Source organism: Amblyomma mixtum, chromosome 10, assembly GCF_055824585.1.
Source record: "Amblyomma mixtum isolate Tamu chromosome 10, ASM5582458v1, whole genome shotgun sequence".
In the NCBI taxonomy this organism is placed as follows: Eukaryota; Metazoa; Arthropoda; class Arachnida; order Ixodida; family Ixodidae; genus Amblyomma; species Amblyomma mixtum.
In genome coordinates this window covers 164,329,905-164,401,627 of record NC_143021.1, presented here as the reverse complement: position 1 = coordinate 164,401,627, position 71,723 = coordinate 164,329,905, and the positions used below count along the sequence as shown (strand labels likewise).

Here is a 71,723-nt window from a genome sequence, read left to right as displayed (position 1 = left end):
ACGTTGGCATTAGGGATAATGAGAGAGCCGACACGTGTGCTGCACAAGGCAGAGCCATGGAGGTGAAACATGTGGGCTTGCCTCCGAGGGATTACATGAAGTTAGTGCATAGGAAACTAAGAGCCAAATGGCAAGCTTCTTGGGAAAATGAAAGAAACAACAAGCTGCATACTGTAAAGCCTATTTTGAAAGAATGGAAATCACGCCGTCATAAAGAACGTTTTATCGAAGTAATTTTATGTCGTTTACGCATAGGCCACACACACATCACACATAACTTCTTATTAACAAAAAAAGACAAACCTGTGTGTGAAATGTGTGGTGAGGAGCTCACAGTGAATCACATTTTAATCTCTTGTTCGCATCTCGAAGAACTTCGAAAAATGTTTTTACGGTATTTTACAATGAACACATTCCCTTTCATCCCGCATTGCTTTTAAGCGAGCAAACACTCGTCGAGTTTTCACTTGTTTGTAAGTTTCTAAAGAAAGCCAATGTTTTAAATTTAATATAATGTAACTTCTATACACTTAAATATAACATCATCTAACCTTGTGTTTGGCGCATGCTAGCCATAGTTGCTTATGCGCCATAAAACCCCATATAACTAACTAACTAACTGACTTCAATTCTCTGCTACTCTCCTTTCTCTTTCTTTTTTTATCTCTCACTCCTTTCTCCCCTAGTAGGGTAGCATACCGATTATTCTTCCAGGTAGCCCCCTGCCTTTCCTCTTCTACCTCCTCCTCCTGCTTCAGGATTGGAACTACTGCTTACCATCTCGTCGCCAACGGCAAGATCGAGCGTTTCCAACGTTCTCTAAAAACATTCCTCAAAGCCCAATTCGACACTGCCCACTACACTGCCTCCCTTCAAATGGTTCTGCTCAACCTCCTTGCACACTGAAACAAGATCTTCGTTGCACTTCGCAAGAACTTGTCTGCGGCTCGCCCCTGCGTCTTCCTGGTGAATTTTTTGAATCCACCGATTCGTCCACAAGTCCCGACCATGCCGATTAGGTTTCGCAGCTCCACCACTTTTGCCGTCGTCTCCGAGCTGCGCGTGTGCATGTGAGAACGAAGCTGCGCGTGCGCATGTCAGAACGTGGCTGCGCGTGCGCATGTCAAAACAGAGCTTCGCGTGCGCAGATCAGAACGGGGCTGCGCGTGCGCATCTTAAAACGGAGCTGCACGTGCGCATGTAAGAACAATCTGCCTTGAGACATAGCTACCATGAGCAACTTATAGCGGAGATACGATACCTGCACCACCAGGCAATCGAACATGATCATGAAATCATCTTCCAATGGGTACCAGGTCATAGCGGCATTGTTGGTAACGCCTTAGCTAACGATGCTGCTCGATCGGCTCACGATACAATAAACACTGCCCGCATAACATTGACAAGAGCTGACGAAGCAAGGCACCTTCAACTGCTGGCCCGAAATCTGACTGTAACGTCGTGGTCTGCCCCTGGAGGTTGGACTCCCCGCTCGCACCACTTCAACCTATTGCTTCAACATCATATACCATTCGGCCTCCCCCGCGGTGATACTACGCTGTTGTGCCGCCTGTGGCTGGGAGTGGCGTTCACAAACGCCTATTCCCATCTCATCTCAATGGCAGACTCTCCAGCGTGTGCCCAGTGCGGCTGTGATCAAAAGCTCGGACACCTCCTCTGTGACTGCCCTCGTTTTGAGCGAGAGCGCGCTTTCCTAATTGCTACTCTGTACCATTCCTCTAGTATTCATTTGAACTGATTAAACTGAGTAACTGAGGAAACTGATTAAAAATGAATACTACTCTACTCTCTAGTATTCATTTTGAATCAGTTTACGCAGAAACATATTCGGTGACCGTTCGCGTTCATTGAATCGGCCTTACTTGTCAACCAGAATCGACTGCAGCGACTGTTTCTGGCTGCCCAAAACATTAAGCGGCAGTCTGAGTCCCACCGGCGCTTCCTGTTCAGTGCATGCGCGTCCTGTAAAGTAAGCGACAGTCGATTTCAGATCACCTTTGGCAAAACTATTCGCTGTCCATTTGGGTTCGCTGAAACTTCAGAATTCGCTCTCCACAATCGCCGAAATAAGATACACACACCCTGTGGACTCATTAGACCTACCGCGGAAGGAGGTCGTCGTCATCTGCAAAGAGGGAATAGCTGTTCAAATTTGCGCATTATCTTTATTTGCATATGAATTAATACGTGCTTCAATCAAACGGCGCAATCAAAGAAATAAGATCGAGGTTTCTAATTCTCAAACAAAATTTTTGAATGCCGGAGAACTGCTGTTGAGGCTGCACACTCACCATGCCGGACCATGTGGAGTTAGCCAAACAAATTCACTACGAGGAAAGTGCGCTCTGCAGCGAGTGTCACTAAAGCTCATCGTGTGACAGTGTGGAAATGGCTTTCCATGCGAATACCATCTGTTTGAAAATGGCCTTAAATGCGCTGTTGTGGCAGTAGTATAATGCTCTCGCATTAAAAACGGTTCCAATCCGTGCTAAATCTGGAATCCATCTTTGCAGTTATGCATGCGTTGCGTGCCGTGCTTTGTAGGAGAGAGAGAAAAGGACGGAAAGGCAGGGAGGTTAACCAGGCGATGCCCAGTTGGCTACCCTACACTTGGGGAGGGGAACAAAGGGGAAAAAAGGAAAAAGAGCGTCAAGGAAATGAGTCCTCTAAGTGACCAGCGACCACTATGTCACAGGGACAGAGGGCGCGCACTGAAAACTTAAAGATTATGGGCGGGAATGCAACCCCGAGTCCCTTAGGAAATTCAGGAGCGCTTTCACCGCTTTCCGTTGTCTGGAAGGTTGTGTCCAAGGCCCCAGAACGTTAGACTCTGTTAAAGGACGCGAGTCCAAGCGAAGCAGAGAAGCAACTAAGCGACCGCGCTCTCGCTCAAAACGAGGGCAGTCACAAAGGAGGTGGCTGATCGTCTCGTCACAACCACACTGGCCACACGCAGGAGAGTCAGCCATTGAGATGAGATAGGAATAAGCGTTTGTGGACGCCACTCCCAGCCACAGGCGGCACAACAGCGTAGTATCACTGCGGGGGAGGCCGAATAGTATATGATGTTGGAGCAAGAGGTTGAAGTGATGCGAGCGGGGTGTCCAACCTCCAGGGGCAGACCACGATGTTACAGTCAGGTTTCGGGCGAGCAGTTGAAGGTGCCTTGCTGCGTCAGCTCTTGTCAGTGGTATGCGGACAATGTTGGATGTCTCGTGAGCCGATCGAGCAGCATCGTCAGGTAAGGCGTTACCAACAATGCCGCTATGGCCTGGTACCCACTGGAAGATGATTTCATGGTCTTGTTCCATTGCCTGGTGATGCAGATATCGTATCTCCGCTATAAGTTGCTCATGGTCGCTATGTCTCAAGGCAGATTGAAGACATTGTAGAGGAGCTTTTGAATCACAGAAAACAGCCCATTTTTGAGGTGATTGTTGTGAGATATACTGTACCGCCGCAAGAAGTGCGGCCAACTCTGCTCCAGTAGAGGTAGCCCGATGCAGAATTTGTTGGTGAATTTGAGTTTGTCGCGCAGGAACGACCACAGCGCAAGCAGAACTAGTAGAGGTTACTGATCTATCCGTATAGACGTGAGTACGGTCCCAATATTCGAGGTGGAGCATGGACAGTGTCAGTTGCTTAATGGCTTTCGTCGATAAATTTGACTTCTTTGCTATCCCCGGAATAGCAAGGCGCACACATGGGAGCCGCGTACAGCACAGAGGAGAGGGAGGTAGTGCTGCGGGGGTGAACTGTTGTGGGATCGACGACTGTTGCGTCGTTATCACCTTCGCAAATGCAGAATGTGGTCTCTGCAGTGGCAAAGGCGCAAGGTGATGCTCTGGAATCCTTGACATATGACGTATGTGCATTCGCAAGCAGTCTAGGACAATATAAGTAGAGATCGGGTGGTCTTTGGCGAGTGCAATGCTACCCAGTGTTGATGCGCTCCGAGGGAGACCTAGGCACGTGCGAAGGGCCTGACCCTGCACTGAGTGGAGGGCACGCATGTTAGTTTTGCACGTGTTTGAGAGTACAGGTGTACTGTACCGCAAGCATCCCACAAATAGAGCTTTGTACAACTCCTGCATTGACTGGACCGACGAGCCCCATGATTTTCCTCCCAAAAATCGAAGTAAATGAGCAATAGATGTTAGCTTTTTTTTCAGTATAGTGCAATGCGGGCTCCATGATAAATTGCGGTCGATCAGGATCCCTAGGAAACGATGAGATTTGCTGTAAGAAATGACTTGATCGTCGATGCGTACCGGATATGGAGTCATACATTTACGTGTAAATGCCACTAGCGCGCACTTTTCCGGTGAAACGCTGAGACCTTTCTTCTGGAGATAGGAAGAAGTGATCGATGCTGCCCGCTGAAGTCTTGCCCGCACCTGGGGACGCGTCACAGAGGAGGCCCAAATGCAGATATCATCGGCGTACATACACACCTGGACGGTGTTGGGGAGGTTCTCAGGGAGGGCGATGAGAGTCAGATTAAACAATGTAGGGCTAAGGACACCGCCCTGGGGCACGCCACGGTAGGTGTAATGCGCAGGCGTCGGGCCATCATCACATTGGATAAAAAATGATCTTTTGGACAGATAGCTCTCTATCCACGCAAACATCCGACCACCGATGCCCACAGTTTCCAGCGCATCAAGGATGGCCTCATGGGTCACGTTGTCGTAGGGACCTTTTACATCCAGAAAGAGTGCCGCTGACAAACGTTTCAAGTGCTTCTATTGTTGAACCGTGGATATGAGGTCAACGACGTTCTCAATAGAAGAGCGACCCCGCCTGAAGCCGACCATAGCGTCGGGGTATATTTTGTAGCGTTCGAGGTACCACTCAAGGCGCGACAAAATCATTTTCTCCATGACCTTTCCTACACAACTGGCCAGAGCTATTGGCCTATACGATGAGAGCTCGAGTGGAGATTCCCCTGGTTTTAGTATGGGTATCAATCGATTCGATTTCCATTCTTGAGGAACAGCACCGTCGAGCCAAGAGTCGTTGTAACGTTTGAGGAGCTCTTCTCGCGTGTCGTGCCAAGGTGGGGCAGCGCAGCATATGTGATTCCATCTGGCCCTGGTGAAGACGAACGCCGACATCCTGCAAGAGCAGCGTCGAGTTCCTCGCGAGAAAAAAGGACATCCATGGCTGAGACCCGTGAGGCAGGAGGAACACGCCGGGAACTCGAAGCAGTTGGTACACCAGCAATTTTCCTGCAGTTGTCCGTTGCTACCTCAGACTGCTGTCGATCTTGATAGACAGCCAACGCATAGAATGGTTGTCTTTGTTGCGGAAGCGTACGGAGGCCCCGCACAGTACGCCATATGAGGGACATGGGCTTGCGGGGATCGAAGTGCTGACAAAAGGACCTCCAGCGCTGGTTCGCCAGCTGATCCAATCTTCGTTTGATTTTTTTCTGCGTACGTCTCGCCTCCCGTAGATCATTTAAGCACTTGGTTCGTCTGTATCGCTTTTCTGCTCGCCGCCGAAGAGCACGCAGACGTTCTAGTTCAATATCGAAATCACTGCGTATTCTTGAGGACGTGATGTGACTTCTCGCAGCGTTCATAGCATTAGCTATAGTGTGCTCCAGCCTGCCAGTGAGGGCTTCTTTGCTCGTCTCCTCCATATGTTTTCGAAATACTGACCAGTCGATTCGCGCGATTTGGGCTGGGGTGGACGCACCAAGGCCGTTTATTTTGAGGTAGGTAGGAATGTGGTCACTTCCATGGGTCTCCACATCACAAAACCAGCGAACACTCCGGTGCAACGACCTTGAAACTAATGTCAAGTCCAGGCAGCTGCTGTAGTGACAGCCGCGCAGGTATGTAGGACTGCCGTCATTCATAACATACAGATCATTGTCGGAAGCAAATAACGCCAGATGCCTTCCTTTGGCGTTAATCCTGGTGCTTCCCCATAGCAAATGGTGGGCGTTAAAATCGCCAGTAATGATCCAAGGAGCACGGGTTTCTTCCATGATCGCCTTTAGCCTTTCGCAGTCTAATTGAGAGGAGGGTGACACATATGCTGCAATCAGTGTGAATTCTAGCATTTTTGTCTTGATTAAGAAACACGCGTATTGATTGTCATTGTGAGGTGGAACTGGGCAGCAAACATACGTCATGTCAGTGCGGAGGTATACCAAGACTTGGCTGCGCTCCCCGCATGTAGGGGCAAAAAAAGATTCTTACCCGGAGAGCCTGATTGCTTCTGATAATTTGGGCTCGCAGATTACCAATATCGGGAAGTAGTTAGTGAATACGTAAGGACGAAGACTTGGCATTCGCGACCTCAGACCTCTTGCGTTCCATTGGAAGATCGTGGCGCCTCTGACTTCCTCACGAAAGGTGGGAAGGTGGCCAGCCATTATGGATTAAAGTCCTTGAAGTACTGAACCCAGGGAGTCCAGCACTAGTAAAACGCTTCTAGCAGTTGGGGATTGCAGAGTCTGTAGGAGAGGTCGAATTGCGTTGACCACGGTCTTTAAAATCACAAGGGTTTGGCGGTCTTGCTCCGGGAGCCCGTCTGCAGCGGCCGACGTGCTCAGCGATGGGAGCTTACGTGGAGGGGCCTCAGGAGGACATAATGGCGGAAGCGCTGGCCAAGGATCGGAACCTGATGACATCTGGCCACCCTTGTCCACAGAGGGCGGACGGAGCACACTGGGGCGAGGAGGAACAGGAGGTGGAGGAGGGTGAGCAGGAGGCGCCAACAGCGCGTCGTTGCGGCTGTCATTGGCAGTAGCCTGTCTGGATTTCCTCTTGCGTCGGGCACGTCTCTTGCGAACGATCGCGGCGGCTTCGCGGTGCGTCGAGTTGTCTCGGACCATTTGTCTTAGGACAGCACGCTCTTCTAGCCCAACTGTCTTCCATGAAGAACTGGTCGCAGAAATTCGACAACTACATCACTCTGCCATCAAGAAAGGACGACATTATCTACCAACTGCTACCAGGGCACAGCGGCATAGCAGGCAATCACCGTGCGATGAGGTCGCGCGAACTGCTCACGTCGACCGCGATTTTGTGTCGATCCTCATTTCGAGATCAGACTCAGCGGGCAGGCTTCGCGCACTTACGCTGGACATCACGCTTGCGGCGTGGAATTCCGGCCAATCTTTCAAATCACGGTTAAAATCCTTGGACCCAGATCAGAAGCTCCGGCTTCTATCACGCCTATCACGACGAGAGGAAACTGCTGTGTCGCCTCTGGCTTGGTGTATAGCTTTCACCAACCATTACTCATTCTTAATCGGTATGGCTGATAGCCTGCATGTGCCATCTGCGGGCATGACGAGACTACAACCCACATTCTTTGTGCCTGCCCTGCCTACACCGCCGTAGGGTAGTCTCTCAGCCGTGCGCGGGAGCACCAAGATCCACGCCCACTGACGGAAATGAAGATTCTCGGCCACTGGCTGCGGCGGTCATCGCCGGTACAGGTCTCCTAAGCACCTCTCGACTTCTTGAGAACATCTGGCCTCGACAATAGGCTGTGACATCAACGAACACTGACTTTTAGAGTGACTTCAATTCTCTGCTACTCTCCTTTGACTATCGGACTTATTTTCTAGTTCTGGCGTTTTCGGCGTTGAGGCTCGTATTTAAAATTGCAAACCCTATGATGACGACATTTTCCGATGCTGAAGATATCAATCGGTGCTCGCTGGGCGTTCGGTTGAACTTCTTGCAGGTCAACTATAATTTCGGTCAGGGCTTGCTGGTACATTTCCATAGAGATGGGAGGCTGAGCAAAAAGACGAGGACAAGCCGGAAAAGCATATAGTACTGGCGAAGGAACTGTATGTCGTTTACTAAGAGAAGAGGAGCGGTATACGCCAGCCGTGACTCTGGAAATAAAAAGGACCGAAGAGCAAATAGGAAAGAGCAATCTAGGGCCAAAACACCGATCGAGTGAGTGAGTGAAAACTTTATTGTATCTTTCAAGGGATTCGCGGTTGTGAAGTCTCCGTCGTCTTCTCTGGCGCTGGCGGCTTGAGGCTTCATGTCAGCAAGGCTCCACTGAGTCGTGCTGCATCACTCGCGTGCTGCACTAAGGCCCTTTGGGTCGCGAGCTCGCCGCTGGTTAGCCGACTCTCCCATTGCTCCGCACTCGTGTGTTCGTGTTGGTGGAATGCTTTGTTGCGTTCGCATTCCCACGTGATATGATAAAGTGTAGGTGTGGCATCGCACCAAGGGCAGGTGGCTCTGTATTGTGTCGGGAACATCTTATTAAGTATGTGTAGGTTAGGAAAGGAGTTGGTCTGTAATCTGCGCCAGCCGGTCGCTTCCTCTTTTGTTAGAGCTTTGTGTGGTGGTGGATATCTAATTCTAGCTCCCCTATGCAAGTGCAAGGTCTCTGCGTATCCCCCCTCGCATGACTGTAGGCGGAGCTCCGGAGCATTTGACTGCCCTGCTCGGAATGCGTTACCTCGAGCTAGGCTGTCTGCCCTTTTGTTCCCCACTATGCCCGCGTGGCCCGGGATCCAGATTAGGTTATGCCTGGGTTTCTCCTCGGCGGAGGTTACCCCGCTGAGTATTTTAAAGGATGTTCTGCTGATCCTGCCCCTCGTGTATTTCCTACACGTCTCCTTCGAGTCCGTCAGTATGTTGAGAGATCGGCCCGTTCTGTAGCCTTCTGCTGCCGCCAGCGCAACGGCTATCTCTTCGGCCTCCACTGTGCCGGCGACCTTTGCCGTGGCACACGTGATCATGAAAAAATTCTTAAGACGGCTCAAGACAGGCAAGGACAAAGAAGGGTTCAAACGCGGGCCAGTTCGTACATTGTAAAAGGAGAAAAACCGGTCACACAAGACGAGGGACAAGAGGAGTGTAGGCGTCGTTGTGACGTCTACACTCCTCTTTTCCCTCGTCTTGTGTGACTGGTTTTTAAGCATGAAATGCTTTTAGCTCCCGTTGTCGGCAGTGTGGTGACGTCACGCCGAGACCGAGAGCCAACATCCGGGCACTGAATTCTACTCATCCGGGCACTGAAACGAGAACATCCGGGCACCGTACGAGATTTAACGAGACTCTCTAAGCCCTCCTACAGGACCGGCATACAAGCGCCGGTAGCTTCGCGCAGAACGGGTGGTGGCGTTCCTCCCTTCCTGTACGGTGCGGTTCGGGTGTCCGCCGAGATGAGAGGGAATTACTGCGTAATTTACTTTCCTCAAAGAGCGTCGCGTTCGCAGTGCAAGGCATCGCGCCGAATGGGTGGTGGCGTTTCGTGGACTGCCTGGCAGCGCTACAACACGCTGTCGCGTTCCACTCCTAAAGGCGAAGATTAATCATCATTAATTAGCAGTTAATTAGTGTTTAAGCATTAATCATTAATTAGTCACTAATTAGTAATTTGTCATTACTTCATCATCACTTATTGGTGACGTAATCCAGTGGTGACGTCACCAGTGTCACATAGGTAAAGTGGTGCGGAAAACGCTTTCGTCTCTACGCACTTTAGGTACCCTCGGAACAGCGGCCACCATACTAGGGATAGAAACTGAGATAGCGGAGGAAGCCGAGACAGCGATCGCTTGCGCTGGCCCCAAATCTATATACATTATTAGCGACAGTAAAACTGCAAACCAAAATTTCAGTAGAGGAAGGGTAAACCCCCTCACCACCAAAATTTTAAAACAAGGAGCGATTGATAGGACGATCAACATATCTGGACCCCGGCGCACGAATCTGTCAGCGGTAACGAGGCGGCCCACAGTGTAGCTCGAGATCTCTACCTCCGAGCTGTACAGGATGGGTCGGCTCAGGCCGAACATGATAGAGAAGGGCGATTAATCTCATGTCAAGAGAGTACAGAACACTACAGGCAATGCCGCAAGTGTTTTCCCCCACCAAACACGGTGTTAAATAGGAGTCATGCGACGGCTGGAGACGCCTGCAGACTGGAGTATACCGAAACCCAGTACTAAATAAACATATGCTATATGACTGCGAGGACGATAAATGTAAAATGTGTGGGGCGAGAGGAACCCTCGACCATATAATTTGGGAGTGGCCTTACTCCCCAGGCAGGGCGCAAAACATTACCAGTAGGGAAGCCTGGGAAACTGTTGCTGAGCTCAGACACTGAGCTCCAACTCACCGCCGTCTAACTGGCAGAAGAGGCCGCCGGCGAAACCAACCCGGCCAGCATCGAATGCGACCATCCCGTGCGTCTGGGCCGCTCCTAAGTCCTCTCCCCCGTAAAGGGGGGTGAGACAGAGCCGCCCATGCGGTGTGGTACTTACCTGTTGGACAATAAAAGTTTTCAACAACAACCACATAGAGAGTTTCGCACGCGCTGCATATAGATTCTTGACAGGCCTGCGTCTCGTCGTGTCCGCGTACGCTTCTGCATCGTCCTGCATTTCATGCTTACTCTACTCTCGGTTACGGGGGAGGCAGAGATTTTTTTTTTCTTTCACAAAGAAGGCATAAAAATAACGAGCAGGTTTACCTTTCTTTGTCTACTTTGCGCCTTCTTCAGAATCAATCTTAGTTATGAACCAACAAGCCCAAACGAAAGTAGTTCTTGAGGGAAAAAACGCTTAAAACGCTTAGAACGCTTAAAAGATAACAGTGCCACCGGTCCGGACGGCTTACCCACGATCCTGCTCTCTTCTTGTGCTTTTGCGTTGTCAAGGTACCTTCAAATTCTTTTCACAAAGTCATTACAGGAAGGCTCCTTGCCTGATGAATGGAAGCTTGCTAATGTTGTACCTATACATAAATCGGGACCTAGGAATGTTGTTTCAAATTATCGACCAGTGTCCTTGACCAGTGTATTATGCAAAGTTTTAGAGCATGTGTTTTATACTAGTATTATGAATCATCTTAGTATACATTCATTATTAAATACTAATCAACATGGCTTTCGCAGTGGTTACTCGTGTGTCACCCAGCTTACCGAATTTGTACATGACCTGTCAAGTGCTTTAGATAAGGGATATTCTGTTGACTGTATTTTTCTAGATTTTAGGAAGGCCTTTGACGTTGTATCACATGCCTTATTAATACAAAAATTATACTGGTACAACATAAATGAGAACGTTATTAGGTGGATAAAGGAATATTTGAGCGTTAGGCGTCAATGTGTTGTTGTCAACGGGAAACAATCGCATGAGGTGGCTGTAACATCAGGGGTGCCTCAGGGATCCGTCTTGGGCCCATTACTGTTCATAATTTACATGAATGACATCTTTTCAGGTATTTCTTCGTACATGCGTCTTTTTGCGGACGATTGTGTATTGTATAGAATTATTAACAATCAAAGTGACTGCGATGCATTACAACAGGATTTGTGTAAAGTGGCCCAGTGGTGTGAGAACTGGGGAATGCATATTAACTTACAAAAATCTGTACATATGTGTTTCACTAAAAAGAAGGTTCCCCATATTTTCACTTATAACATAAATAATAGCAGACTGCTTTCAGTGTTGGAATTTAAATATCTTGGTGTATATTTAACAAGTTCAATGTCTTGGCATCGTCACGTGCATTTCGTTACTGCCAAAGCCTGTCGTGTTTTAGGTTTCCTGCGACGTAACGCTAAACTTTTCCCTTTAAAGACTAAAGAACTGCTGTATAATACAAACGTTAGAAGCATACTTGAGTATGCTTGCACAGTCTGGGATCCGAAAACCTTGCTTGACGTTCAAAAGCTAGAAAGAGTTCAGAATTTGGCTGTTCGTTTTGTTTTCAATAACTATGGGCGATATTTTAGTGTAACGAGCGCGAAAAAATCTTTGGGTTGGGACTCACTTCAGAAACGTAGGAAAGTACTGCGTTTAAAATTATTTCATAATATATTTCATTCTAGAACTGGAATAGACAGAACCAAATATATAGCCAACCCTGATTACGTGTCTTTACGTAGAGATCATTCACTTAAAGTTAAAGAATACAGGTGCCGGACTGACCTTTTTAAAATGTCTTTTTTCCCCAAAACGGTTTCGGAATGGAACAAGCTGCCTGAGGAAGTAGTGTCCATATTATCAAATGATTCATTTTCTTCCATGCTGTGACATTTTTTTGTGTATAATTCCGTGTTCTTTCTATCTCATTGTTATCTTTTTTTTTGTAACCACCTGCACGCGGTGGCATTTGTGTACTTTTTCTTCTACCCCCCCACTGTAATGCCAGCCAATGGCGCTGTGGGTATGATGATAAATAAATAAATAAATAAAATAAATCCTTTCATCAAAGTCGTCCTTCAAATCATAAAAACCTTTTATTACACGAGTACATCAAAACTGCAACACTGAGCGTGCGCAAGACAAACCGGAGCCGGTGACCAAGGTTGCAATGCACGGTCGGTTCGCTTCTTCTCGTTCCGCCACCGGCGATTGACCGCTTCGCCACGTGGCGCCAGGCATCGTGACGATACGCGGTGACAATCACTAGCAGCGACCTGTGCAGAGGCGAGCTGGTTCCAAAGCCAACAGTCTCTTGGATTCGACCTCAGATGACGAGAATGGTACAGTAAAGAATGAGCACGCTACAAGCAAGAGCGAGATCAATGTCGGTGAAATCAGAACAGAAGAAGAATCAAAAGTAAAAGTTACAAGCGTTAAAAAAAAGACTAAATAATTTCAACAAGTAAAACTCATCAGGTGAAAGCTGAGACAAACTGCATTTGCCCGAACACAAATACGCCGATGTTACAAAAAAAACAACTGAAAAACGAGACATTACTGAAAATCAGTATCACTACTTCGATGCAACTGTAGATTAAGAACATAAAACACTTCAAAAATACCTAATTCCTAAGACCTAATGAGCGGGCCAGCAAGCAAACAAGGTGTGACTGTTTGTTTATTCTTGCCAACGCTTTATTCTAAGTTGTGTAAGTGCGCATATGATTGAGAACAAACCAAGATCTTACAATTTAATGCGTACGCAAACAGAATCTCAGAGAATAGTTCGGGAAGCCTGCTGGGCGGCAGCTCTCAGCTGAGATGGAGCTTGTAGCTCATGCCCAACCGTCTTCGGAATTCAATAACTCGTGCACGGAAACCTTGGCCTTGAGCAGGAAGGCTGACAAGGAAGCCTTGCAGGCAGCAAGGTGGGGCACCTACATAAAAAGTTATTGCCGTCGACGCGTTCAACTTCCTCTACTCTAAGGACTGCTCCTTTCTACAGCTGTGCCGCCGCTTGGAAAAGGCCAGCAACGGAGAATTGGAAACCGTTGTCACCGTCCATCGTACACATCTGCCATCTCATCGTGCGAGAATTTGCCCACCTTGCTGCAGCCTTCGAACCCTGAAAAAATTACTCATTTGGTGCGCCGTGAACTAGAGGCACTGAATCTCATTGCATACACACCGCCATTGCCGGACAATACGATGACCGCATTCTCACGCAAGCAGTTGTTCGCAAAGAGCTCGTGAACATGGGCATGGGCTCTAGCCGCACACTAGAAAACCTGTGTTCGGGACCTGTCCTTCCTTTAGTGTACTATTTTGCCCACCGACACGTTCACGCCCCGTAACCAATGCCAACATCCTGAGGAGTGGCGTATCCGTAACGATCGGCCCATTTGTTTCACGCGCCTGCGCATCGGTCACATCTCCCGCCACCGCCGCAACCGTTTGTCCCGAGATCCGCAGACCAACGGCCCCATCAAAAGATTTAACCACACCCTCGGCGACATGCTCTCCATCGAACCACTTTAATATTGAGACCTCGTCCTTCCTTAGGTGACTTATACATACAATACCGCTCGGCAGTCCACCGCTGGCTTTTCTTTTTTCTTTCTGGTTTGGTTTATTGGGGTTTAACGTCCCAAAGCGACCCAGGCTATGAGAGACGCCGCAGTGAAGGGCTCCGCAAATTTCTACCACCTGGGGTTCTTTATCGTGCATTGGCATAGCACAGTACACGAGCCTCTAGAATTTAGCCTTCATCAAAATTCGACCACTGCGGCCGGGATCGAACCCGCGTCTGTCTGGCCAGCAGCCGAGCACCGTAACCACTGCACCACCGCGGCGGGCCTTTTTTCTTCTTTCGAATTTACGGCCGTCATACGTCTATTACAAACGATACCAATCTGCCTTACCAACCTGACGTCTCCCAATATAATCCTGTTTCCGAAGCCGCAAAACACGCACAAGTCTATTGCCAACTCCCGCTGAATGAACACTGCGAGCGAGTATCACCAGATATCCAGCTATCCAGGCAAGGTTGTTCCAGTACCAAAATCAGGTAACACTCATTCTCCCGATAACTATCGTCCTATATCACTCACAAGTATAGACCAGATTTTTTTACCCTCGCACGCAGGCTGCGGGCGCGCTCCTACTCTCGACACCAGTCGCCATCTGTCGGCGCGCGCGGCCCGAGGGACTGCGGGTCGCGCCGGCGCCGCGCGCAGAACGCATGTTTACGTGTTCGCTTCTGCCGTTGCTGTGCTCCATCAGCTAACCTATGAGGGTGTGTGCTGTGCGTCACTACTCACATTTTCCCTCTTCCAGACAGTACTGCGGTTATCTTGTGCGCAGTTACTCGTTAACGTTGCATCCGAGGGTAGTCGACCAGGTAGTGTACGGACTGGAAACCGGCACTTCTAAGCAGATTTCTGCGCTGTCGTGTCGTTTGTTGGCGCCTTTTACGTGCGATATCATCTATGATAATTGTATGCATCAGAATGTAGATCTATTGATTTGACTCAGTGGAGTAGTAACTGGATAGGCGAGCTGCAGACTGAAGGTTGTCCCGACGGAGCGCGTGTTTTCGGTCACCAGTACGTGTTCGGCATCCTTGCGCTGAGCTTGCTCTTGTTCCCATTAAACACATTTCATGAACAGGATTGTAAGCACGACCGCTACCGATTTCAGCTGCTTTTTCCGCACGCATGTCAGAGGTATCTGGGGGGGTAAATGCTTATCTATAGTATCTTTCTGCTGTTGGTATCTACCTAAGTTTGGTTTGGTTTATTAAATTTTCACGTCCCAAAGCGACTCAGGCTATGAGGGACGCCGTAGTGAAGGACTCCGGAAATTTCGACCACCTGGGGTTCTTTAACGTGCACTGACATCGCACAGTACACGGGCCTCTAGAATTTCGCCTCCATCGAAATTCGGCCGCCGCGGCCGGGATCGAACCCGCGTCTTTTGGGCCGGAGCCCAGAGCCGTAACCACTGAGCCACCGCAGCGGTGCGGTATCTACATTATTCATAGAAAAATATGCGCGATTTCATTACATTTCCACACTTAGCCAAACGGCTACGCAACGCTCTCACACGCGGCGAGAGCTCCTGAATAAAATAACGCGACTTCGGACCTCAAAATTAGTGAAAGCTGGATTAGCAGCTCATATCTATTCAAGCTTCGATAAATTAAGCAAAAGTACGTTTTTATGCACCAGGTTGCATAAACCATGACAAAATTTGTTTTCTGTTGACGCTGCGACTCAGTTGAGCCCACAGCGGTAATTTGTTGATAAACTGGCGCGGCGACAAGAAAGCCCTGTTTGTGGATGGGGGAGGGGGGGGGGCTTTATGGCCGGCCGGCAGGAAGGAATAAGAGTGCTTGGGAATTGGAACTGCGTGCTAGCCGCACACCTAGTGCTTGATATTGAACAAAAAGTTTCTTTGCGGTGGAGCACCGAGACGGAATTCGATATAAGCACAAGCGCGTTCTAAGCGCCGGCACAATTAGCCTGAATGTCAAACTAAATGTCATTAAAACGCGTCAATGTTATCGCTGTGATAACGTAAATACTTCCTGCAACACAGCCACGCAGCGGAAGTATGCTCGACAATGTTTTTTTAGCGCCCGAAGCTCGGCTATATGCAGGCGCGGCCGCGGAACTGCCGCAGCCCCGCAGTCCCCAAAGAAACGCTCGCACCGCGGCGCGCCAGTCGGTGCAAAATGGCCGCGCCCGGGAAAGGCTCAAAATTCTGGTCTATACCATGTAAAATTTTGGAGCATATCATATACTCTCATCTGATTGATTTCCTTGAGTCTAATTCCTTCTTTTCAGCAGAACAACACGGTTTCAGGAAGACATTTTCATGTGAAACACAGCTTGTATGTTTTACTAATGACCTTTTTGCTTACACTGACTTGAACATTGATGTAGACTGTGTGTTTTTGGACTTCACGAAAGCTTTTGATACTGTTTCCCACGATCTCCTAATTCTTAAGCTTAGCATGCTTAACAATGACCCTAACGTACTGAACTGGATTAAAAGCTTCTTATCGAATCGAACTCAATATGTCTCTGCTAACGGCTGTTGCTCCTCTCACACCTCTGTGACATCCGGTGTACCACAAGGGTCGGTACTGGGACCTCTTCTCTTCCTAATTTACATTAACGATATTCCTGAATGCATTTCTCATTCTTCTATCAGGCTTTTCGCAGACGACTGCGTCATCTATCACAAAATATCTAACCAAACTAATTCTATTTATTTTCAGGATGATCTCACAAGCGTATCTAACTGGTGTGATAAGTGGTGCATGCGACTAAACGTTAATAAATGTAAAACGATGCATGTGTCACGTCGCACTAACATCACTGATAACAAGCGTACTTATGTTCTTCACGACATTCCACTTGAATCAGTTAACTCCTACAAATACCTAGGTGTTCATATCTCACGTAACTTATCATGGCATAGACACGTCGAACATGTCGCAAATAACGCCAACAGGACTCTTGGATACTTGCGCCGAAATTTCTCTACCGCGCCTCTGCCGATAAAGCTAACCCTTTATAAAACATTAGTACGACCAAAGCTAGAATATGCATCTGCAGTTTGGGATCCTAATATAATCACACTGATAAACACATTAGAATCCATTCAAAATCGTGCAGCACGTTTCATCTTAACTAACTATTCCCGTTACGCCAGCATTACTTCTATGAAAAGCACACTTGCCTTACCAGACCTTTCTTCGCGCCGGAAGTGTTTTCGACTATGTCTTTTCCACAGACTGTATCACCATAACCCCCTGTTAAAGGATCATCTTTTTTCGAGCCCTTCATACATTTCATCCCGTTCCGATCATATATTTAAAGTCGGTGTTCCATTTTCGAGAACCAAATTGTGTCATGATTCTTTTATTCCTAAAACCAGCGTTGACTGGAACGACCTTCCGCCCTCCATCGCTGCCATTACCGATGTTGAGAACTTCAAGAAAACTGTGTTTTCTGCCATCATATAACTTGTTTTGTATAACTATGCACTGTATTTTTTTTGTTGTTGTACCACTCCTTTCTGTAATGCCTTCGGGCCCTGAAAGTATGTGAAATAAATAAATAAAAAAATAAATAAATGAGAACGCTACCCTTCACACTTCTGTCCTGGCGCCATTGTGTGGCTCTCGATACCGTCAAATAGTCCTGGGCTGGCTTTGAAATTTCTCGCCAAGCATTACGGCCCGTTGTGCGTCCTGGCGCGCATATCTCCTTTGAATTAAATCGTCGAATCCCTCACGCCGTCTCCCAATCTACGCCGCCGCAGCCGCGAAACAGTGCATGCCCACAGCGTCCAGCCATAGAACCCCAGTCTTTCAAAAGATTCATGACGACGTTGAGGTGATGGAAGAATTTTTTGTAAATATTTCTCTTATGCTTGCACAAAGAAAAATATCTTCGTACAGGTGCAGTTCTTCAGTTATCATACACTTGCGCTTCCCGAAAAAGGAAATTAGGAACGGTTGCTTCATGTTGCACATGAAAGCACACACCTCATTGGTCTTACCATCAATTCCATGTTTTTGTTGCTTACCGCGGATAGTTGGGTGCCATTCTTGTCTTTGTCTCGCTTGAACGCGGCGAATGCCACTTCCATTGCGGGCACATCGGGGAACAGGTTGGTGTCGCCAGTACGCAAACAGCCAAGTACGCGCTTCTCGAATACAGGCTTGACCACGTCACTCAGCCACGAGGACACGATGTTTCCGCGATGGTCCACCTGGGAAAAGGAGAAAAATGCGTTGTAGCAGATATGTACAAAGATAAGTGCCTCCAAACGGTGAGACATGATCCGCTGAAACAAGATGAGGTTCCCATATGAGGACCACATAGAAATTCTCGTTTACAGGAGTGGAAAAAATAAAAAAAAAGTAAAATGGCAGTCCGAAGGCCGATAGAGAAACACACACACACACAGGCCAGACGAATACACAGGATACAGTCAAAAATGTGTCCCTGTTGTAGACTCTTTTCTTAGGAGATATGTGGGGAAATGCATAGAAGCCCACAAATGAACTAAAGACAGTGCCAGGCTGTTAGAAAGTGTACCAAAAAACGAATTTCATTTCAGGCAACAGCGCTTAGCAACAAAATAACAACAATATTACAATAATTACAAATGGCAGGCGAAATCATAGAGGAGCACAAATATATCCAAATACTGCACAAGAGTGTGAAAAAATGTCCAAAAGAATGGAGTTTTACCTAAACGCAGCCATCGGCCACAACAGAACGATATTAATGGGATGAATACACATCAGAGACGAGCGTAAGTGGTTCGGGAAGCAAGCGCTTCATTTTGTCGGTCTGAAGGAGAACGTTGTGATGCTTTCGGAGAATCGCATACACATTCGGTGCTGATGGAGAGTAGGTTAATATCAGATTAGTTAGGAAGTTTGTCTTCGCAGTATTGGTGCTATTTAGGATTGTGCGATGGTCTTGTGCGGCAGCTTTTTCTAAGGCATTGTCGATGATAGGTTCTGGGTACAGCTGTGTGACCCAGACTACTCCCAGGGATTAATTGGCTTTGTAAGAGAGAAAGAGCCTGGCATTGCTTAGTGGAGATTGTGTCGTGCTTGCTGACTGAGCGGTTGGGTTTTCGGCGAGGTTCTAACGCTAGCGGAGCACGAGTCACTTTGTGAACCTGCACGTGAAAAGGAAGCCTTCGGGGTGCGCTGAGCTCCAGAACCGCCGAGAGACAACCGACTCCGGTTAAGACCAGCCTCAGGCGACATCCCTCCGGACAGCGGATGCTGTCCCCTGTCCATCGGGATCTCCTTCCCCCGGCGGGGCAGTCTGTTACGTTTCGCCTTCGTCGTGGGGAAGAAAACGGCATGGCTGCAGCGGAACGCCGACTAACCCCGAGACACGCGTTGGGTGAGCGCCTAGATTGCCACGGATTGCCGGGGATTGATTAATCCCTGGGAGTAGCTGTGTGACCTAGAGTGACTCAGTTAGAAGCGAAGTCCTCTTCACGGGAGCAGATGCGCTTAAATCTTGGAGGCTGGCTGCATGGTATTCCTTTCTTGCAATGTTTTACGCGGCTCATTTGAAAATGCAAGCATTGGTGCCTGTCTGTTCGCTTTCTAAACACGGAGGCAACAAGCTGGTTTTGCGACATCTGAAGTTTTATTACCCGGAAAGCTGATCGTAGAGCTTGAGTAGGTTGGAGAAAAACAGATATTCCTGTGAGCATTATCGAAGTCAGCGATGAACTTGAGTAGCTCTTTTTCTCCATGGCACGATGAGAAAAACAAGAGAACTTCTTGCGGGGCAAGTCGGTAATTCATTGTAAAGTAAAGGCGCCAAAAACCACACACAGAAGACAAGAGATTGGAACAGAGCGCCTTTTACTCACAACTAGTTTATTGTGCAGAACTCAGATACATATATACACCTAGCCAGCGCCTGCGCAAAGAACGCATTTACCCATCAATGTCTACATGAGAACGAACGCTGAAAAAACTTTTTTTTGCGCCTGATGCAGAGACAGATGTTTCGCTGACACACAAACTGCCTTCTTACTGATATAGAACGCTTCAATCAGTTCTCTGGCTTTGATATTCCTGCTTCTGGCAAGGATCCGCAAGGAAGAGAAGCATGGCTCACAAGAGCGTGGAGGGCAGGATATGATATGTTTCGGCAAATTTGCGCTCTGTTCCGTTCTCTTGTGTGTGTGTGTGTGTGTGTGTGTGTGTGCGTGTGTGTGTGTGTGTGTGTGTGTGTGTGTGTGTGTGTGTGTGTGTGTGTGTGTGTGTGTGTGTGTGTGTGTGTGTGTGTGTGTGTGTGTGTGTGTGTGTGTGTGTGTGTGTGTGTGTGTGTGTGTGTGTGTGTGTGTGTGTGTGTGTGTGTGTGTGTGTGTGTGTGTGTGTGTGTGTGTGTGTGTGTGTGTGTGTGTGTGTGTGTGTGTGTGTGTGTGTGTGTGTGTGTGTGTGTGTGTGTGTGTGTGTGTGTGTGTGTGTGTGTGTGTGTGTGTGTGTGTGTGTGTGTGTGTGTGTGTGTGTGTGTGTGTGTGTGTGTGTGTGTGTGTGTGTGTGTGTGTGTGTGTGTGTGTGTGTGTGTGTGTGTGTGTGTGTGTGTGTGTGTGTGTGTGTGTGTGTGTGTGTGTGTGTGTGTGTGTGTGTGTGTGTGTGTGTGTGTGTGTGTGTGTGTGTGTGTGTGTGTGTGTGTGTGTGTGTGTGTGTGTGTGTGTGTGTGTGTGTGTGTGTGTGTGTGTGTGTGTGTGTGTGTGTGTGTGTGTGTGTGTGTGTGTGTGTGTGTGTGTGTGTGTGTGTGTGTGTGTGTGTGTGTGTGTGTGTGTGTGTGTGTGTGTGTGTGTGTGTGTGTGTGTGTGTGTGTGTGTGTGTGTGTGTGTGTGTGTGTGTGTGTGTGTGTGTGTGTGTGTGTGTGTGTGTGTGTGTGTGTGTGTGTGTGTGTGTGTGTGTGTGTGTGTGTGTGTGTGTGTGTGTGTGTGTGTGTGTGTGTGTGTGTGTGTGTGTGTGTGTGTGTGTGTGTGTGTGTGTGTGTGTGTGTGTGTGTGTGTGTGTGTGTGTGTGTGTGTGTGTGTGTGTGTGTGTGTGTGTGTGTGTGTGTGTGTGTGTGTGTGTGTGTGTGTGTGTGTGTGTGTGTGTGTGTGTGTGTGTGTGTGTGTGTGTGTGTGTGTGTGTGTGTGTGTGTGTGTGTGTGTGTGGTTTTTGGCGCCTTTACTTCACAACAATATAACAACTATGTCATCTATAAACCTTCTATAATAGAGGTCTGAAGAGACAGCTCTCTAGGTATTCAGTTTCGAGAATGCCCGTAAATATATTGGCATAATTAGGACCTACTTCTGTGCCCATTGATGTGCCACTAACTTGCACATAGTGGTCGCCATCAAATTCAAAGTTATTCATTTTAAGCACCAAATGCAGCAGTGTTTCAAGGGTCGTGCCGTCGACTAGTCTTTCAACTTGGGAACCTCTGTAAGTGTTAACGGCTGCCCAGATCCGATCCGAGTGGGGTATGTTGGGGTATAAGGACACAACATCGAGGGTAACGAGTGTGCTGCTTTCTGGAATGAACAGATCAGTTATGTCAGAAAGAATATGAGCTGTGTCTCGGACAAAAGAAGAAAAAGTTGGTTGCATGTTTCTGATTAAGCCGTCGAGAAAACTGGCAACCTTTTCTGACGTGGTTTTATTCCGGAAATAATTGGTTGTCCTTGATTATTTTCCTTGTGTATTTTTGGCAGAAGATAGAACCTACCGAGGATGGAGGACAATGGAAGCAAAGACTTGGGGATGCTATCAATTATTTTGTTATTTACGAGGTCTTCTAGAGTGGTTTAGACCACGTGTTTTAAATGTGAAGTTTGGCCAGAAGCTACAAGTTTTTAGAAACATTTCTTGCTTAGTTGCCGCTCTGCCTCATTCTTCTAGTCTCGGGTATTCATCACGAAAATAGGACTACCTTTGCTTGTGGGCTTTATAACTATGTCGGAACGTGTAGAGACACTTAGGGCAGCCGCAACCTGTGCGTCCTCCTTTTGCTATCTTCTGGAGTTGCGCGGGGCCACACAGACGCGGCCAGAGGCGCTACAGACGAGCATAAATTCGCGGACACTTCCCTTTTGTTGACACCTCCCAACCACGCTTTTTTTGTTCTTTTTTTCCCTCGACTTAGCCGCGTGCCCGCCCAGCCCGCCTCCCTCTTTCACGCGGCACCTTTACTCAATTGCTTGGAGTGTGCGCTGTGGTCCCTTTCCGCTTTAGTTTTTGCTTGCTTTTCATTTTTTTCTCTTATGTGTCCTTTTTTTCAAGCCCTCTGCGTCCCAAGTTCAATGCTCTAAAAAGACGTGTCCATGCACGGTATCATCATTCTTGAGACAGATCAGTACCTGGTCGAAACGTTGAGTAAATCTTAAGTTTTTCAATGTGACTTCCACAACTTACTATATTTTTAATCAGTGACCCTAAAGAATGTGGGGCTCGTTATACATGAGGGAAGCCAAGAGGCACACAAACCTGGGAACACAGGGGATTTTTTATTGATTTGTGGTGTTGATCAATGTAGAATATTTCTCAATGTGTTTATCGCTCTAAGATAACTGATTATAAAACCAGATGATCTTTTACTTCAAAAAGTGTCTTACTAAAGTGACCTTGAATGCCTGTGCAGCACATATAAAAAGAAATGTCGATAGCTGTATTGCACGTCTCAACGCGTCAAGATTCATGCGCGAAAAAATGTAATCATTCTTCTATCACTCGCTACGATATGCAGAAGGGATGAGTGATTGCAATCGCAGAAAAAGTGACAGCTGACGAACTCTTTTTATTGCGTCGCGTGCTTTTGCTTTGATTCATAAATTGTGTGATTGCAGCAAACGGAAGCTCTGATGCTCTGATCTCTCCCCTTCACGTTTGTACTCAGATGGTGGTGCACTGCGGTAGGAAACACGCTCAATTCGTGATTCGCGGAGACCATCAGAAGCACAGTTCGGCCCCAACTGAAGGCGACCGCACAGTTTTTTGAATTCCTACCTCATATTTCGGTATATTGCTTTCTCGCGAGACAGATAAACAACCCCGGGTTCATCACCACCGTCAGCCTGACTACGCCCACAGCAGGACAAAGCCCTCTACCATATCTTTCCAATCACCATGTCCTATGCCAAACCTTGTCTCCGCAAACTTCTCAGTCTCGTCCACCAGCCTGAGTTCCGGCCGCCATCTGCGACACTGGCCTTCTCTTGTAATCCAATCTGTTACCCTGAAGGAACAAGCCGCCGCGGTGGTTCAGTGGTAACGGCGATCGGCTGCTGACCCGAACGGCGCTGATTCGACCCGGCCGGGGCGGTCGAATTTCGATCTAGACGAAATTCAAGCAGCCCTGTACTGCGCGATGTCATTGCACCCTAAAGAACCCCAGGTGTCCCAAATTTCTCCGGAGCCCTTCACTACGGCGTCCCTTATAACGCTAGTCGCTTTCGGACATTAAATCCCCATGAACCATAAACCTTAAGGACCATCGGTAATATTTCATTAGTATTTCCTTCGCAGTGGGCACGTTAGCTGGCCTTCGGTCAGCACCGTCTCAAATCCGTTCGTGTTTTTTATACAGATTCGCTTCCTCGGCTTGGCGGCGAAGGTCAGCGCAGATCAAGACACGGCATGCTTCACCATCGACACACCGACATTTAAAGCCGGTCGCGGCACTTAAGGCAATCTTTTGTGACTATAAGTGGGCGGCATCACGTGCAAGCTGGTCGATGGCATCAAACAGCTGGAGCTTAAATAGCCTGCCACCACCACCGTTCCTCAGTGAGCACGTCAGCTGGCCTTCGGTCAGCACCGTCTGAAATCCGTTGATGCTTTTTATACAGGTCAGTAAATCTTCCTGTACCTTTAAGCCTAGCAATCCTTACTTGCTCCAGCTGACATGCCCTGAGTGCATATGCACAATGTGTACCGTCGCCTCCAACTTCGTTTTTTCAATGCTAATGTTTTGTGGTGATGTCGAGCGTAACCCGGGCCCGTCAACTGAGCAACTACTGGGCGAACTTCTAGGGAGGGGGGGAGGGGGGGGGGAGAAACAAAAAACAGGCTAGACGACACTGAATCGTGGCTTAAAACGTATGAAGACTCGGCTTTAGCTATTTCCGAAGCATGTTCAATAACTCGTGGCTTAGAGAGGAAGGACCAGGTCTTAGAACTTAAGCTTACCGATTTGTAGGACAGCAGCAGGCGTAATAATCTTATGGTGTTCGGTGTAAAGGGAAAGGAAAATGAGACGCATGAAGGTCTCAAGGAATCCGTCCTCAAGGACGTCTTTACAGAAATTTTAGGTGCACACGTCAAGTGCGTAGAATTGGACGGAAACAAGCCGACAAAGTACGACTGGTAATCACCGTGAGAAATTCACCGTTCTACGATCCCCGTGAGAAAATGAATATTCTAAAGAACTGCTTTAAGCTAAAGAATGGAAACGTGTGTGTCTCTGAGGATTTTTCCGCAGCCACAAGAATGAAAAAAAGCAACTGTGGGACAATGCCACTTCTAACAAAACGAAATGCCAAAAAGTCAAGCTCATATACGACAAGCTTAAGATAGACAACGACATGTTCGAATGGGACGAGGAACGAAAGATCCGAGTTCCAGTTAGCCGGAAAGATAAACAGAGTACATGAACCGTAGCCCCCGAGGATAGGTCGTTTGTGTGCATACAGCTAAATGCGCGAAGCATCGTTAATAAAACAGTTGACCTAGAAAGTGTCGTGCTCACACACAGGCCACATATCCTATGCCTAACAGAAACCTGGCTGCACATGGATATCGAGAGCGCTGAAACAGTACCCGTAGGCTACCGAATGCTTTGCAAAGATTGGAATTCACGGGGTGGTGGCGTAGCAATTTTTTTCCGAGAGTCAATTCATATAACCAATCTGCCCGACATACCCGATATCGAATGCATATTGCTAAAGGTTTCTTTAGTCGAATTTACCTTGATTGTAGGTACATTCTACCGGCCGCCGAATAACAACAGCACATTTTTTGAAGTAGTGAATGAATTCTTATGCTCTAGTAACATTGCTACTTGCAACACACTACATGCTGGAGATTATAATACGTCTTCCATCAAGTAGGACAGTGAATTCCCTGAACCACTATCTGCCATTGCTGAGCCATTTCTAGATGTAATCTTTTTTCACAACTTTACTCAATTAGTTAAGGAACCCACGTGTACTGTGCGATGTCAGGGCACGTTAAAGACCCCAGGTGGTCGAAATTTCTGGAGCCCTTCACTGGGGCGTCCCTTATAGCCTGAGTCGGTTTGGGACGTTCAACCCCAATAAACCAAACCAGACCAAGCGATACGCGCTACTGGCCACTGTGGCGGGCGGTTAATCGCGTTGGAATCAAAAGAAAACTGAATGCGTCGTCCTCCAAGGCTGAACTGTCGGTGCAATCGCCTCGCAGTGGTGTCTTACAAGCTCAAAAAGTCACATCCAGTAACAGGCTGTATGAACGCGTATTCGCATAAATAGAGGAGTGATGCGGCTTCCCCAATGAGAAAACTGCCTGTTCGATCATTAGTGTAGCCGTAAAGTGCTTTTAGTGGCAGGCGACCGTGAAGAAAAATCATTGTTGGATGTTGAAGAATAACCAGTCCAAAAATAGGCTCGAGCGCTTTGCAGCCTTTTCATACAGCCCTTTCAGATTAAATATTTCTGAAGAACCCTAAACAGTGTAGAGCTTATCGTGGATTCAAGTATGAGCAAGTTAACTTTTGTCTGTTTAAACTTTGCCTTGTGTTTATGTGAAACTGGCAATACGAATTTTTACCCATTAACACACTCATTGTGGGTACTTCATCTTCCATAGATTGCACAGGTGAAATTCAAATTATGATGTTATGCAGGTGAAGTGCCTGCTGTCCAATGGTGAAGAGGTCTGAAAAGAGCTGTCAGTGAAAAGGATGTCTCCGCTGTCCAACTGTGGGGCTGTCTTCCTTGTGTGTGCCCGTTCAACGTGTATTGCCGAACACATGTAAGTACTGAGTTTTCTAAAGTGCGTTTTTCTAGAACTCTGTGTTGAGATCAGTGTGTTGCACCAGTGTGCTGTGAACCAGTGTTGACGGCATATGTTGGAATTTCCCTTTGAAGTAGTATATGTGTGTTTCTTCTCAATAAGGCGTCATCCAATACTGCAACTTTGATTCTGGATTTGAAGTGGTGGGCTACAGAGCAGCATTTTAAGGCGATATTACAGCAGGAGGACAGCCTTGTTATCCTTCTACTGTAATACCTGTGTCACATAGCACTCCTCCTAAACAGTTGTAGCAGTAGGCTAACTTTCATTCTTGTACTGTAACGCCAGTGTCGCATGACACTCCTCAGAGACCCATTGTTAGAGGCTGCGCAAAAGAAACCAGGATGAAAGGGAAGACACGTATACCAAAGGACGAGCGCTGAAGTGCCAACTGGTAGTTCAGCGCTCGTCCATTGGTAGTTCAGCGCTCGTCCTGTGGTGTATGTGTCTTCCCTTTCGTCCTGGTTCCTTTTGCGCTGGCTCTTACAATGAAGCTTAACCGACTAGCCCACACGAAGTTATTGATCTTCAGAGACCTTTCCAGCGAAGGCATCTGATTTCACTTGAGGGGCAAAATATGAAAGGGAGTATAGTGCAGCTGAAATAGTAATTTAACTTTAAACCTTAAGATTTTTGCCATTTCAGTGAGTATACTTGCTCTAATTCACATATATTTGTCTAGGAGATTGTAGCGACTGGTAGACGCAGATTTTTGGCTTGCTACTTGATGGCATGGCTAAACAACTCGAAAAGAATAGGATATAAGACATGAATGCATGCTGCACTAACAACTGTTTACATTATCAGTTTTCCACATTATATGGGTTGCACTGTATATGCTCAGAAATAGGAAGGAGCCAAGTACAAAGAAAAGCAAACCAAACAACAAAGAGGTAAAATGCGAAATGTTACCCTCTTTTTCTCATGCACTTAGTAGCAATGGTCATAGTGAAAAATGGCATAGCAATGAAGAAGCACTTGGCTTGTAACATGCACACCTTTTTGGAAATACTAGAGTGTAGTTGTGCTTTTGCCACTCTAAGAAACTGGCTTGTCTTGAATGGCTCTGCACCTTGATGCGACTAATTGCATCATGTTTTGTTATGAAGGCTAGTGCATTTTAGTGCTGGTTATTGCATGACTATTTCTACTTCCTCTGTCTACTAGTGAGTCGTCAGTTTGTGTTACACTTCCTTCTTTATCACATTTAACTTTTTTAGATATTGCACATTTCAGTGTTGTGCCAAGGACATGCGGAAGAGCTGCAATTACAGAATTGCTCTTAGCAGGCCCAGCCTCTTGTGTGATATACAGGCAGTGCTCCTACTGTTGCATACTATTTTTATTTTTGAATATTTGCTATTACACACACTAATCTGTGATTTTCATCAGCATGAAATCATTTTCCTAAATGATTTGTGCAGTTAACGTTATAAAAAGGCAAAGTACACAATTACCGTTTTCACTTCTTTCTTACATGCTTTGAAAGACATCTGTAGTTGATATGGCTAGGTGTTGTGTTTGCCGCGTTCCAGTTGCGGATAGCCCCTCTATCACATGCTCAGAATGCAGATTTATCTTTCATCTTGGCGAATGTGCGGCAATAACCGAGGAAACGTTCAGTTCAAAGCGCGAAAAGCAGAAGAAAGCTTGGAAATGCGACACTTGTCGAAATGGCCCCAAAGAAACAGGCGCTACGGAAAATTTCAAGAGTGATTCCAGCCTTTTAGCCAGTATAGTGCAGATTGAAACCAAACTAGATGCTCTCCTGTCACTACCCGCAAAGACGGATTCCTTCGAGTCGCAAATGCAGCTGTTGTCTGATAAGTTCGATGATTTCCAAAACCGCTTCACGGCTCAAGAAAAAGCAACTAAACTGCTAACAAAGCGAGTTGAACGGTTGGAAGCCACCAACGTGGACAATAATGTGGACCAACTGAGACAGGACCTTGACGATTTAGAATGGCGCAGTCGTCGTCTAAACTTAGAGCTGCACTGGTTGGCTGAAAGTCAGGGTGAAGATTTGATAAGCAAAGTGAATGAGATTGCTGAAAAACTGGAAGTTCGAGCTATCACAAATGACGACATTACCGCCATACATAGATTGCCTGCCAAGTAAGGGAAGATACGACCCGTCATCATTCGCTTCGTGCAACAATCCTTCCGTGATGCATGGCTGTCAAAAAAGAAGGTTCTAAATGACGACAACAATAACCAGTTCATCTGTGAAAACATGACTCGACTCACACAGGGTCTGTAAACGGCTACAAAAGAATGGGCTAAGAAATCTGGTTACACCTACGTTTGGCATGCCAACGGCAAGGTGCTCATTCGTAAGAAAACGGGCGACTCTGCTATCGTCGTTCGCCGGGAAGATGACCTCGCTCAACTAGAATAAAGGAAAGATTCCTTAAGTTTCATGAAAAAACAAAATGACCGCACAATTTTTTCGTGATGTCAAACTAGCGAAACGCCAACGGTTCTCTGTGTTTCATCTGAATGCCAGAAGCCTAAGAAATAAGTTTGATGAATTAACTTTGTTCCTGTCCGATTTAAACCACGATTTCGACTTGATCACTTTTAGCGAGACATGGTTTAAATCACATGAGGAATGTCCCCTACTCCCCGGGTATGAGTGTCTGCCTGCTTTTCGAAAGGAAAAACGAGGTGGTGGCATCTTTATGTATGTACGCTCCAGTCATCAATATAAAACAATACCTGAATATAGTGTTATAAATGGAAACATTGAGTGCTTAACTCTGCAGTGTTATGGCACATTGTTCACTCTTGTATATCGGCCACCTTCGGGATCGGTGTGTGAGTTTTTTTCATTTTACAGAACAGCTTCTTGATTTTAGTGTTCAAATTGAAATGCAAACCGTGCTTATTGGAGATTTCAATATAAATGCCTCACTGGACAATGCAATTTACATCAAGTTCCAAGAAATCTTCCAATCCTATGCATGCACGAACACTATACATTCACCCACAAGGATAATAGCTGAAACTGAAACCATCATTGACCTCTGCATTACAAGCTTTCCTCCAGAACAAGTTCAATCCGGGACGATAATGTGTGCCGTGAGTGACCACTTACCAATATTTTCCATATTTCCTTGTAAAGTGCCACATACCCCGCCACATGTTTTTCTATCGCGGTCATACTCACAGAAAAAATATAAGGGTTTTCATAGAGCAGCTTTCTGCCTGTGATTGGGATTTAGTGAAAAAAGAACTAGACCCAAACAAAGCATACAACATTTTTCTTTCAATTTTTATAACTGCGTATAACAATAGCTTTGCACTTAAAAGCCAGAAGGAAAATAGAAAGATCAGAAAGCCGTGGATAACCTATGATCTGTATGAAAGAATCAAAGAGAAAAACAAGCTCTTTCAAGTATTTTTAAGTACAAGGGATCCAAACGACTTTACGATATTTAAAAAAGCGTAACAAACTAAATGCCGATATCAAGAAAGCTAGACGCGAATACTATGAAAACAAATTCTCAAGTATTGTTGGCAATACGCAGTTGATCTGGAAAACCGTAAGGGAAATGAGTTCACCAGCCAGTCCTGAAAGAAAAGTTTTGTTCCCCACAAAAGGATTAACTGACCAGAATGTTGCAAATCTTTTCAATGCCCACTTTCTAGAAGCTGGAGCCCCAAATGTTTCTCCTACTACAACTCCATGTGAACAATACATAACATTACAATGCCCTCAAACAATATTTCTCGCCCCAACTTCCCCAGAAGAAGTTTTTAACATAATCATGTCATTGAAAGAAAAGTGCGCAGCAGGCCCTGACGATATTAAAGTTGCCCCCCTCAAAGCCGTAGCTACTCTGATAACTCCTGTTTTCACGCATATATGCAATTGTATACTTCAAACAGGGATATTCCCCGACCAAATGAAGATCGCACGCGTTTCAGCTATTCACAAAGGTGGCTCTGTCGATGACTTGAACAACTATAGGCCAATTTCAGTTCTTTCGGTGTTTTCCAAAATCCCCGAGCAAATAATAAACAAAAGATTAACCGCTTTCCTTTCCCTACATAACTTAATTACAAGCGAGCAGTTCGGTTTTAGGAAGAACAAAACAACAGAAACTGCATTACTCTACATCAAAGAAAGAATCCTTGAAAACATAGAAAAACGAAAGCTTACCTTGGGGGTATTTCTGGATTTCAAGAAAGCCTTCGATTCTGTCCAACATGACATACTACTAACAAAGCTCCCGTTTTACGGAATCCGAGGTACAGCACACATGCTCATAAAAAGTTATCTTGCAGGGAATAATACACAAAAATAAATTATACCAGATCTAACCAAGATGCTATCAAATACGGAGTTCCGCAGGGATCTATTCTAGGCCCAACATTATTTTTACTTTATATCAATGACATTGTAAACATCCCAGGCTGCTCTGAAATCGTATTCTATGCAGATGACACAAACGTATTTTTTTCAGGTTACGACGAAAGCTCAGTTTTTAAAACACCAAATGAATGGCGTCGCCATTTAGAATCGTGGTTAAGTTCATGTAAGTTAGACCTAAACATCAATAAAACAAAATACCTAATTTTCAAATCTAAAGGCAGCAAAAGAGAAAATGGCTTCAATTTAAAATTCCGAAATAGTGTCATAAACCAAGCCACGACAACTCGCTTTCTGGGTGTTACCATTCATGAAAACCTACTCTGGGACAAGCACATATATGCTCTCAGAATTGAACTCTCTCGCGTTGTTGGAATATTAAATAGGTTACGATACTATTTGCCAATATAGGTAAAAAAAACAAATTTACCACGCCCTCTTCCATTCGCGCTTAACATACTGCTTTCTTGTATGATCAAGTACAACGCAAAGAAACTTCACTTATCTACAGTCTCTCCAAAACCGTTCAATACGTGCTATTGGGATTATTCCGAAAATGTAAAATTGCTCTCCACATTTGAAGACTTACGGTATACTGGATATTAGTAAGCTAATGAAATATAAAATATCCCTCGAAATAATGCGCCAGTATAAGTTGGATAGGTCAACATTTGAAGCTAAATACTGTAACAAATCTACCCCCTATGAACTTAGACAAGATACAGTGCAAATACCCAGATCACGTACGAACTATGGAGACCACAGGTTGCGTACACAAATTCCAAGACTTTTGAATCAATATCCTGCCATTTCTGAAATACTGTCTGCCAATCCATCACAACACAAAATAAAGAAAACAATGAAACTTATGTACCTTATGGAGGTATAGGTGCAATTTCCATGCATCATATGTATCCTGTTTTTTTGTCCAAATGTAAATATTATTTTAAATGTGTAAATGTTATTACGCTATTTCTTATTTTGTCTGATTTATTTTATTTCTGATGTACGTAAGCTGGCATTTTCTTTGTTTTGTAATAAAGAGAGTTGGGGTTTGCTGCCCCAGCGGCTAGCGCCGACGAAGGAGACGACGAAGATAGAAGACGAAGCTGACGAAGCTCGGGAGATGATGATGATGAAAACTTTATTTATAACAAGGGAGTTTTGGACACGTCGGTCCTTGGGCCCCCGCACGGCCCCACTGCACTCAAACGTTCATGTCCCGGAGGCTCATGACGCTGGCAGCCCGGCCGGTGGCGATGGCTTGCTTGGCCGGGTCCTCGGAGCGCAGTAGCTCGGGAGCGCAGTAGCTCGGGAGCGCGCTTGCGAACGCTGGCCTGCTGAACAGCACCGCTTGAACAAAGACCGGCCGTTCACACTAATTGTGCGAGTCGTCTCATTACACTAGGTGGAGGTGCTGCTTGCTCTTCTCCTGGAGCTACGCCACGATGCCCAGGCTACCAGGCTCTACCACGACAACCGAAACATCGGCCCAACCTGTCCCCACCGCTGTCATCTGTTCCGGTGCCGTCCGTCAGCGCGACCCTGCGATTTTCAGCGGCACTGACGACACCGATGTAGAAGATTGGCTGGCCTCCTACGAACGCGTGAGTGCTTACAACAAGTGGGATGACGTCGTAAAGCTCACGAATGTCATCTTCTACTTGACCGATGTCGCCAATTTGTGGTTCCGCAACCACGAAGCGGATTTTACTACCTGGGCGGCTCTAAAAACCAGCCTGACTGACGTCTTCGGCCGCCCCGCTGTCCGAAAACTTCGTGCTGAACAACGGTTGCGCAGTCGTGCCCAGCAGAACGGCGAGAACTTCACGAGCTATATCGAGGACGTCGTTGATTTGTGTAAGCGGCTCAATCCATCTATGAGCGAAGCAGACAAAATCCGACACATTCTGAAAGGGATTGAGGACGATGCGTTTCAAATGTTGTTGTCCAAAGATCCCCAAACCGTTTCCGACGTGGTGTCTTTTTGTCAGAGTTACGACGAGCTTCGCAAACAGCGACATGTCACCCGCCGTACCAATTGCTCGGACGACACCATTTCGAGCTTGGCAGCAGGCAGTCCTGCCCACGATCAGCCGGCACTTCTTCAGCACGTCAAGCAGTTTGTCCGGGAGGAAGTCGCTCGTCAATTATCGCTCGTTACCTGCCAATCCACCCCAACGCCATCGCTGTCGCCATCTATTCAGCGTGTCATCCAGGAGCAGGTAGCTGAGGTCCTGCCGCCCACTAATCCACCCCCTCTGGTCACTGCACCGCTGACCTATGCAGAAGCACTCGCCCGGCCACGACCTCAGCCAGTTGTGCCTGCTTATTCGCCACCTGTCACCGTGTACCCTCAGCGGCAGCTCTCCCCTGCACTGCCACTCACTCACCATCCTCTGCCTCGAACCGGTCCCCGCCCTATGAATCCGTGGCGTACCCAAGATAACCGCCCGATATGCTATGCTTGCGGTCTCGCTGGTCACGTGGCCCGCTGGTGCCGCACGCGCGGATCCGGTTCTCACTACTACGGGCGCCCGCCGACGTACGACGTTCCGTTGCCTTCCGTACCTGTCTCTTCTGCTCTGCCTCCTCAGAATCCCTCCCCGTCCAGCTCCGACTCCTACAACCGCAGCCATCGGTCGCCGTCTCCTCGACGCCGTTCGCTCTCTCCTATGCGCCGCCGGTCACCACCCCTCCAAGCGGAAAACTAGGCGCCGCAGTTCCGGAGGCAAGAACTGCGCCGTCGACGACCGTCTCAAGCTCTATCACCGCTCCTACGAATGTTATTGAAGTGATCGTTGAAGGTGTTACTGTTGACGCGCTCATTGACACTGGTGCTTCCGTGTCCATCATTAGTCGCAACTTGTGCCGCAGACTAAAAAAAGTGATGACGCCGCTTTCGGACCTTTCGCTTCGCACCGCCAGCGCTGACCCCATTCGCCCTCTGGCAGCGTGCACTGCCCGCCTCGTCATCCATGGCCTCTCCTACACCATTGAGTTCTTCGTTCTCACCCGCTCCTCTCATGACATCATCCTCGGGTGGGACTTTCTGTCCGCGCATCACGCCATCATTGACTGTGCACGTGCTGAAATTAATTTGTCGCCGCTGTGTGATGCTCTTCTGGACGCCTCCCCTGTTACCGCCGCGCCTATTCTCGCCGCTGACGACGTCGACGTGCCAGCTTTCTCATCTGTTCTCGTGCTCCTGACTTGTGCTGCCCTCTCTGACGCTACTGTCCTTTATTCACCCTCTCCTCTTTGTGCGCACCGAAAATCTGTCATGCTCCCTCATGCCGTGCTCACACTTTCTGGTGGTTTTGGTGCCCTGTACGTCGCGAACCCGTTGCCTTTCCCCACCACTTTACTTCGGGGAGAATCGCTTGGCACAGTTGATGTCATCGATCTCCACGACGCTTCTCCTGTCCTTGATGAGCCTGCCGCCCATGACATCAACGCCCTCACTCCTCCTGCTGACATCGCCGACCCGTCCTCCTCGGATATGTTTTCCCATTCTGTCGATGCCGCTCTACCACCTCACCACCGCGCCCAGCTCATCGCTTTGCTGCAGCGCTTCCGCGCATCCTTCGACTCCCCTCAAGCACCGTTGGGTCGTGCAACAGCGGTTCGCCACCATATCGACACTGGCACCCATGGACCCTTGCGCCAACGCCCCTACCGCGTCTCCTCCGCCGAGCGCCGCATCATTGATGAACAGGTGAACGACATGCTACACCGCGGCGTGATCCAGCCCTCTCACAGCCCGTGGGCTTCTCCGGTCGTGCTCGTGAAGAAAAAGGACGGCTACATTAGATTCTGCGTAGACTACCGCCGGCTAAACAAAATTACTCGGAAGGACGTCTACCCCCTGCCTCGTATAGATGACGCGCTGGATTGCCTGCAGGGAGCAGAGTACGTTTCTTCGTTGGATCTGCGCTCTGGGTACTGGCAGGTGCCGATGGCCGAAGTCGATCGCCCGAAAACAGCTTTTATCACACCTGATGGGCTGTATGAATTTAATGTGATGCCCTTCGGTCTCTGCAATGCGCCTGCCACATTTGAGCGTATGATGGACAACATCCTCCGTGGGCTTAAATGGCAGACCTGCCTCTGCTACTTGGACGATGTTGTCATCTTCTCCCAAAATTTTCCTTCCCATCTTCTTCGCCTCGAGAGTGTTCTTCGCTGCCTCAGTGACGCTGGACTGCAGCTAAACTTGAAAAAGTGTCGCTTCGGCGCCCGACAGCTGACTATCCTAGGCCACGTCGTGTCCAAGGATGGTGTACTCCCGGACCCTGCCAAGCTCCGCGCAGTTGCTGGTTTCCCGAAGCCCACATCCCTGAAAGAACTCAGAAGCTTTCTTGGCCTTTGCTCCTACTTTCGCCGGTTCATCAAGAATTTTGCTGCCGTTATCGCCCCGCTGACGCAACTTCTCGCTGGTAGCAACGACTTGTCGGCTTGGTCCCCTGCATGCGACGAAGCTTTTGCAACGCTGCGCCAGCTCCTCACCTCTCCTCCGATCTTGCGCCATTTCGACCCTTCCGCGCCTACAGAACTGCACACAGACGCCAGCGGCATTGGTCTCGGTGCCGTTCTAGCTCAGCGGAAACGCGGTTTCAATGAGTACGTTGTTGCTTACGCCAGCCGTGCGCTCACAAAAGCGGAGAGTAATTATTCCGTCACAGAAAAAGAATGTTTGGCGATTATTTGGGCGATCACAAAATTTCGTCCTTACTTATATGGGCGCCCGTTCGATGTCATTACCGATCACCATGCCCTTTGTTGGCTGTCGTCACTCAAAGATCCATCTGGCCGCCTCGCTCGTTGGGCTCTGCGTTTTCAAGATTACGACATTCGGGTCATTTATCGTTCCGGCCGTAAACACTCCGACGCCGACGCTCTCTCGCGCTCCCCTGTGACCTCTGAGCCTGACCCACCATCTATTTCCGGCCTCACACCTTCTCTTGACTCTATTGATATGGCTTCTGAGCAGCGCAAGGATCCTTGGATTACTTCTCTTCTGGATTTCCTAGCCAACCGCTCAGCGCACCTCCCTTCTCGAGCGCTCCGTCATCAAGCCCATCACTTTGTCGTGCGTGACCAGCTGCTGTACCGTCGGAACTACCTCCCCGATGGTCGCAAATGGCTGCTCGTGACTCCTAGGCATCTCCGCTCCGCCATTTGTGCCAGTTATCATGATGACCCGCAATGCGATCATGCCGGTCTGCTAAAAACTTTTACCCGCCTACGCCTTCGGTATTATTGGCGGGGCATGTACCGTTTTGTCCGTCAGTACATACGCTCTTGCCTGGAATGTCAGCGTCGCAAGAACCCACCACCGCAATCACCTGCTCCTCTGCAACCTTTACTGTGTCCCGTCCGGCCATTTGACCGTGTTGGAATTGACCTTTATGGCCCTCTTCCCTTCACTGCCGCCGGCCACCGCTGGATCATCGTCGCCATTGATCATCTCACGCGCTATGCGGAAACTGCACCGTTACCAGCTGCGACCGCCTCTGAGGTAGCCGGTTTCATACTTCAGAACATCATGCTTCGTCACGGTGCGCCTAAGGAATTGCTCAGCGATCGGGGTCGCGTCTTCTTGTCCGGCGTCGTGGAAGCCCTCCTTCGGGAATGTCATATCGTTCACCGCACGACGTCTTCGTACCATCCGCAGACCAACGGCATGACCGAGCGCTTTAACCGGACCCTCGGCGATATGATGGCCAAGTACATTTCTGCCGATCACTCAGACTGGGACCGAGTTCTCCCTTTCGTTACCTACGCTTACAATTCTGCAACGCAAGCCACTACTGGTTTTTCCCCGTATTTTCTTCTCTATGGTCGCGAGCCTTCCTCCATCATGGACACCATACTCCCTTACTGCCCCGATTCGTCCGAATTGACCACCGTCTCTCAAGCCGCTGCGTACGCCGAAGAATGCCGTCAACTGGCCCGTTCCTTTACTTCTCACGACCAGCACCGTCAGAGAAGCGCCCGCGCCGCTTCCCCCGGTCTGCCGCCGTCTTATGCTCCTCAATCCTTGGTTTGGCTTTGGGTGCCCTCCTCCAGCTCGGGGCAGTCTACAAAACTGCTGAGCAAATACCAAGGCCCCTATCGCGTTTTTCAGCAGACATCCCCAGTTAACTACCTGATCGAGCCTCTCACGCCTTCGTCTGACAATCGCCGCCGCGGCCGTGAAATTGTGCACCAAGACCGCCTGAAGCCCTACTACGACCCAGCCATCGTCTCGAGCCCTTAGGCAGCCAGGATGGCGCCTTTTCACCCCGGAGGTATTGTAATAAAGAGAGTTGGGGTTTGCTGCCCCAGCGGCTAGCGCCGAAGAAGGAGACGAAGAAGATAGAAGACGAAGCTGACGAAGCTCGGGAGCGCGCTTGCGAACGCTGGCCTGCTGAACAGCACCGCTTGAACAAAGACCGGCCGTTCACACTAATTGTGCGAGTCGTCTCATTACAGTTTGTATTTCAACCTATTGTATCTTTTTTGTCTCTCGTAAATATGTTGTGCATACATGGTTTAAATGAATTGTCTATGATTACACTGTTCTGATCTGTTTGTATGTACTTTTTACACGCGTCTTCAAACCCTGCAAATAGTTGCCTCCGCTGTCAAGGGTGGGATGGCCTCGTCAGGCGGGAAACCGCCTTTAGCCTACTCACCCAGGACAGAATTTTTTGTAAATTTTGTCCCAAAGAAAAAACTTACTTACTTACTTACATCGGAACCCACTACTATTGCATGACACCATCATTTTGAAGGTGTGAGTTTTGTGTTTATTTTAAACAACTACATGATTTCTGACTTCCATGCTTCAACAGGCATGAAAGCATAGTACCATATGACACTATGCAATCAACAAATGCAATTCGATCTTGGCCGCGCCGGTGTAATGCCGATGGAGGCGAAATCTAGAGGCACGTGTACTGTGTGATGTCTGTGCACGTTAAAGAACACGAGGTGGCCAAAATTTCCGGAGCCCTTCACTGCGGTATTCCTCAAAGCCTGAGTCGCTTTGACGTTAAACCCGCAATTAACGTTTTATTCCTGTGTTCTGTTTCCTGCAGGTGCATTCATTTATTGTTTCGAGATTGAAAAGGCTGTGTGGGGAAGAGAAGCAATGGTACAGCGCAGCTTCATTGGCAACTGCTCAGGAGAAGGATATTGGAAGGCAAGGAAAAGGCTCTGCAGAAGGCACTCACGCAAGTGAAAATGGATGCACTCACAGAAGATTACTGGTTTTAGCTGGATTTAGCACAGAAGTATATATTCACTCCGTCAATGTATCCGAGAATTGCAACTCAGAATTTGTTAATGGTTTATTAGGAAGCACAAAACAAAGGATAATAACAAATGTACGGGATGGAAGCTAGTGATCAATTCACTGTAGGTATGTCATCGTGTGAAGGTTTGCGTACAAGAGGTTAATTGATGGGCATAGTTCGTAGCTCATGTGAGGGACAGTATAAACAGCTTAAATGGCGAGGTTCTTAGAGCAATGGGGCAGTGCATGAGCAGAAAAACTAGCCAGGAATTAACAAATTTTCATGAATGCTCAGCGGTCATGCTTTAGAAATAAGGCTGTTGGTATTTGGCAGCCATGTGCTGTGAAGCTCGGTGTTTTAAAGGTGTTGAGGCCTTCAGTGTTGGCATTCATGGGTGCTGTCACATTAGCCATCCTCCTTTAATGCAAATAGCAGCATTTGCTAGTTGTCTTTGCAATGGGATCATTATAGCAGTCTATATCATAATAAATATATAATTTTTCTCCGTTAATCTTCAGGCACTGTCGCTACACACAAATGGATTCAAGCTGCCATCAAGGCAATGAAAGATATTCGACTTTCTCGGAAAAGATGCACGCTATGACGCGCGGGGCCTCCAGTGTGACTCATTCGCTGCTTTTGTCTACTAATAAAGCTAAGGTTGCTCTTAGGCAAATGTGAGCGTTTTTTTTTTGTTCTTTCAATACGTACTTGCCCTTCGTGCTTGTCAAGAACATGATTCATGTAATAATTATTTGCATGCTGCTACGTACAGGGTCCGTCAAAAGTTCCAAGGCCACAGTGTCTGCTTTCGAGCGGCGTATACTGCCACTTACGATAGCATCAAAGACATCAAGGTCCTCAGAGGTGAGAATAGTACTTCTACTATCCTCTACAGAGATTTTTGGCTCCAGGGGTGTCGTAGCTGCCCAAATATAGCGCTCTAAAGCAGACCCTGCGGCCTGGGAACTTTTGGACGACCCTGTACATACTACCGTGCTCAAATTTGTGAGACCCCTGTGAGTTCTTGCCGAATTTTACCAAACTGCATGCGGGCGCCGCCTGACGAAGCAATCCTGTTGCCGAGACTGATGCCCATATGCAATATGGCACGTTTCAGCATGCACTTGCATTGGTTTCTTAATTTTGCTCACGATAGTATGTTCAAACATTGAGCATCACTATGAAGACACGTAAGGTAACAAACTTGTTTCTGGATGCTTCACCTTACCCAGGCAGCACAACAACATTGGCCGAACGTCGCGCAAGTGTTGGCAAAACTTGGCACGAACATCGGTCCTACACTGGCATTTGGGCCGAGCGCTACCACTTTACACATTGGCCTTACTTTCATGCCAGTTTTGGGCCAACGCTCGGCCGATCAAGCGGCCAACGCAGTCCCGATGTTCGTTCTGCAGCATGGACCAGCAAAGGTCTCATACTGGCATCCAACTTTCAAACATTGGTAGCCAACTTTCAAACATTGGTAGCCAGCTTTCGAATAATGGTTTCCAGCTTTCGAATATTGGCATCCAGCTTTCGAATAACGGTTTCCAGCTTTCGAATAATGGCATCCAGCTTTCGAACGCTGGCACATGCAATTAACCCACTCGCCAATGACCGGCACTGTGGATGGATGTACATACATACCATTCTACCTAGCAAATATTCATAAATGAGGTTGCGAAAGAATTCCAGAAAAGAGACCCGTTTATTGCTTTGAGTTACAAGAATCACGCTTCTAGCGCACACAGGATGGTTTGCGCTACCACCAGCCACCGTGGGGAGTAAAGAAAAGGGGCCCAAGAGCATGGTGGCAGAGGCTGTGGGAAAACAATTTATTTTCAAGTTTGGTGCGTGCCGATCAGGTTGGACAAAGCATCTCGGCAAGCTGCTGCGGCACGGCTAAGGCATCCATAAAGCGCTCAACGGAGCTGTCCTCCAGTGAACTGATCAGTCATATCCAAAGTAATCGTTGCACTCCACTTGCAAGGGGACTGCTAGACTGCATTCAAAGAAATTCCTCGTCCAGTTCTTGCACGATGGCCTCACGAAGCGCCAAGCCTGCAAAGAGATGCATGATGTCATGGTAAGTTGAATTATGGCCATCACAGAACAAAAACAAAAATGATTAAATAACACAGAATTTTGTGAAACACAGTCATCGTGAAGACACTAGCAACATATTTTACAGGATAATTTTTAATTTATTCTTAAGAACCAGCACCACATTAGTTGCACAAAGTGGAATTTAATTTACTAAACTTCCCTTATACCAAATGGTTTAATTTAGTTTAATGCGTCGTGTCGCACTCCCAGTAAATATATTCAATGAGAGATAAGCAAATTAATGTGATATTGAAAACAGATTAATGTATTATTTTGTTTTAATATAACTCGTATCTCTAAATTGCGAGGTATTTTTTTATTCCAGTAAACATGCACAGGTTGTAGCGTCTCTCCCACATGGACGTCAAAACAACATTTTTGATTAGTTTTATTTAATGGGGTTAAAAATGCGGCTTGCGATTTTTGACGAAATACGCTGAACGCAAGGAACTCAGGGCACCTTTGTTTTATCTTAGTTGCTTCGCATGCATGCTATAGTTGGATTCGAAACTGCAACTTGAAAACCACACAAAAATACTAGTCTTATAGTCCAGAGTAATGCCCTTTTTCATTGCGAGAGAACTTGGGCAAAAGCTTTAACCAGTAATTGCGGATTTTCTATTGAGTCTGCAAGTGTAGACGGCAAAAAGAAACACTACGGAAGTATTACACATATCCTTACCAACTAGTCTGCAGTGGAAAATTAATTAAGCGGTTCTGATTTCCGTCGTGCATAAGCGGTAAAGGACATATTCCCGAATGCATCCTATCTCAAGTCATATGAGTTCAAACCCGCTGTTAGCCAAAGTAGTGAATCTTTAGTGAGTTCATCTCACCAAAGACGAAAAATTAAATTCTCACCATTCGGCCACAATTCCACTGCGCACGACGTCAAGCAAGCCATTTGGCAATGAGAGTGGGTACACAGAAGTCGTCCTCGTGCTTTTTGGCTCGCTCTCTTCTCTTGCCTAAAAAATAAAGGCGCATGTAGTCAAAGCAACATTTACTACAAAAACCACTTTAACTTCCAGACGTATATCAAGGTAAAAGAGTTTTAGTACTTACAAAAGATCTTGTAGGCGGTACGAACAGCGTCGGAGCTCTCCTAATATATGAGTGTGGCTTTTCGCGTGCACAGACTATGAACGGTGCTAGCTCGAGTGTGCATGCATTTTCCTCGCGTTGGTTGTGCACGTGGTTGAGCTCCGCCGTGCAGTCAAGAATGTCTTATTCCAAGACGAGCAGTGGAGACGATGGTGTGTGTGTGTGTCTGTGGGGGGGGGGGGGGGTTGGCTGGAGGGGAGAGAGTAATTTTCCTTTACACAGGTTTTGTGGTTCCGAGAAAAGTCCTCGAGCTGAAAGGTGGAGACAGGGAGGTGGGGGAACAGCGAAGCGCGTAGCTGCGTGCGAGGGAAAACAGGTTTGAGAAAGTGACAACCAAAAAGAAAAAATAGCGCTTCGCGGGGTGGGGGGTTAGCCCGCTCCCTGGAAAAGGGCACGGCCGGGAGAACAGGTGGGGAGACATTGGACTTGAAGACTTGAAAGAGAGAGGGAAAGAGGCCAAAACACGTGAAAAGGGTTTGGAATTTTTGGAGAATGAGTCACATGGCCACAGGCAGTACAGAAAGCAATATCTACAAGAGAGAAGTGGATGGGAAACACGGAAGCGTCAAAGTATTGCTACAAAGCTGCAGCAAAAGCCTGAAAATTTTGAAGTGAAAAACTTGGAGCTTCAAGATGCATTTCGCCAGAACGACTTGAGACACTCGCGTATTTTGTGGGGCCGTATGATGTGGCTTCTGTTAGTTCAAGATAGCTTAAAATGTTACCACATAACGAAAATATAAAGCAAAAAAAATATCCAAGCAGAATGCGCGCTCTTTCATAGTTTCATGTACCGTACATGCGCCAAACAAGCTTGGTTAACATGCGTCTAACGCCAGTTGTCAGTCGATTTATTCAGTGGTCGTCGAAGAATCCTCAAATTGTTTGTTGGGGTGGAAGTTTCGCGCAAAAAAAGCAAAAACAAACAAAGGCATGTTGAATTGTGGTTCGCAACTACTTTCGATGGTTTTCATCAATAAAGGTGATGTTCGAAAGAAAAAAAAAACCTGCGAGTAAATATGCAAAGACGTGAGCAAGAGCTATATAGCCCCCAATGCAAATTACGCAACAGAAGAATAAAATGGTCAAAAACAACAATTTCCAACACAACGATTTGCAGAAAAGGAAGGAAATAGCAAATCAGAAAACACGGGAAAGGCGCGATCACAGGGCAAGACGTAGGGAAGCGTAGGAATCGCTTAGCACGTGTCCGCGTGCGTTTATGATGCACCCGCCTAATATTTCACGAGCGCAACGCATAATTCGAAATTACGGGGCGACTGCTTCGTTTCTGGACGTTGCTAAAACTGAGCACAATTTCGGTTTAGCGAATGCACTTGCGCTAATCTATTACGTTTGTATCGCGATCTCCCTGAAGCAGACACCAGCTGCGTACTGCGGCAGTGAATTCCTAGAGCGAATAAAAAAAAAAGTGATTTTTTTATTCCAAAAATTTAATCAAAGGAAACTTATTTGATTTTTGTTGAAGGCACCTGTTGACAATTTTTGTTGAAGGCGTGTCGGGTGTAATCTGAACGTTAATTCTGATCAACAGCACTTCGATCGCAATTCTCCTAAACGTATTATTGCTGCTCACTGCGCAACCAGAGTGCAGCTTTTCCAACGGAATCATGGGTAGCTTTGCTCACAAACTGCAAAAGTGTTAGGTTAAAATATAATAATAAATAAAACCAAATCTTTGAATTCGCATGTTTTAGCGCGTTCGAAAATTATGAACTGCCGATATGGTACTCGACAATAAAAATAATTTTGAACCCATTTTAATGGATGACACAATGTTTACCAACGTTTGCCAGTATACTTTGAACACTGGATAAGCGGTGGCAATCCTAGGCCAATATAGCCAGCTCCCGGAAATGGCATAGCCAATTCTGGCAAAGAGTGGAACAACACTGGCTAACATGGCCCATGATAGCCAGGATTCGATGATGGCACAGCCAGCAATGGCAAACAGTGGGGCAATCCTGGCTAACCTGGCCCATGATAGCCAGGATCTAATTATGGCTCAGCCAATACTGGTAAAGCGTTGGACAACCAGGGCCATTGTTGGATGTGCTAAGGAGTGGCACAACCAATATCGGATGCTCACTGGCAACTCTGGGCCTAGTTAGGGCCACGCTTTGCCAGTGGATTTCCAATATTGGCCCGCTGCCGTGTGCTACCTGGGTAGTTTGACATCATCATCCCGGAATGCTTTACCAACCGCACCAAGAAACAGTAAACCAAAGCCGCCGCGGTGGCTCAGTGGTTATGGTGCTCGGCTGCTGACCCGAAAGACGCGGGTTCGATCCCGGCCGCGGCGGTTGAATTTCTTTGGAGGAGAAATTCTAGAGGCCCGTGTACTGTGCGATGTCAGTGCACATTAAAGAACCCCAGGTGGTCGAAATTTCCGGAGCCCTCCACTGCGTCGTCTCTCATAGCCTTTGTCGCTTTGGGACGTTAAACACCATAAAACCAAACCAAACCAAAGCACACCAGAGCTGGTATCAGCCGGCTGGGTCACACCAGATGAGAACACACTATGCCATGTCACAGAACCCATTTCTGAAACCCTGGTCTGGAAACACCAGGAAGGGTAATTCGCCAATTTTTGTTTTGTGCGAGTGTATCGCAGTGTTGTGATTTTGAGATCACCACACGCACATAGCGGATGCACTGTGTAGCTCGGAACACTGTGGCAAGGTAATAAACAACCAGCAAACTTTCGACTGGATGTATTTAGATCTTTTAATAAACAGTCAGTTAAATGTGAACTGCAGGTCAATTAAATAAAAATGCCAAGTAATAAACTGGCAATTAAATGTTAACTGCAGGTTTATAAACAGTCAGTTAAATGTGTATTGCCAGTGAATAAAATGTCAATTTAGATCTATTGAGTTAAATTAATAAACTGCCAATTGGAATATGGGGCCAGTTTTAAATTGAAACTCAACACAAAAAAGTCTATAAACTGTCAATTAAACCGCAAAATAATTCATAATGACGTGGCAATTAAATGTTAACTTAATATGAATTTAGTGTTAATTCACATGCAATTAAATGTGAACTGCCAGTTTATAAACAGTCAGTTAAATATGTGTTGCCAGTCAATAAAATCTCAATTTGGATCTATCAAGTTGAGTTAATAAACAGCCAATAGAATACGGTGGCCAATATTGAAATTTAAAAAAGTCTATAAGCTCTCAATTAAACCGCAATACAATTTATTGCCGAGACTCAATAAGTATTTAATTAAAACTGGGTAGAAATTTTTGTAAATACAAAAACACGATAAATGAATTTTAGATCTTTTCCTCGTGAGCAGCAGCCTGCGTTGCCGAAATCCGGTTACGCATGTCTACGATGGCATATCTGACCATAAGATGGTATCGCTGAATTTCGCATGCGCTCCTGCTACTAAGAGAAACGAAGACATACGCGTAGTCTCGTAATTCGCACGTGCCAAAGACGCTACTATCTGAGATTTGTTGGACAGTTCGTTCTCCGATTTTGTTGCATTAAGTGAATCTAACGATTGCTCTGTCGATGCACTGTGGTGTTTTTTCAAGAGTCTTGCGACGAAGTTCGTGAGTGATTTTGTGCCGCTGTGAAGAAACGAGTACGAAATGCTAGTCCTTGGATGACTAAAGAAGTTATTCAGCTAGAGCGAAAAACAAAAAAAAGTTAAGAAAGTCAACCCGGCTTTCTCCTTCAGCGGCCAACAAAAATAAGCTCTCTGTGCTACGTACGCAGGTATAATGATGCATAAAAAAGAACAAGGACTACTATTTGAACGTTACCATGAACAGCTTTCTGCTCACCGCGCCAGAAAAGTTCTATCGGCATTTGTCTCCTAAAACGAAAATAACAGATAAATTACGTATACATGGCGCAACAATAACGCCACAACCGCAAGTGGCACGAGCTTTTAATAAATTTTTCAGTTCAGTATTCACAAACGATGGTGGTAAGAAACCACATTTTGACTTAGTGTTACATTGTCTGCCAAGTAATAATGTTATTTTTTCTGAAGAGGGCCTTCTCTCGTTACTGCTGAATATCTACAGCCAAAAGTCAACAGGGGCTGATGGTATACCCAACGCTGTCCTTGTTAGGTATGCCGAGTGGTGCAGTAAATATTTATGTACTATGTTCAATCTTTATTTGACTAAAGCAGAACTTCGTTTTGATTCGAAATGCAGTAAAATCGTGTCCATGCCCAAAGGAGATAATTCATCATTACTTTTGTCTTATAGGCCGATATCATTATTGTGTACTTGTTCCAAGGTTCTTGAGCACGTAATTTTTAATCATATCTGGACATTTGTTGAGCATAATAATTTAATCGACAGCAGGAAACATGGGTTCGGAAAAGGACTCTCCACAGTAACAGCACTCCTGGAGCTAACTCACGATTTCCCAACAGCCAGTGACATTGAAAGCCAAATCAACATTATATTTCTTGATTTTGAAAAGGCCTTCGATCGCGTCTCACACCCTAAATTTCTTTCAAAACTAGAACCGCTGTTGGGAAACAATTCTCTTCTTGCATGGATCGAAGCTTACCTATGTGGCCGATGCCAATGCGTAAAATTAGATCACGTGTGTCCTGCTCCTGCGCCTGTCAAGTCGGGTATACCGCAGGGATCTGTTCTCGGGCCCTTATTCTTTTTAATATTTATTAACGACATAGTTCATACCCTACCCGTTAAAATCAAGCTATACGCGGATGACTGCATAATCTATCATGAAATTCACAATTCCAGCGATCAGGCTCTACTTAATAGTGCCTTAGCAAGGATTGCAACCTGGTGCTCAGATTGGCAGATGTCAATAAAGAGAAAAAAAATCTGTTGCAATGACCGTAACACGCAAGAGCCAACCATTAAATTTCTCATATTCTATAGTCAGAGCACTCTCGCAGTGGTAAACAACTATAAATACCTAGGCATAACCATAACATCGGATCTAAGGTGGAATGAAAATATATCGAATATTGTGAAGAGGGCCATGCGGAAATTAGAGCCATGCGGAATTTAAGAACTCTGCGACAATGTACAAACAAAGTTAAACTAATAGCGTACAAAACCTTAGTTCGACCAGTCATAGAATATGGATCAATTGTTTGGGACCCGCACACTCGTGGCAACATAGAAGAGCTGCAACTCTGCAAAAGAAAGAAGCTAGGTTTATATACCGATCATATAGCTGGCATACTTCCGCGAGTGCTCTAGTAGAAAAGGCGGGTTTAGACAAATTACAAACACGGCGTCAGTATGATCGATTAAAATACATGCGCTTGCCGTTTCATGATAAACTAGGTTTCCCAAAACACGAGTACATAGAGCCTGTACACAGACGAACCACCCGATCGCATCATAGCAAAAAACTTAAAGATTATTCCTGTTACACTCAATCCTTCGCTAACTCTTTTTTTCCGAAAGCGGTTCGTGAGTGGACCCGGCTTTCGGCCAGCATTGTAGAATGCCCTTCAACTGAAGCATTTACAAATGCTCTCAAATTGTAACTTACGATTACGGAGTGTTCTTGCGATTGTTTTGTGTTTTTGCACGCAACTTTGCAACATCTATTTTTGCACTTGAGTGCATCTCATTGGTTGTGAAAGCAGCTTGTGCTTTGATTTGTTTTGCGCATGTCACTTACGTTTTTTTTTCTTATCTCCCGCCCCTGCTTGCAGCCTCACTTAAAAGGCTACCAGTACTGTGTAAATAAATAAATAAAAATTACATGCTGCTCGAGGTCATTTCATCGTCGACTTCGACTAGGATGTCATTAACCCACGCTTGATCCCTAACCCACTCTGCCTCTTCCGGTCCCTTGATGTTACACCTATCGTTTTAATTTACATAGCTCGCTGCGTTTCCCTCAAATTAAGTTGAACCCTTTACTTCCGCCTCAACGTTTCAACGCCATACAAGAGTACCAGTAAAAAACAGTTGTTATATACTTTTCTCAAGAGGGATACTGGTAAGCTGCCATTCATGACCTGAGACAACCTGCCAAATGCGCTACACTCTATCCTTGTTTTTTTCGTTATTCTACTCTCGTTGTCCAGACCTGCGGTCACTACCTGCTCCAAGTCGACGTATTCCCTCACAACTTCCAACGCATCGCTGAAAATCGCGAACTGCTGTCTCCTTCCTAGGATTTTAAAAATTAGTTTGGTTTTCTGCATATGAATTTTTAGACCAATTTCTTCCCTATCTCGACCATTAACAGGAAAGATTTTATGCGCACACCCTACGTACCTTCACGCCCTCGGTGTCCAAAGCTACTACAAGCTCCTTGGCGTAGAAGTAGCCCAGACCGCCGTAGATCATGGCTTTCGTGCCCTCTTTGTAGTATAGCGGCGGTGCCGAGGATCCGACGGAGAGGGACACCTCGTTGAGCACGTGTACGTACAGAACGTACGGATTCGCGGTGCTGTCACGGATCCGCAGCTCCTGAAGGCCGAAGTCGGAGCCGACGACGCCTCGCAAGCTGCGCCGGGTCTTGATCCAAAAATCGGCAAACGAGGAGGCGGTCTCGGTAAAGTTGGCATAAGCGGTTTCCAGTCCCTCCGCAGTTAAGAATTTATCGGCTGGCCACAGGACGGTGCGGACATTCCTTAGCTTCTGAACGGCAACCTGCCTGGTCTCGTTGTCAAGCCACAACGCACCTTGAGTCGCTTCCACGGCCACCTGCGTAAAAAAGAGTTGCTCAGACTATGATCCTACTGCATAAGGACACACACAAACACGCGCGCACATGCACAAGCCTTTCTTCTCGTTTGTTTAGTCTGTAAAGTGCGCTTGCTCCCTCAACTTCGCATCGCAGGGAAGCAGTAAGGAAACTATATGAGTCAGTTGCCCTAAAGCGCAACTTCTGAACAAATAGAGACTTCCAGGGTACTGCACTCCGAAAGCACAGCGCGACGCTATAACTGGCATGTGTGCTTCACATAGTAGCCCTTATGACGCGTTTTTTACAGCAACTTCTTTTCCATCTATCGAAAAGACATCAGAAGGTCCTTGGTGCACATTTTTGCACTTTGTCCCCGAATAGTATCAACTGTCGGAAACACGGCCTTTGTTCAGCATATTTATACTGAAGCAAAATTTGTAACCTGCCATTTCAACTTTCGATGGGTTCTAGCCGTGCGCCTTTACCAGCAACGCGTCTAAGCTAAAGGCTGTTTGAACCGTTCCAGATACAATATTTCAGTTGTTGGTCAACTACGTACGCTTCTTTTGTCACGGGCGAGAATTACGGGCAAGGATTACGATGGTTTAACGCCCCAAAATGACTCACGCTGTGCGGGACGCCGTGAGGGACGCCGAAGTGAAGCGCTACGGAAATGTTGACCACCTGGGGTTAATTAACCTGCACTGACACCGCACAGTGCACGGGCCTCTAGAATTTCGCTTCCATCGAAATTCGACCACCACGGCAGGGATCTAACCCGCGTCGTTCGGATCAGTAGCCGAACGCCATAACCACTGAACCACTGCGGCGGAGGCGAGGATGGCTTGTTCGCTTAGAAAGCATTCTACCAAATCACGGGATAAGACTCATGCTAGAAAGACAGTCAGCTCTGTCCGTTGCATGGATGTCGATTGCAGGAGAACACATACGGGTAACTAAACGTACTGGTGCATTTGATTTCCCTCATGGTAGTATAGTGCTTTGGTGTTGCTTAATAAGATTTTTCGTCTACTGAGATAGCTTACCGGTGTACCGTCGATCCATCCTACCGCCTCCTTCCAGTGCGCACTGGGTAATAATAGCTATGAGATTACGTTCCTTCTTTCAACACTAAGATCGTCTTCCTCAGTCAGAGCCAAATATCTGTTTGCAATGACATCCTGAACTGCTCTACTTTTCCTCTTACCGCTAACTTCTCAATGGGCTTCTGCTTCACTCATTTCTGCAGTTCTTTGTTCAGGTCTATGCTAATTCGAGACCTCACCAGTCTGTGGTCGCTACAACGCACATTTCCCAGGATTTTCACATCCTGCACGATACCAGGGTTGGCGCATAGTATGAAGTACATTTCATTTTATAAGTCCGATCATTGGGGCTGTTCCATGTCCACTTCCTCTTCTTTCGTTTCCAAATGAAGGTACCCATGATCCGTAAATTACTTTTTCTCTCCAAACTCTACTAATAGCCCCCCCCCCCGCCTGCTATTCCTGGAACCTATGCCATAGCCGCCTATCGCCTGGTGCCCGGCAAGCTTCTTGCCTAACTTCGCATTTAACTCGCCCATTAGTACAGTTTATTGTGATTTTACTTGTTCATTGTCGATTCTACATCTTCACAGAAGCTTTCAACGATGCTGGCAACATAGATGGATGTAGGCGCGTAGGCCTGCACCACCTGCCACCATCTCGTCAATACTTAGAACTCTTCTATGTTGCCAGCTACATCCTGAGTGATGAGGAATCCCACACCTAGTTCTTTTTCTGCCCGCTATTCCGCGGAAGCACTGCACGTGCCCGCCCCTTTGTAGTGTATACTCCTCATCTGTCCTCCTAACCTCACTAAGCCCATGACATCCCATTTAATACCTCCTAGTTGCTCGAACAGCCTGTTAGGCTAGCCTCACTGGATAATGTTCTAGCGTTATATGTCGCCAAGTTCCGTTTCCAATGGCGGCTGCTCCGGTGCCAAGGATTCTTAGCATCCTGCACTGCGTCACTGGTCTCATCGCCACATTGGTCAGTTGCTACACAGCAGCTTTGGGACTGGGGCCTAGGTTTGATTGGTTTGTTCACAGAAGGTTGTGGCCAAGTACTACACCAGGGTTGCCAAATCCTCCTCTGGTAAGCGAGTGCGTTGTCCCTTCTGGTTACCCAGATCAGGCTGCACCTCAAGCCTGGTTGTGCAATTCTATCGACACGCGGACGTTTTCTTTCTAACCCAGTGGACAATTGCACGGCACCGTGATTCGAACTCCGGTCTATTTGCAGACGGGACGGATGCTGTATGTGTACGCCATTGCTGCACCTCTGTATAAGAAACGCCGAAGCATGAAAGCGTATAACACTACCGACATATTAGGATTGGTCAACCCATCAAAGTTATTAAATAAGCACAAGATCGCAGACATAACGAAATTTAATGACGAGAAAATCGAGGATGCACCAAAGAACGGGTGAGTCTAAAAGCAGTGAAGAGGAAAGTGGTGCAGGCAAAAACCAGATTTATGCCCTAAGCGGCAAACAGCTCATCATTGGCACTATGGATAGGATAGCTAAAATAGCCGAAGAGTTCTACAGAAATCTACACACTAGCCAATGCAATCAAAAGGATATTTAGAGAAGCAATAGCGCATATCAATGGGCCACCCCACCTCTAAAAGAGAGAGGAAGCTGAAGAAATCTTAGAAGAAACTGAAGCGCGGAAAGCTGCTGGTGATAACCAGGTAACAGCCCATGTCTTGAAGGACGCAGGGGAGATTGTTCTAAAAAAACTAGCCACCCAGTATACGCAATGCCTTATGACCTCGAGCTCACCACAAGCTCCGAAAAACACTCAAATTATCTTAATTCATAACAAAAGAGACGTCAGGGACTTAATAAAGATCGATCAACTTACTGTCCGTTACCTACAAGGCCTAAAAGGCAGTTGGCACTGAGGTAATCGCAAGAGAGTAGAATCAGGAACAACCTTGCACTTCAGACAACAAAAATCAGGGATTCTTTCATAACTGATAATTGAAAATAGGCCATGCCCACACTGGTAATAAAGTGGCAGAGGAATGCGCCGAGTATAACCGACCCCTAGCATTTATTGCTTACGAGAGATCATTAGACTCTGTGGAAATGTGAGCAGTCACGCGGGCGTTGCGGAATCAAGATGTAGAAGACTCATGTACAAACACTAGATGATATCTCCAACGACTGCGCAGCTACCACAGTCCTTCATGAAGTCAGCCATAAAATTCCAATAAGGAAGGGTGTCAGGCATAGACACACTATCGAGCCAACGTTATTGACCGGCTCTTTGCAGAAGGTGTTCCGAGGCCTGGATTGGAAACAGTTGGGGATAAGAGTTAATGAAGAGTACCTAACTAATATTCGATTTGTTGATGACATGCCTTGCAATGCCATTCAGGAGATGAGCAGCAAAGTATGACCAATGAGTTCAGTTTCGGAAGGGAATAGCAGTTCAGAATTGGTAGCGAGGTGCTGGAAGTGATAATGGAATATGTCTACTTAGGGCAGGGAGTGGCCGCCGATCCGGATCATGAGAGGGAAACAGAACAAGAACGCGGTGCAGCGCATATGGCAGGTTCCTGCAGATCATGAATGGCAGTTCACCAATATATCTGAAGAGAAAAGTATACAACTACTGTATCTTAACGGCTCTCATCTATGGGGCAGAAACGTAGAGGCTAACGAAAAGGGTTCAGATTAAGTTAAGGGCAACATAGCGAGCTATAGAAAGGGAAATGAAAGGTGTAACGTTAGAAGACCGGAAGCGGGCAGAGTGGGTGAGAGAACAAACGCGGATAAATGACATCCTAGTCGAAATCAAGAGAAAGAAATCGGCTTCAGCAGGGTATGTAGTGCGAAGGCAAGATAACCGCTAGTCCTTAAGCGTAACGGACGGGATTCCAAGAGAAGGCAAGCGTAATAGGAGAAGCCAGAACGTCAGGTGGGCGGATAAGATTAAGAAGTTTGCGGGGATACAGTGACCGCAGCTGACGAAGGACTGGGTTAATTGGAGAGACAAGGGATAGGCTTTTTCCCTGCAATAAGCGTAGTCAGGCTGCTGCTGATGATCCAGCGTATTCATTAACAGCCCTAGCAAAGAATGAGCAGATGAAATAGTTATTGAGAGTGGAATGTCACGTTAGATTTCTGCCGCGTAGCGTATTGTGTAGGAAAATAAATATGAGAAATATCTGCCTTAGAGTGTCCATTAATTAAGTGAAACAAACCTCAGAGGCAAAACTATTTCTTCAGATCAAAGTGGGCAATTAGCCTTTTAATAGTCACAATAGATATTCAAACGCTTTCACAAATGACATATAAGATCTGCCTTGTAGCAAATTTCAATCTGGCTACTGCTTCCAAGTGCAGCGGCACCAGATAATAGTCACATAATACAATGTAGGAACTTCAATAGAGTCCTAAGCCATCCGCTGAACAACAGGTGCCGACAGTTTTCGCTTTCATCTGTGAAAAACAAAATTATAGGCACAGCTCGTTACAAATTAATGTTTGGCGCAGGTGATATTTCTTGGAATATAAAGCCTGAGATACTTAAACTCCTTTACTTCAGTAGCACTATTCAAAACATTTCTTCGCGCTTCTACTCAAATAACGTTATGCTCTAGCGAACCTTCAATATCATTCTGAACCGCCCACCATCCATAGTTACATTAAGTACAAATTTACAATTGACTAGCACAAAATGAAACATTGGTTAGTTATGTTTCAACTAAAACAGAATGTTTTTTTCGTCCATATATACAGTTCCTTGCGAATTTTCAATTCAATACTGTCTTCAGATATTATATCATTTTAAAAAAAGGCTACGCGCAGAAAGGAGCTGTCAGCGCGGGCTCATAAAGTATTCCAATCATGCGATAGAGGCCGTCTTAATAAAACGTGGAGCAACCTTCTGAATGGCGGCCAAGTGACTGTCGACGCGGCGACGCTCGTCCAGCGAGAAGTACGCAACCGTGGCCATCGCGGACACCAGGAGCCTGTAGCTGGCCTCGACTTGACTGGCGCAGAAGAGGGGCCGATGCTCTTGTGCCCGCTCCTGGTTGCCGAGCAAAACGAGCAGGGCAGCCGCAGGGTCCCCCACGGCCGCGTACGCCCGGAGGAAGAGCAGAGCCAGGTGCCGGCGCACAGCGTCATCCTCGGCGCTGCCGAAGATCTCAAAGACAGCCTTGAACAGCGCCATGTCGCTCACGAGCACCATGTCGTCCATCGTGAAGGGCGGCTCGATTGCCAGCTTGGTGTTTATGGCATCTGTGATGTATTGCGCATTCGTGGCCTCCGTGTGACGGCCCAAATCGCGGAGCGGTAGCACGGCGGGAACGCGGGTCTTATGTGAGCGCGGCCGCAAGAGGATGTCGAAAACGTTCTTCAGCATATCGTAGTCTTTCTGTATTCTTCCAGGTGAGGGAAATACATTTGCGTTGTTATTAAACAGCCAGAAGAGGTTGCTGTAGGCTGTTTTGAAATATATCTCCGGTATCTGTCTGAACATGTTTCGCCACTGCACCATGAGGTCGTTGGGAGCAAGAAATAGGCGTGGCTTCTGGTGGTCGTCCGCAGTACTCGGGAGCAGCTTCAGCGAGAACCAGAGGTTCACATTCCAGTTGAAGGCGAGGTCGAAGAGCACTTCACCTGGACCGAGTTTATCGCTGGGATCTTCCGGCCATGCGAGACCATGCTCGCGCATGAAGTTCTTGAGGACGCCGATTTTCGAGTCCGTCTGCGTCATGCAGCTGTTGAACATGGCTGCTGCTTTCCTCCCCACGGGCAGCTGGTGGGCGCTCTTGCGCAGTGTGTCGGGTAGCTGGATGAGCCACGCCATGACCATGTCCATGAGTGCCGAGCGGGACACTTCGGAGAATTGCTTGCGAGGTGCCCATCGGCCGCATACGTGGGCAGCGAAATCGTCGCACGGGTCCACATTCCTGTCCAGATGGCTCTCTATGAGATCCCTGCGAGAAACACCGGAGATGTTTCAGTAAGGTACAGCTATGTTTTGTTACAATTACCTGTGGCCAGTCACGCGACGTAGACATCAACTGAACAGTATTGGGCGCAAGGAAGTGCTCAGCGCCCCTGTGGGGTAGAACTAGCGGGCGTACCCGATTGTCATGCGCCGGAGCTGTTTGTCACGGAGCAATGTTAGGATATCCTCACTCTTTTAGTGCTCAACATTCTTTTTCCTTCCACTGCTTTAAACAAAGCGAAAATATTGTCTTATTTAGTAGGCTTGTGCAATGGTTTATATGTTTTATTTACCATGAGCCACACGTCACACTTAAAGAATTTAAGAAGAAATAAACGAACCCCTGTAGCCGCACAATAGAGTAACGGTAATTTCACCCGCTAGGTTGTAAATGTCGCCAATAAGTCGCTTACACGAGCTGTGCTTCACCATCAGCGTTATCATCACCACACGATAAAAAATTTTCGTGGACATACGAGGAAAAGTGGTACTGCAAATACCTCCACTTAACCGCTAACGGCAAGGACGAGTTAAGACGAGCTGGAACATTGTATGAGGAAGTTTACTTGTGGCCGCTTTGTGGCTCGACCCACATGAAGAGAGAAGTGCTTGCCCCCCGAAAGAGCTATGCGCGACGAGACAACCAAAAGGAGGGGCTGACCGAATGCATGTTTTCTTCCTGCCGCGCTGCATTCTGTGACGACCACGTGCTTTCTTCTGCAAGCAGGTTGCTCTGGTCTAAGCGTAGTATTCCGGCAGAAATAAACTCCGGACCAGCTGTTTACACTGTCATGAGCTTCAAAAAGCGGAGTCACGGAAATTGAAAAAAATGAATCATTCAGTTTGTCCAGTCACAAACTTCAAACAAAAAATCCGTCGTTCTGTTTGTTGCAACGGCTTTAATTGCCCAGGTAGTACACTGTCCCCCACCGCAGTAGCTCAGTTGCTGTGGTGCCCGGCTGCTGGCCCGAAAGACGCTGGTTAGATCTTGGCCGCGGCGGTCGCGTTTCGATGCAGGCGAAATGCTAGAGTCCCGTGTACTGTGCGATGTCAGTGCACGTTAAAAAACCGCTGGCAGTTGCATTTATGCGGAGCCATTTATCATAGCATGCATCATAGCCTAAGTTGCTTTGGAACGTTGAACTCTATCAACCAAACCAAACCAGTTCACTCTCCGTGACCCCTCGGTTGGCTGCCGTCGCCTCACCGACGCGGACAGTTGCATTTTTTGTTGGTGAAATGCTCATGACAACTCCCACTATCACTAACGCAGCTTCGCCCTTAGAATTTCCTCCGGCAGTTTTTATTCCTCCACGCGCCGGTGTTTTTTTCGTGTCGAGCTCCACAGACTACGTTACCGGACAGCAGTTGTCGACAGCCACCTTTCAAATTTGCTGACCCAGGCCAGTTGCTCGGCTCTAAGCCTCGTCTGCGTTCGTTACGGTAGGTTGGAACTGCAGGTTATCAGTTTTATCAAAGATCTTTGCCACCTCTTTCACGCTACTGCCATTGCATTTGCCGAGCAATTAGCAGAGGTTCTTTAAGTTTTGCGACCGGCGCTGTGGGAAATGCTTTGCGTCCGACTCCGCAGGACTTTTTCACTCGGCTTTATTAAGGAGTGATATAAGTTCAGGGATATGAGGGGTTCAACATCGCGGCCTGCGTGCCTTACAGCTCCTGCACACAGCCTGCTTCGCATTTGTAAAAGCATGTAGCGCAACAAAAGAGACGAGGGACAGAGATGACAAGGAAAAGTTCATATCGCTACATGCATTAACGATAGAGATGTGAACCAACTCGGCGAGCAGAAAGATCATCCGTCTATCCTCCACCTGCCCGCACTTCTGCGCATCTGTCATCATTTTTCGTTCATACAGCAAGAGACTGGAATGACCTGCCAAACGCCATCGTGGATCAGATTGACTCCTCGTCATTCAAATCATCCATCGAAGAAATGTACTACTGAATATTCCACCCCTCATGTAATACCCCTTCAATGGGGCCTTTGCGGTACCAATAAATAAATAAATAAACTACTGCTTCGCGCCTTTGTCCAAGGCCTACAACATTGCTATCACGAAACATCGAATCATCACGTCCGACGATGCCCGCCCCTTAAGACAGCAACCGTACGGCACTGGGCCGAAAGAACGTGAGACCATCTAGACGAATGTGAAGCAGCTGCTTGCTGACTGAATTATTCACCAATTTAAGAGCACATGGCCGTTTCCGATCGTAGTTCGTGCACAGTCTTCCAGTTGAGTCGCACAAACAATCGCAAGATTACTTTTCCCCCAGAAGTAGGCTGAAGGAGCAACCAAACAAAACCAAAGCGAAAATACCCCCAGTGTGCGCCCTCTGTCAGAAGCTCACAGCCCTGGGGGTTTGGGTGTAATCTATGTAGCGGGGCTTCTGTAGCATTCGTTGAGGTCAATACCAATTTACCCATTGTTACCTTCAGGAGATTTGAAACTATGGGGATGCGTTACGAGCCGGACGGTGTGTCTCAGAAGAATGCCCTCCCTGGGCTCTGATCTCTCCTGTGTGCTTGGTTGCTATTGCTCAATTTATTTTCTTGAGTGCTGCAAAGACAGCGAGAAATCTCAAACCGGACTCTTAAATTCGGGCCTTTGGGAATTGCCTTTTAGCTCCAAATGTGGGTGGGTCATGCAGCAGATCATATTTGGTTCGCCGTGGTTAATGCTTTACCCAAAGAAACGGCTCCCTGTGGACTAATATATGTGCCAGACCTCATATCGCATGCAGCTCTAAGCCATTCACAAAAAGAATTCCTCCTCACAATCTTTCAGCGCACTAAACCTGTGGAACTGTAGAGTTGTGCTCTGTGCAGGCCCAAAGTAGAGCTCAGCTCTCGGCTGTCTCACCTGTGCTCAGAGCAGGACTTTGTTACGCAGTACTGCGGCGTCTTTCGGCTCCCCGGCCGGTACAGGAGCAGGGTGAAGGATCCCATAGCAAGGCAAAGCAGCCCCACACTGAGCAGATTATATTTCAGCAAATCGGGCTCCTGCGGTCGAGTGGCTGTCCTGGGCGTAGCATCCTGCGTAAATGTTGAACAGGCAAATAAGCGACCTTAGTGGCCATTGCGGCCTCTCAGCGGGAATGGATAGCGGTCGCGTATATCGTGGTTTGGTTTCTGTTTTATAACGTCTAACGTCCCAAAGCAGCTCAGGCTTTAGGGCAGCCCGTAGTGGAGGACTCGGGGTGATTTCGACCATGAAGGGTTTTTTTAACATGCACTGACATTGCATAGTACACGGCCTCTAGCATTCCACGTCTGTCGAAATGAGACCACTGTGGCAGGGATCGAACCTGGCCTTCCGTGTCAGTACCCGAGCAGTGGCATGGCTATGCGCACTTCGGGGTCATCTTATATGCTTGTACAGCCGTAATTCGTAGCTCTGTAGCACAATAGACAATGCAAATTCTCCGCATCTAATAATTGATACAGGGCGCACTTATGATCCTCCGTAATTTGTTCATCACCCCTGTCATCAGCCTGCCTACGCCCAATGCAAGGCAAAGGCCCCTCCTATCGACCTCCAATTAACCCTGTCCTTTGCCAGATGTGGCCACCGTATCCGCGAGAACTTCTTAATCGCATCCGCACAACTAATTTGCTGCCTTCCCCTGCTACGTTTTGCTTCTCTTAGAATCGATTCCTCTATTTTAAGGACCATTGGTTACCTTGCCTTCGCATGCTTCCTCATGATTTCGTATACGATATCGTTTTTCCCTGACTCTCTTTGCCCTCTTCCTGTCTCTTAACATAAAGCTCATCAGTCAAGGCCCAGTCAGTCCTATTAGCCCGGAGAACGTTCCAGTGTATAACTGGAGAATAGATTTGAATTGAATTCTTCATTCCATAGTTCCGTGCGTGGCTCTCAATTTAAGTGGAACCCTTGTAGTTAACCTACACGTTTCTGTCCCATAGGTGAGCACCGGTAAGATACAGCTCTTGTATACTTTTCTCTTGAGGTATACTGGTAAACAGCCATTCTTAATCGTGGAGACCCTGCCATATGCGCTACATCCGATTCTTATTATGCTAGTTATTTTGATCTCGTGATTCGCACCTACAATCACTGCGTGCCCTAAGTAGACGTATTCCCTTTCTACTCCCACCACTTCGCTACCAATTGTAAACTACTCTTTCCTTCCGAGACTGTTCCACATTAGTTTGGTTTCCTGCATAAAATTTTTTAGACCAACCATTTTGCTCTGCCTCACGCACTTATCATGCTTTGCAGCTCATTTCCTGGGTGGCTTAGCAAGGCAATGTCATCAGCGAATCACAGGTTAGTTAGGTGTTCTCTATTAACATTTATCCCCAAACGTTCCAAATTCCGGCCTCTTAGCACCTCATGCAAACACTCGGTAAACTGCATATGCTCGACCGTGCCTCCCTGTTTGACACCCTACCGTATTTGAATTTTATTGCAGAATTAATGCAGGACTATGTTAGGTATGCCGTCGTTACATATATATTCCAGTATGTTTACATAAAGCACTTATACCCCCGATTCCGTAACACCTGCATCACTGCTGACGTTTCGACTAAGCCAACTGCTTTCTCGATAACCTGTGAAAGCTATATAAAGGCCACATAGCGTGGAGGTTGAGCATCCGCCTTACGTGCATGAAGACCGGGTTTCGAATCCCGGTTCAGCGGAATTCCCCCACCGGGTTAAAAATAAATCTCCGCGCGTCGATGGAATTTCATAACCAGGCCTGGGGTGCGGCATGATGTCGGTGACCACGACCCATAACACACTCACTCACCAGAACAGAATCTGGCCACTCAGGTGTAGTACTTGGCCACGACCTCCTATATGACTAAACCAATTAACCCCCGCCCATCAGTCTCCAGCGGCTAAGGAGCAAATGGCCAAGGTGGCGGCCACACCTGTGACGCAGGGGAGGGTGCTGAGAATCTCTGGCTCTGGACACGCCGCAATTGAAAATTGAACCTGGCAATGTTGAGCGCAAGAGCCTTATCCAGTGAGGCTAGTCTAGCAGGGTTGTTCGAGGAACCAACTGGTATGGAAAGGGACGCAATAGATCTTAGAGAGGTTAGGAGGACAGATGAGGCGTATACACTACTAAGGGGTGGGCACGTGCTATGCTACTGTGGATTAGCGGACAGCCGAAAACTAGGTGCAGGGGTTCTTTATCAGTCGGGATGTGTAGGTGGCAACATAAAGGAATTATATAATATTAATTACACGGTGGCAGTTAACGTAATTAGGCTTACTGAGAGGTACAAACTGAAGGTGGTACAGGCTTACGCGCCTACATCCAGTCATGGTGACAAAATTGTGGAAAGTTTCTATAAAGACGGGGAGTCGGCAATGAGCAAAGTAAATACACCATATACAGTACTGATGGGTGACTTCAGTACCAAGACAGGAGAGGAGCAGGTTGGAAACAATGCAGCAGGGCTATGGCATAGGCTCTAGGAATAGCGAGGGCTATTAGTAGAACACTATAGCCAAACGGGCGAGTTGGTGGTACATATTGAATGCCAACAGCGCAAACGACCTTGATGCCACGTAGAAACATGGGTTGCGTTCACTAGCTGATAAGTTGGCCACTTTTTCTATAAAATGTACTACTTTCCTTGAATAAAATTTCAGTTGTGAGTCAGCGCTTGTCCTGTGTCTTCTTCTATTTTGTCTGCGTCGTTTGCGCTGTTGGCATTCACTATTAGTAGAGTTGGCTGGCAAAAATGGTCTAAGAATCATAAATACCGTATTTCACAAACAAGACAAGTGGGCGTGGAAGAGGCCCAATGAGGGGACTAAAAGTGAAATAGACTTCACGCTATAAACTCACCCCGGCATCGTGCAATATGTGGAGGTCCTAGGAAAGGTGTGCTGTCGCGGCCACACAATGGTAAGGTGTCCTATACGCCTACACTTGAAGAAGGAACAGAAGAAACTAGTTAAAGAGAAGCCGATTAAGGAGTTAAAAGTTTTGGGAATCCTGGCTTTCCGCCGTTGCCTTTGCGCGGCTCTGCCGGCTTCCCGCGTTGTTTCTCCTCTTTCCCTTGCTCCCGCCTCAGGTGGTGGAGAGGCGGCTAAGTGATTAATCACTGTCATTTGGCCACAGCTCCGCCCCGGCTCCCCAACGGCCTTTGCCTTTGGTGCCTTTTGGCGGGATTTCGGGACCCGCTTGGGCGGCCGCACACCGCGCGACCGTCCGAGCAGAGCCCAGAGAGAGATCCCTCCGAGAGAGCGTAAGATGCGTACGCTACTGTTTGTCCGTGCCGGCCTTTGCCGTTCTGACCAGTGCTTACTCGAGCTCGCCCGCACGTGTCCTCTGACCTGCAGCGGCTCGAGCCTGTCCAGCGGGGTCCAGCGACCTCCGAGAGGCGTACCTTGCGTTGACTGCCCACTCTCTCTCGCAACCGGCCCAACGGTCGACACGAGAGAGAGATCACAGCACTGCCGCGGGGACATTCTCCTACAGCGGCGTGCTAGCGGCGCGCATTACTCTGGTCGCTTCGTGCGCGCAGCGGAGCCTTGCTCCTCGCGCGCCCCCGGGACAGGGTGACTATTGAGTGTTTGTGTATCTGCTGAAGGACGACGTGAATAAACGTCTCCTTTGTGAACTTGGAGGCCTATTTCTTTGAGGCGAATCGCTCTCCTCCCAGCGGAGGTTGAGTGCACCGCCTCGGTGTCCCAGTGTGTGTATGGTGCCGGCTGATCGGGGCCCTTGGCTCGCGCGAAGCTCGAACCCGCGGTGGTTGGTGGCCTCTGTCCACTTAGAAACCCACAACTGGCGCCCAACGTGCTAAGTCATTGGCGCTTACGCCTTTGATGGCACATTAGCCGAGCAGGTCGCCTTGCCGATCACGCTTGCGCACCATGTCTACCACCCCCAGCGGGGCACTCGGCAGCTACATGCCGGCTCCCTACGGAGTTGCAGCGTCGTTTGATCCACTGGCTGCTGTTCCTTCGAATAGCCAGACACCGTGGTTGTCCGCGGCCCCCATTGGGGTTTACGGCGACACAACCCAAAATGTCGACCACGCGGCTCCTATTGGAGCTGTATCGGAAGCACCCTGCGGTGCATCCGCTGGTCACATGCCTCAGCTGTGCACGCTTTCCGCCCAGTGCGAAAGCAGTTCGTGTCACGCTGCCGCAACCGACAGTTTCGAACAGCAGCAGCCATGCCCCGCGAGCAGTCAATTCTGCTCTGGGAACGGCGAGGCGCTGGCCCGGCTCCCTGTGGAAACCGCGCCGCTCATCGAACTAGGAGCCTTGCCTCCCTCGTTCGTGCAGCCCGCCCAAACCTCCACTGAGGCCGGGGCGCAGGCGCTGCTAGCCAGTGCTGCCCAGGCGATCCAGTCGCTGTCAGGGGCTGTTGGGACGCTTTTGGCCACGCCGAAGTTGTCTCACCCCGCGGTCAAGTTGCCCATGCCAACATACCGCGGGTATGATGACCTACTCAGCGCCTGGGATTTCCTTGAGTGCCTCACCCATTATCAGAGAACTATGGGTCTCACTGAGCAGGTGGTGCTTGCACACATCATCCCCGCAGCTGTGACTGACACGGTAGCTCGGTGGCATCGGCTTTCCGGCCACCGGGCAGCGACTCTCGAGGAGTTCCGATCAGCATTCCTGCGCGAATTCCTGCCCGCTGACTACGAGCGTAGGATGCGGCGAGAGCTCGAGCTCCGTACTGAGGCTCCGGATGAGCCGCTGCAAGAGTATGTTCGTGCAATGGAAGACCTTTTCTCAATCGCCGAGCCCAGAGCCTCGAACGAGGAGCGTGTCGAAAGGACGATCAGGCAGACACATCCGGCCTTTTCGGCTTACCTGCGCGGCGGCCGATTCCGAGATTTGGAGGAGCTGGCCGCCGAGGCAAAGAGCATTCAAGGCGACATTCTCGCCGCGCGCGCCTATCGTCCGCCACCGCCGGCAAGCGAGGCCCTTGAGCCACGCTGTGCATGGAGAGGGGCCTTGTCCTTACCCAACCGGCGACCACCCGCACAACCTGCCTTTGCAGCTGTTAGCGGGCAAAACGATGCATGGGAGTTGAGCGACAGACCTCTCGATCCCTACTCGTACGGGAGACGGGCAGCCTGCGCTGCACCGTTTTCTGAAGCGCGTGCTGATGGACGCCAAGCGCTCCAACGCACAGCGGAGGGGGAAACCCGACTCGGCCGACCCTTTGGTCGTGCAGCGGGCTGACCCAGGCAGGGAGAGGCGCCATTGTCCCGCGACCAAGCTCGCGGCGGTGTGCGCTGTTTCCGCTGCCAAGAGAGGGGCTACTTAGCAAGAGAATGCACCGTAGCCAGGCCTCCTGCGAGGCAGGGAAACGGCGGCGGGGGTCGGTCGTAAAGGGACCACCGGCCCAATCTCTGCTAATTCCCTCTGCGCACAGAGCAAGCTGCCTTGCTAATACGCACGCGCCGTTTATTCCGGTCACCATTGCTGGCTGGGAATTTTGGGCGTTACTGGATACGGGAGCCAGCGCTTCCTTGTTCAGTGAAGAGGTGTTGTCCCACTTGCAAAAGCACTCTGTGCGCTTGCGGGACTGCCGTACGGCATTCAACCGTGCGAAAGGCGTGGCGCATTCGGCTGGCGCCGCGAGGCTGGCTGTCAGGTGGGGAGAGCGTACGAGATGCACGCGTCTCCCAGGGCTCAGTGTGCCCATGATTCTCGGACGGGACTTTCTCCTGAAAACCGGGATCGTGGTGGACATTGCGAATGGCAGCTTCGCGACGGACCATTTTCCTAGTTAAGCCGTTCATTAGCCCACCGGCGTCAGTATCTGCCTGCGCAGTGAAGGCGTTCGGAGAGTGCCACGCTCAGCGGACCGGGCCACGCCCTTGTGTCGAGCGTTCCGTGGTTCAGCCTCCCCTTTGGGACCGAGCGGCGCGGCACGACAAGGCACCACATCCGCTGGCCGCCTGTGCGGTAACATTGGATGACACACAGAAGGCTTGTTTGACAGCGCTATTGCGTCAGTACGATGAGCTCTTCACGGACCAACCTGGCTGTACCACTTTAGTGAGCCACAAGATCCACACTGGAGATGCGCTTCCTTTGAAGTGCAACCCTAAACCCGTCAGCCTTGCGAAAAGGCAGGTGATTGATGGGTTGCTGGATGAGATGCTGTAGGCGGACATTATCCGTCGCTCGTTCAGCGCCTGGGCGTCCCCGGTGGTGTTGGTGCCTAAGAAAGATGGCAGCCACCGTTTGTGTGTGGATTATCGCCGTCTGAATGCGCTGACTCGCAAGGATGCCTATCCGCTCCCGACGATCAGCTCAATCGTAGGAAACCTGGGAAATGCGCGGTACTTTTCCACGCTAGATGCCTCCAAAGGTTACCTACAGGTCCAGATGGCTGACACTAACCGGTCTAAGACCGCGTTCACGTGCCACAGAGGGCTGTTATAGTTCACTCGTATGCCCTTTGGTCTCTGCAATGGTCCTGCGACTTTTCAGAGGCTCATGGACCGCTTCCTGGGGGAAGCGAAATGGTCCCACACCATGTGCTACCTGGACGATATCGTGATTTATTCACGAACCTTCGATGAGCACTTAGGCCACATTGCCGACGTGCTCGAGAGGGTACGGGCTGCTGGGATGACTGAATCCTGCGAAAGCCCAAATAGCGCGGACCCGGGTTCAGTTACTAGGGTTCACGATGGGCGAGGGCTCTACTGAGCCTGATGCGGAGAAACTTCGAGCCATACTCGAATTTCCCGCGCCCAAGGCCGTACGCGGCCTCCGCCGTTTTCTCGGAATGGCCAATTTTTATCGGTCGTTCATCCCGTCCTGTGCCCGCGTGCAGGCACCCTTGACCAAGCTCTTGGGAAAGACTGCAGCGTGGTGATGGGGGCCCGAGCAAGAGCGATGCTTTCGCCTCCTGTCTAGTGCCATAGCTGAGACAGCGCAGCACAGGCTACCCGACCTGACCAGATAGTTCGTAGTCCAGACTGACGCGAGCGATCTGGGTTTAGGAGCAGTTCTCCTACAGGAATTCGATGGCGTGCTGCAACCGCTGGCCAGTGCCAGCCGCTCCTTGCTGCCCTCGGAGAGCAATTAATCCGTGACCGAGAAGGAGTGCCTCGCCATCGTGTTTGCACTGCGCAAATTCGACGTGTACCTTAATGGAACGCAATTCGTGGTGCAGACAGACCACAGTGCGCTCAGTTGGCTGATGCGGCTCCGCGAGCCTGCGGATCGGCTGGCGCGCTGGGCTCTCCTGATACAGCATTACCACTTTTCAGTTCAGTATCGAAAGGGGAGCACAAACGTGGTAGCTGACGCGCTATCCCGTGCCCCACTCGCCAGCGGCGCCTTGACGCCTGTAAGCGGAGGGGGCGAAACAGCGGACGAGCCGCCGGGCGGCAAGGAGGGAGAGCCCGCAAACGGGTTAACCCATTCCGCTAACCAGGCAAGCAGCGCTTCGCAAAGAGGACGAGAGGCGAAGCTCTTCGTGAGCGCCTCGGAGGGGCCGACGCGAACGGAAATTTTGGCTGCAAACCTGAGTGGGGACGAGACCAGGCTCCCCTCTGGGATGACTGGAATCGTTTTCAGCCGTAAAGAGCTATTGAAAGCCCAGCAAAATGACCCCTTTTGTCGCGAGGTAAGCGACGGTCTCAGGGCGACGGAGCGCCGTGACGCTACTGGTATTGTAGCGGGCGCAGGGGGGCAGAAGCCAGCGTGTGTCGCGGCAAAACCCGGGGATTCATATTTGCTGGACCATGACGGGCTCGTGCTGAAATACATAGCCACCGATTACCAGTTCATTGATCCGTTCAAGGTGGTTACCCCAAAATTCTGAGAGGCGCCCTGTTGCGATTCTCTCATGACAAACCACTGGCCGGTCATCTGAGTGGCTCCAAAGTTTTTGCAAAACTGAGTCAATCGGTGACGTGGCCCGGCATGAAGCGTGACGTTTTCCGCTATTGCCGTTCCTGCCATGTCTGTCAAGCGGTGAAGTCACGGGCCGGCAAGCCGCCTGGAATGATGAAACCAATTGACAGTGTGCGTCCATGGCAGATGGCCACCTACGATTTGATGGGGCCTTTCCCCAGGAGCAAGCAGGGGTTCATTTACCTGATGGTAGTCGCTGACCACTTTTCCAAATGGGTTGAGTTGTACCTCCTTCTGAAAGTGTCAGCACGAGCGGTGCTGGATAAACTCCAGGAAGTGTTCTGTCGGTCCGGCTTTCCGGAAAGACTGATGACGGACAATGCGTCCTATTTCACCGCTCGGGTGTTCGGTAACACGTGCCGTACCCTCGGAATCGAGCGCTACACCACTTCACCCTACCACCTCCCGTCCAATTTGACCAAGCGAATCAACCGAACGCTCAAGCCAATCCTTGCGGGTCAAAAGGATTGGGCAGACCATTTGAGCGAGTTTGCGTTCGCCATCCGAACAGCTGAGAATCGCTCAACTGGTTTCTCTCCCGCCTTCCTCAATTTCGGGAGGGAACTGTCGAATCCGATGTCAAACGTCGTGCAGAGCCAGCTCGGGGATGAGCAGACGCGGGCAGACTACTCTGCTTATGCGTCGACGCTTCGGGACCGGCTTGGTCGGGCTCTCAACAGAGCAAGGCAGAGTTTGGCGGCAGCCAGAGCCCAACATAAGGCTCAATATGACCGCAAGCACCGCCGCCTGACTTTTCAGGTGGGTGATCTTGTCCTGAAGAGCAACCACGTTCTTAGCGATGCGAGCAAGGGGTTCTCAGCCTCGCTCGCTCCTAAGTGGCTTGGTCCGTACCGAGTGGTCAGAGTCTGGTCGCCACTCGCGTACCTGCTGGAGGATCCCCTTACGGGGAAAACCAGCCGTGCCCACATCGCAGACCTGAAGGCCTACGCGTCACGGTCTGACGAGCTTGCGCCGGTACCCATTGGTATCAAAGGTAAGCGCAAAGGCACAACTGGTGCTGCGGAACGCAAGCGTACGGAGCACCGGTACAATCTGAGGCGACGGTCACCGGTTTGATTGATGCCGGACGGCGGACTTTTCCGCAACTGAAGGCACGCAGCCTCAGCTAGCTGGCGAGCTTTCTCGTCAGGCCCTACCCAGGCGAAGCACGGTGTGTCATTTTTTTGTTTTTGTTTTTGCAGCATGCTCAGTTCCAGCCTTGTGTATTTATCAGTTTGTTTATTTGTTTGCTTCAGTCAGTTTCTAGCCACTTTCGTTTCCTGCTTGTTCGTCTGTTTTCGTTCTAACGTACCGAGATGTACATAGGCAACATGCGTTTGTGTTGGCAGAGTGGCCTTCAGTTTTTTTTACCCGACTTGTACATAGGGAACCTTCAGCCCGCTCGTGCTTGCTCTTATCTTCTAGAAGCAAAAGATGGGTGTCGGTAGTACGGCGCGCCTTTTCTCATTTCCGGCCCGACTGTGGTTGGTTGGCTCGTTAAGGAGCCATGTGTCGCGGTGCGAGTTTTATGCGGCCCGTATGGAGGGGAAGTTGGCGGGGCGTTTAGGGCCATGGGGGGCGGAAAGTGCACCCTTTGACCCTCGCCGCGGCGCCTCTGGACGCTTCTGATGAGGGGATCGTTGTCGCCGACCGGCGTCCGCGCACGTGCCGGTGTATGTGTGTTTGTGGCTGTGGCTGTGTGCGCGCGTAACCATGAGCCAAGGCGACGCCTGTGAGTTGTGCCGTTGTGTGCTTCTGCATGAGCGCGAGGATGAGAAGGACCCCCCCGCTGTTGCCAAGTTTACACATCCGGACGCCGCCGAACGTCCGCGCCCGTTTGAGCCGGCGTGAAGGGGGTGCACTAGCTGTCTTGCGCCCGAACGTGACGTCGTGCCCGAGGGCGCGAGGTTAGTGCTCTGCCGCGGCCCCATCGTCATCAACGGAAAGAAGACCACCATCAGTCGTCGCCCCTCTCAACACGTTCAACTGGAAATCTGCGAGCGGTGAGTCGCCGACAGGCCCACTGGGCCGCGCCATCGAACTTTGAGGCTGGCATCCACCTGTCACATAGCTGTACAGTTGTATTCACATCTCCTTCTGTACCGTGTACATATTCTACATGCTGTTTTGATTTACTGAAGCGTATGCAAGTGTTGTTTGCCTTGCTTTCCTTTGTTTGTGTGTGTTGTTTTTTTTTCACTTTGTTATGGCTGGAACTGAAGTGTAGCTTATTTTTTTGTGTATTGATTTCTTTATTTTGGCCGCCTGCTTTGCCGATGATTAGGAGGGCATTTAAGGAGAGGGGGATGTGGGAATCCTGGCTTTCAGCCGTTGCCTTTGCGCGGCTTTGCCGGCTTGCCGCGTTGTTTCTCCTCTTTCCCTTGCTCCCGCCTCAGGCGGTGGAGAGGCGGCTAAGTGACTAATCACTGTCATTTGGCCACAGCTCCGCCCCGGCTCCCCAACGGCCTTTGCCATTGGTGCCTTTTGGCGGGATTTCGGGACCCGCTTGTGGGGCCGCACACCGCGCGACCGTCCGAGCAGAGCCCAGGGAGAGATCCCTCCGAGACAGCGTAAGGTGCGTACGCTACTGTTTGTCCGTGCCGGCCTTTGCCGTTCGGACCAGTGCTTACTCGAGCTCGCCCGCACGTGTCCTCTGACCTGCAGGGGCTCGAGCCTGCCCAGCGGGGTCCAGCGACCTCCGACAGGCGTACCTTGCGTTGACTGCCCACTCTCTCTCGCAACTGGTCCAACGGTCGACACGAGAGAGAGATCACAGCACTGCCGCGGGGACATTCTCCTACAGCGGCGCGCATTACTCTGGTCGCTTCGTGCGCGCAGCGAAGCCTTGCGCCTCGCGCGCCCCCGGGACGGGGTGACTATTGAGTGTTTGTGTAACTGCTGAAGGACGACGTGAATAAACGTCTCCTTTGTGAACTTGGAGGCCTATTTTTTTTTAGGCGAATAGCTCTCCTCCCAGCGGAGGTTGAGTGCACCGCGTCGGTGTCCCAGTGTGTGTGTGGTGACGGCTGATCGGGGCCCTTGGCTCGCACGAAGCTCGAACCCGCGGTGGTTGGTGGCCTCTGTCCACTTAGAAACCCACAAAGTGAGAGGGAAAGTAAAGGAATTCTTGATTTTGCTTCAGAACCGATATTTGGCTTTATCTCAGGACGATGACCGTAATGTTGAGCTATGAATAAAAATCTGAGTGCTATCATTATGGTGTTCTCAGCAGAGGCAGGCGGTAGGATGGTTCGTCAGTATACCGGCAAGTTGTTTCAGGAGATGAAAGATCTGTGTAAGAGACGCCAAAGCATGACGTCCTCAAACCTTATAGAATGAATAGAACTGGGAGACCTATCGAATTTGATCCATAAGCCCGAAGTGACTGACGCAAGGAAGTTGTGTTTAGAAAGAATCTAGCATGCTCTAAAGAAGAGAGGTAGCCTAAAAGCCATGAAGAGGAAACTAGGCATAGGCGAAAATCTATACAGCAGCCAAACGTAATCCGGACGCAGATCACATAGTGTGTATCGCGCAGCAATGGGATATCTCGCGAGCAACGAAAGAAAGCCTTAGGAGCAATGGAAAGGGAAAACGCAACGGGTGAGGATCCGGTAAAAGGAGATCTGTTGAAGGACACACGGTAAAATTGTTCTAGAAAAACAAGCCCGCCCGTATACACACCTTACGACCTCCAGCGGACCAGAAGCTTGGAAGAACGCTAGCATCATCTTAATCCATAAGAAAGGAGACGTCAGGGGCTTGCAAGATTATTGACCCCTAAGTTTATTGTCCGTTGCCAATAAGGCATTTCCTAAGGTAATTGCTAATAGAGTCAGGGCCACGTTAGACTTTAATAAAACTGAAAATTGGCTTTGAGGACAGGACGGAGGCACTGTCTCAGATATCTCGGTAGACACCCAAAACGCGCGCTAAGGGAACGCATAATCAGCCAAATAATCAGGCAGGCAAAGGTAAAGGGCACTCGACAATAGCCACATTCACACTACGCTTAAGGTAGAATTGTGCAGAATTTAACCAACCACTATAATTTGTAAACGACCGCCAACGCCTCACTGGTAAAGGCAAAATGTTAATTAGGAGATTTTGTAGCGACAGCTACACTACGCCAGCCATTTCGCGAGATCAGCGTGGCTGCGCGCTGAGCCGTGGCACCACGCTCCGCCAGCTGTGCGCATGCGCGGAAAGACGTCAGAGCACGCAGCTGGTGTGCGCGCCGCGCGCCTCGCCGCTGCGCCGACGGCGGAACAGAGCAGATTCTTCCCGTGGAAACAAGGTGTGAATATATGGAAGGCGCCCTGTTACTGGCCCAGCCTAACGGTGCCAAGCATCACCTCTCTGATAACAGCGGGCCTACAGCACACCTCGGCCACCGCGCATCTCACGGCCAATCCTGTTCGTCCTGTGTTGTGCTTGTCCCTTTCTTTTCTTTGGCCCTGTGACGTTGCGCTGCTTCACTATACTACGTTTCATACATAGCGGTAAACGCTCCCAAAGGTACGAAAGTGCATCTTTGAAAAACGTAGCGCGAGAAGCGAGACACAGAAAAGGTGAAGTCTGGACACGAGCGCTGCCAAGCATCACCTCTCTGATAACAGCGGGCCTACAGCACACCTCGGCCACCGCGCATCTCACGGCCAATCCTGTTCGTCCTGTGTTGTGTTCGTCCCTTTCTTTTCTTTGGCCCTGTGCCGTTGCGCTGCTTCACTATACTCCGTTTCATACATAGCAGTAAACGCTCCCAAAGTTACGAAAGTACATCTTTGAAAAACGTAGCGCGAAAAGCGAGACACATAAAAGGTGAAGTCTGGACACGAGCGCTGCCAAGCATCACCTCTCTGATAACAGCGGGCCTACAGCACACCTCGGCCACCGCGCATCTCACGACCAATCCTGTTCGTCCTGTGTTGTGTTCGTCCCTTTCTTTTCTTTGGCCCTGTGCCGTCGCGCTGCTTCACTATACTCCGTTTCATACATAGCAGTAAACGCTCCCAAAGTTACGAAAGTATATCTTTGAAAAACGTAGCGCGAAAAGCGAGACACAGAAAAGGTGAAGTCTGGACAGGAGCGCTGCGAAGCATCACCTCTCTGATAACAGCGGGCCTACAGCACACCTCGGCCACCGCGCATCTCACGGCCAATCCTGTTCGTCCTGTGTTGTGCTTGTCCCTTTCTTTTCTTTGGCCCTGTGACGTTGCGCTGCTTCACTATACTACGTTTCATACATAGCAGTGAACGCTCCCAAAGTTACGAAAGTACATCTTTGAAAACGTAGCGCGAAAAGCGAGACACAGAAAAGGTGAAGTCTGGACACGAGCGCTGCCAAGCATCACCTCTCTGATAACAGCGGGCCTACAGCACACCTCGGCCACCGCGCATCTCACGACCAATCCTGTTCGTGCTGTGTTGGGTTCGTGCCTTTCTTTTCTTTGGCCCTGTGCCGTTGCGCTGCTTCACTATACTCCGTTTCATACATAGCAGTGAACGCTCCCAAAGGTACGAAAGTGCATCTTTGAAAAACGTAGCGCGAAAAGCGAGACACAGAAAAGGTGAAGTCTGGACAGGAGCGCTGCCAAGCATCACCTCTCTGATAACAGCGGGCCTACAGCACACCTCGGCCACCGCGCATCTCACGGCCAATCCTGTTCGTCCTGTGTTGTGCTTGTCCCTTTCTTTTCTTTGGCCCTGTGACGTTGCGCTGCTTCACTATACTACGTTTCATACATAGCGGTAAACGCTCCCAAAGGTACGAAAGTGCATCTTTGAAAAACGTAGCGCGAGAAGCGAGACACAGAAAAGGTGAAGTCTGGACACGAGCGCTGCCAAGCATCACCTCTCTGATAACAGCGGGCCTACAGCACACCTCGGCCACCGCGCATCTCACGGCCAATCCTGTTCGTCCTGTGTTGTGTTCGTCCCTTTCTTTTCTTTGGCCCTGTGCCGTCGCGCTGCTTCACTATACTCCGTTTCATACATAGCAGTAAACGCTCCCAAAGTTACGAAAGTACAGTCTTTGTCAAAAGTTTAGAGCCCAGGGGGTTTGCTTCTAAGCCTCGCAGTGGGACTCCTGTAACATTCCTGGTAGTCCTACCCATTGGAGGAGGCAGGACCAGAAATCTTCTTACCTTCAGCAAATTTGGAGCGCTGGAGATGCATTACGAAACAGACAGTGTGCTTCAGAAGCAAACCCCCTGGGCTCCAAACTTTTGACAAAGGCTGTACATCTTTGAAAACGTAGCGCGAAAAGCGAGACACAGAAAAGGTGAAGTCTGGACACGAGCGCTGCCAAGCATCACCTCTCTGATAACAGCGGGCCTACAGCACACCTCGGCCACCGCGCATCTCACGACCAATCCTGTTCGTGCTGTGTTGGGTTCGTGCCTTTCTTTTCTTTGGCCCTGTGCCGTTGCGCTGCTTCACTATACTCCGTTTCATACATAGCAGTAAACGCTCCCAAAGTTACGAAAGTACATCTTTGAAAAACGTAGCGCGAAAAGCGAGACACATAAAAGGTGAAGTCTGGACACGAGCGCTGCCAAGCATCACCTCTCTGATAACAGCGGGCCCACAGCAGAGCTCGGCCACCGCGCATCTCGCGCTCGTGTCCTGTCTACACCTTTTCTGACTCTCGTTTTTCGCGCTACGTTTTTCAAAGATGCAATTGCTCCGACTAGCCCAGTTTAGCTTACTTTTACGAAAGTAGTCCGTTACAAAATGCAAGCGAAACCTATCCGTCCGCCTCGCGTCGTGGCTGAGTGGTACGAAGCGCGCGCCCGTCGATTTTATAAGTGGGATAGGTTCGACTCCCGGCTTGGCTGGTTTTCTTTCTTTATTTTTTTTTATTCTTTTAAAAGATTCATTAGATAGAAACTCGAAACTGTCAAACTCTAATACCTATTTTGAAAAACACAGCGCTGTTTACTTGTTTCGAAGGGAAAAGTCAGTGTAGTGTATTGGCGACGGACGTGATTGCGAAGTGCTTTTTCTCGGGTAATGAGCAACTTTTTAGCACGCGGCATTAGCGCACTTGCCGCGGCAGTTGACATTCTTATTGTGAGAAGCCGACGAAAAGGTTCCATGTTTCATTAAGAGGGCGCACGAAGAAGCTGACGAAGCTCGCTGTTCGTTCTCACGGTAGCTCGTCGTCGTCCTTTCGCGGTAGCAATATAAACGAGTAAAAATCCGGGCTTCTTATACACCAGTGAGGTGTAAGCGCAGCGTGAGTGAACGTAGTGGCTGGCATTTAATTGCTGACATCCGCGCTCATGTTTTTAATCTCTGTAAATACTGTCAATGTTATAAATCATGTTTGTAACTAAAGTTGTACCTTCTTTCTTGAACCTCGCAACTGTCCGAGGGCTCACCCCGGTCATCTCGCCCACAGTTTCGAGAACTTCACGCACAGTTTTCTCCGGGAAGCGCT

At 48.5% G+C, this 71,723-nt stretch overlaps 2 protein-coding genes and 1 pseudogene across 2 annotated transcripts; 2 read left to right on the top strand and 1 right to left on the bottom strand.

The window, feature by feature from the left end:
- Positions 1 to 13,008: 13,008 nt before the first annotated feature.
- On the bottom strand, positions 13,009 to 53,144 carry LOC149327604 (uncharacterized). Its single transcript, XM_089564926.1, has 4 exons — positions 52,293 to 53,144; positions 46,931 to 47,362; positions 17,774 to 17,959; positions 13,009 to 13,110 (listed from the first exon to the last, which is right to left on the bottom strand). Exons 1-4 carry the CDS (start codon positions 53,142 to 53,144, stop codon positions 13,009 to 13,011), a joined length of 1,572 nt encoding a protein of 523 aa, XP_089421052.1.
- LOC149327606 (uncharacterized) lies at positions 27,295 to 28,188 on the top strand (annotated as a pseudogene).
- On the top strand, positions 31,614 to 37,428 carry LOC149327605 (uncharacterized). Its single transcript, XM_089563471.1, has 2 exons — positions 31,614 to 32,515; positions 37,338 to 37,428. Exons 1-2 carry the CDS (start codon positions 31,614 to 31,616, stop codon positions 37,426 to 37,428), a joined length of 993 nt encoding a protein of 330 aa, XP_089419597.1.
- Positions 53,145 to 71,723: the final 18,579 nt, after the last annotated feature.

Excerpts from the sequence above, each read along its gene's own strand:
- LOC149327605 (XM_089563471.1), top strand. The coding sequence starts at position 31,614 with ATGCCCAGGCTACCAGGCTCTACCACGACAACCGAAACATCGGCCCAA. Across the intron at positions 32,516-37,337 it reads TATTCGCCACCTGTCACCGT|GAGAAGGATATTGGAAGGCA; the intron begins GTACCCTCAGCG and ends GCAACTGCTCAG.
- LOC149327604 (XM_089564926.1), bottom strand. The coding sequence starts at position 53,144 with ATGTTCAACAGCTGCATGACGCAGACGGACTCGAAAATCGGCGTCCTC. Across the intron at positions 47,363-52,292 it reads ACTTGGCCGCCATTCAGAAG|GTGGCCGTGGAAGCGACTCA; the intron begins GTTGCTCCACGT and ends TTTTTTACGCAG. Across the intron at positions 13,111-17,773 it reads ATGGCACCCAACTATCCGCG|GTGCCCCACCTTGCTGCCTG; the intron begins GTAAGCAACAAA and ends CTTTTTATGTAG.